Raw genomic sequence first — 57,719 nt, forward strand, 5'->3', positions numbered from 1 at the left:
TGCGTTTCTCTATTATTGAGAAGGTGAAATGGAATTGTGCGTCCCCTTCAATTTTATTCATCGCAATTTTCTCTGCCCCTTCCTCTATTGCAATAAAAAGGAACCCCACTGCGATGGGACGTCTAAATTGTCATTCAAATTAATGTGTAATGAATATATATCACAAGCCACTTATCAAATCAAAAGTAAGCAAACCGTAGCACGGTCGTGCCATTGAAGATAAGATGCCAGAAACGGACCGAATATAATTGAATAAGCTGAATACACAACGTTCTCTTGTTCGATTATAGGAAGAGCAATTTAGTATATTTTTACGTATAGTCAGAGACAGGAAATAATGCTACATAATACAAATTTTGTAACATTCCTCGTGAAAAGTTTATAAACAACATTTTAAAAAACAGACTGTATTTACAAAATACCCAACCCACCGAAGTTGTAATAACATTACGGTTAAACACGTTTGAAATGCTCTATGTTACCATCATTGTGCAGCTTCACCTAGGACTAATGTGAAATCCAGAAAAGCCTCTCAAAAGCAATGCTCAAGCATACGGATGCATCCATCAGACATACACTGGCGGTCGCTCTTTGGTCGCGGATCAACACCGAAATTCAATAAAAATCCCGTCACCAACGCAATGTTCTGTCTCATTCTTTCTTCCACTTTACAAATTAATGCATAATACATGAGAGCTACGACTTCGACAAGAATTCGTTTGCTCCCTTTCCTATCTTGTACAGGGCGCCTGATCCAGCGTTTTCTCCTTTCTCTCCTTTATTTCTGCAATCTCGAGCCTGCACATACCGCCCAACAGAGCGAATAAGGGCGTTAGATCTTTATATTCCTTCAATATCGTCGATTCTCCCCACTTCTAGTACTTTGTCCTGAAACTGAGAAGAGATTGGTTCAGCAGAAAAAAAAAGCATAAAATTGGCATAAATTATACATTTTTCAATGTTCTAGTCCCTGGGTACATTGAACGTAAGATGACTTGGATGAAGAGCGACGATTCAGCAGCATATCGTAAATGCTTTTGTTTTTCGAGGGTGAAAGGTAGCAACGATGCAAAAATCAATAATTGTCCGACAAAGAATCGCATTTTCTTGAAGTCAATTTAAGATAAAAATCAATAGAAGTAAGTTGTTGCTTTTAAAACACACACTGTACAATTGTTCTCGAAAACCCCGGATGTACGTGACGGTATGAGCTAATTTATATCATTAATCATTTCATGCAGTCATTTCTTGCTACGAGTATTATGAATTCCGCGATATTCTACATTTCATTCAGTACCAAGGATTTTAACTGCTATCAAATAATGTAACTTACTGATTGGGGTTTTGAGTTATCCGTTCAACCTGGTGTGTCGAAAGAAATGTATCACTTGTGTTGGTCAATGATAATGGTACCGAGTATTCATGCCATAAATTTTACAACAGTCTACATACCACACGCCCTTCCACTCCCATCGGCAAAGGTTGTGATTGGGACTACTTATGAACGATGTAATTTAACTTGTCATTCATTATAATCCAGCAATAAACATGACCGTCGGGTGGAATGGTCCTCAATTTTCTGATTTCCTTAAAAATGTGATAAGATTTCAAAGTCCTCTTCAGATCAATAAACCGTGTTCGTTCCATACGACACACAAAAAACAACCACAACAAAACCAAAATCTTCATGCAATAATATTGAAAATATCTGTAGATTTAAACTCAGCCTCTGCTTGGTCATCCTGCAAAGGTTGTTTTACACTGGTTTAATATCTTATCTACCAACGAAAACGTCACTACTGATATCAAATCAATATCGCAAAGTTCCCTTTCATCACGTAATACAAACACCCATTGAGTGGATGACGCACGGTACGTATATATAAGAGAAGAAACAGTAACAGAATAACTCAACTTCCTGGAGGGGTCGGTACTTATAATGAAACTGTTCATCGTCGTCGTTTTGGCGTGCTTGGCCGCGGTCCAGGTAAGACTTCCAACCCAAACGTTAAGATATGACCAACTAATTTTGCACACCTCCACTATCGTTAGGCTCGCGAGATCAGCTACCAATCGATCGTTCCATTTCGTGAAGCTACTCGTAGTTCGCGTATCGTGAACGGTTTCCCAGCGTCGCTCGGTCAGTTCCCGTACCAGTATTTCTAGTCGGCGATGGCCGTCTGGCATGCGGCGGATCCCTCATCTCGGCTGAATGGGTCCTAACAGCTGCTCATTGTCAAGTGGGAATCTCCCAGTTCACAGTCCGCGCTGGATCGATCCAAAATAACTCAGGAGGTACCGTGCGTACCTCCAATTTGATCATCATCCATCCAAACTACAACCCTAGCAATCTAAACAACGACATTGGTCTGATCCGCTTGAACGAACCCATGCCACTAGGCGGCAACATTCAGGTCGTTGCTCTTCCCGAAGCAAATCTATCAGAGACATTCCTTAACCGTGAAGCTACCGTTTCCGGATTCGGACGTACCAGTGACGCAAGTGGCGCCATCTCCCCTAACCTCAACTTTGTTCACTTGAACATTATCTCGAACATCCAGTGCATGGGAACGTATGGTTCGGCAACCATCATCGACTCCACTGTCTGTGCGGTCGGTCGCGACGCTCCAAACCAGGGCACATGTAACGGAGACTCTGGTGGCCCATTGACTGTCAATGAAAACGGCCAATCCGTCCAGATTGGTGTGGTGTCCTTCGTTGCTGCCGCTGGGTGTGAACTTGGTTTTCCTTCCGGTTATGTACGCACCACCCATTTCCGTAACTGGATTCGGGAGCAATCTGGCATCTAAGCTTAGAACGCAAGGAACTCTACCAAAAGCTCATTAGTTATGCACACTTAGTGGTTTCCGCTAAATGTGTCATATGAATACTCCCCATTCCAATTGTTTAATAAAACTGTTTTTACATCTTTAAACAAAGTTTGTTTAATTTAAAGTTAGTTGTTATTTTTCTAAGAATTACAATTTGATCGAAAGTTCTCTCACGCGTTCGAGTTGTTAGTTCAATTTTACGTAGCTCGCGATCATCCGCAGAAATTTTATCTTGTGAAATCTTGGCTGCTCTCAAGTGTACAATTTATTCACAATGACTATTAGAGAATTCTATATACAATTTAAAAATTTGCGAAAAAAAAATAAAATTACTTTTACATACATTTACAAACAAAATTTTACTGAAAAAAAACATGGGCAATGTTTGCCTTTAATGTCTATTTTTGTGAAAGCACACATCTCCTATGTCATTATTTATGGCGAGTTATAACAATTCGGTAAATAAATCATTATCCACCGAATTGACAAGAAATGTGATAGATTGGACCTTTCTTTTGTAACATGAGTATAGTACTTACTTGCAAATAGAATCATGTCGCTAATTTTAGAGCATGCAGTTTAATAATTGAAAATTTACTCATTAGCATAACTTTGAACAGCACTTTACTCTTTGCTAACTTACTTACGTAGGCCAAAAAATATATCCAGCCAATGCCGATGATGCACCAACGCACCAACCTGTTATTGCAACAAACAAAAGTGCAACAATGGACAATGAAAAGAAATTTTGTCGCTTAACTTAGTTAGGTATAGTAGATTTTGGCGCATACGCATACAGCATCCTGGCATGTAACGACCGATCGCGAAACTTGCCATGGTTTTTGAAAGAGAACACGTCGATGCAGATCCCATTGCTAGATAGTCATTTTCGGTTCGCTTTTAACAGTTTCATGAAAAGTGTTTACAAATATACGTGTAATCCTACAATTTCTTGCACTCAATCACTCATGGAGACCAAAGGACACTATAAACAAAGAACATTCATAAACGTTTTCATTGTTTGTCATTCCATAACCACTAATCACTACCGTTTGCTACAGTTCTACCAGAGAAACCAAATGCTTATTAGTCATGAAACAGCTCAGAATATGTTCCTGGATCTGAAAAGTTCTTTTTATTTTTTACTAAGCATTGTGCCGATTAGATTTTATTCTCAAAAACGTAGAATACGCATACCGTTCAATGCTTATAACCAGGGTGCGAATGATAAATGAGATCTTTGGATTGAATCCTGTCACAAAACATTCTAATTGCTCTTATTGGTAATAGAAAAGAAGTGCAAAATGCCGAGTCGGTAGTTCTCCACGGAACGTTTGTTTGATGGCGAATCGTTTCCCTTCCACTGTCAAAACAAGATTCGCGAACAGTTTTGCGTTTCCATGACACGATTATTCTTAGATGCGTTGACTTGAACGAACATATCAAACTTTTTTTTATTATTTTGTTTTGATATAAAGTATAGTAATTCTCGCGATGACGTAAATAAATAGAAAACGTACTTAAAAACTCAAAATTTGTGAGAAAAATGCACGATGAATTTCCGGATGGTTCACTCCAGTTAAAACACATCCAGTAAGCGGTCACCTACTGTGATTAGGATGATGAGCAGGGGAATACAGTGAACCCTCTCTTATTTGACACCTCTCCAATTTGAAAAACCTCTCTTATTTGAACATTTTGCACAGTCCCTTGATTTCCAGTACATTTTTGTTTCTCTAATTTGGAAAACCTCTGAAATCTGTGTCCCTCTTATTTGAGTATGGTGTTGCCATGGTTAATGAAAGATGTATGCTCAAAATAGCGATTCTGTTCGCAGTTTCCTATAGCAACAGTTAAGGCTGCATACTAAATGTTCTGTCTCTTTCTTGTTTGTATGGACCTTTCATTCACTTTAAACCTCTGTAATTTGAAAACCCCTCTTATTCGACAGTCCCATCGCCTCTCAAATAAGAGAGGGTTCACTGTAGTTTATTATGAGTTGATAGTTATTGTTTACTACTTGATATTTGATGTTTGATCTTTATTTTAAAGTTAGCAAGCCCTCTTGAAATTACAAACGGCGTTAAATTCAAGGCACATACGTACAACAATGGATTACAACTAAACCATAACAACGACTTAGCAGACCTAGGAGCGATCGCGGTGGAACGTGTGCGTTAAGACCAGAGAGTAGCACCGACGGGTCGATCTGAATGTCGAAGAGTCCCGCACTCTTACAGCCTCTTAGAATTGCAATTTCATTGCTTCAACGACTCGAGGCCTAGCAGCGCACAGCGTTTCTCATAGTCCCTCCAGTAGCGTTCGGCAAACCACGTAAGTTTGTGCAGGATGGACTGTGTGCGAATCAGGAGGCGAGCAGCTGAAAGACATAGCTCAATAGAAGCATATGGCAAAACCGACCGCACCAAAATGAAATGAAACATCGTGAAGCAAAGCCTGTTGCACGGGTAAACCAAACGCCTGGAGCTTGGAAAGCAGCAAGGAGTGAAGGACGCTTGCAAAGGCAGCCTTGATGTCATGGCATCGATGATCCTGTGGTTGAACGCTAACAAATTCGATTGGGTTTGAGGTGACTGACCAAAGAGGACTATGCAAAGAGGAGATTAAACATAGACTGCTAACAAAAAATGAATCATTTATTTATTGTTTTATTCTGATAGCGCGAGTTCATTGTCATAAATTAGTGTGTTTTTTTTTTCTATATAACTCAGAGCTTACAACAATTGTTACAGTACTTGTTGCAAATGAAGTTTTCGTCTTCACATTCACGTTTTTCCCAGGTACCCAATGGTATATTAAAGTATCAACATGATTCTTTAACTATCATTGAGACACTTTCATTCAACACAATTCTAGCCGATGCACAGAAGCTGTACAATCTCCACTATGATTGTTTGTTGAGTTTGTTGAATTTATTTTTTTGTCTCGAATTGCTGTACAATATTTCAAATTTAGTGAAAAACTCTATCCCGCTTCATAAGCTTGTAACTCACCAAATGAGCAACCGCATGCAAAAGTTATTATTTCTCCCATAACAATCATTGCTAGTACTAGTTCGCATTCCAGTCAAATTTTGCTTAGTTTCGTACACATGTACGATTCGAATAGTAGTAGTAGCTTGCATTAGAATGGCACTATATACAAATGTTTCGCATGGTCTGTTGTGTCGATGGTATGATACACATGCTCTAGTACATACATCACATTCTTGATGATGTATTTAGTCTACATGTGTGAGAGAAGGCAAATCAAATGAATCAAACGTGTTGGAACGGTGTTAACACTACGAGTTGGGAAGCATATCGTTAAGCATTTCTTTTTCCGAAGTACTGAGCTTATCAGGAAATTTAATATCGAATGCTACGAGCAGATCCCCCTTCCGCGATGGTTCCTTCGGAAATGGTAGTCCATAACCTTGTATACGCTTAACCGTGTTAGGTTTGATGATTTCTTGCTTTGTACTAATTCGTAGCTTTTCTCCTGTCATAGTGGGCACTTCAAATATTACTCCACAGAGAGCCTGAAATAAAAACAAACAAATGTCACAAAGGAAATTTTGACATATTTTCTAACAATGATTATGGCAACAGCAACTAGAACGTGTCATTTGATAAGTCTTATGTAAATAACACTTCAAGTATACATATTTTAAGCAATTCACAATTTTTTTATATTTAACGAAAACAGTTATTTGTCAGAAAAACAGAAAATTACGAGGTAGAGTTGTAATTGTAGAAAATTGCCATATACATACCTGTTTCAGTGTCAAGCGAGCGGTGTACCGCAGATCACTTCCTTCGCGCCGGAACCAGACGTGAGGTTTGTCGCGTATGATGAAAACAATGTCAGCAGGTATTTTGCCTTTCGTTTGATCGCCCTCCTTCTGAAAGGTGACCTTTGTACCTGACTTCCACCCAGGCTTAATGGATATGCTCACGCATTTGTCCTCCTTTTTCGAAGTACCGTCCGGTTGAAGGACGCGACGTGAAATTTTCATCTTCTTCACACAGCCATGATAAATCTCTTCTAACGTAACGTACAGATCGTGCTCGATTGGTGGATCCTGTACTTTCTCCTTTTTGAGAGGTGAGTGAACGTTGAAGGAGTGTGACCTGAGCGACAAATTAACATGATTAATTAGCAGTATGTTTTATATGCAATATTACTCTTGAAACAAACAAACAAAACACAATTTAATCAAACAAATCATACCTAAAAGCACCTCCTAGACCGTGCCGGTTTCCCAAACCACTGAATGGTGTGAAGAAATCGTCATCATTGAAAATACTGCTATTGAATAAGCTATCGTTGTGCATATCGAAAAATGATCCAAACGGGTTGTTCGATCCAAAAAACTGTGCAAACGTTGCTCTAGGATCTCCATGGAATTCATAAGTAAAGTTTTGTGAAGAGTTTGATGTGCCATTGGAAGCTCCTGTACAAAAACGGATAAATCAATAGTTGTTGTAATTTAAGACTTCAACATCACAAATTAAGAATAACTTACGTCCTTTTAATCCATCTTCACCAAATTTATCATACATTTCACGTTTCTTCTTATCGGACAACACTTCGTATGCTTCAGCAACTTCTTTAAACTTCTCCTCTGCCCCAGGTGATTTGTTTTTGTCTGGGTGATATTTTAGTGCTAATTTTCGGTAAGCTTTTTTGATGTCTTCATCCGTCGACCCTCTTGGAATACCGAGAGTTTTGTAATAATCTTTCCCCATGGCACCTATTTTGAACCGACGAGCCTTTACCAACAATTAGAATAACACTTCAGTTTGTTCACTACAATGTTTTACTTTCACAGAATGAAATTAACTTTTAAATGTTGTTTGAATATGTGTTAGCACGACGTTGCACAAACAAGAGTGATCCTATAAAAAAAATAAAAAAATTGTAATTACTTCAACACAACCTGCAAATGTCACATAAAGTAAAATGCTACAATTCATCAACTTCAATCAATTCATTGGAGAATGCCCAAATAAAGCAAAACAATAGAAACTATCAGAATAAATTTCAGGAATGTCTATTCCATTTAAAAATATATATGTGAAATATATACCATTTTCGGACAAATATTTAAGTATTCGTGTAAATCACAAATCCGATTGTCAAATTCCAAAAAGATTCTCTTCAAGTTTATATTGTTCTACCTCACGATGAATAACCACATTTGAGCACCCTTATTATCGAAAACAATTGTTTTAAATTTTATAAATACTATTAAACATGACGAGTCCCGTATTTACACTCTAAAATAACTTCCACTGATCACAAGAAACTGCGACAGAAAAAAAGGTACACGCTTCCACCAACAGCCAAATGCTGTTTAACGATACATTTTCAATTCAAGACAATTTAAAAACACTGCACATTGCTAGGCTTCAGGAAACAGGTCCAGTGAAATATATACTGGAAATGTAAATGTACTTGATGTATCCTTGATATGGGCAATGCCTGGTTGTATATACATACAGTACCCATCAACCTATAAACAGAATATATTTACCACTACCTTCTTCGCATTCGATTGAACTACCACAAACTAAGCTCTCAATACATTTGACGCGCGCATCCGAAATACTAAAGTACTAACACCAAAACGCTTCGAAGTCAGGTTTTCGCGCAGCGTGTACGTCTGCGCACGCCGTAAAGGTTTCGCGTTATTGCAACGTATCTCGCATTCTATCCCATGTAAAACCAATCCACCGTAAAGTGTGTGAAATAACAATATCTCAGTCGGCAGCGTCTGAAAGATGAGTTGAATTCTGAAACCATTCTCTGCCGGGCATGGTCAACGGATTGAGTGTCGCAGTCCTCGAAAGTGTTCGTCCAACTCACAGTTATTTCATTTACACCTATCGCTTGGTGATTCAGGGCTACTTGATCAGAGTCTGATCTGTCCATGACTTTGTGCCGTATTGAAGAGAAAAGCAATTTCATTCTACTTCCTTGCTAAAATGGTCACAGTCTCAGACAGTTCATCAGGTTCAAGATCAAAACAACGTGCTCATCTCTGACAATAATTGTACTTGTTTGTATTTATTTTTTTAGAACCCCTTGTTCGAAAGTCTCACCTTAACTTCAACCGCATTTGTCCATTCAATTTGAATGTTGTAAACACAATACCATTCACCGAAAAACAGAGACGAGACTTGTGATTCATGGTTTTAGCCGTATGAGTTTAGTCGCTTTCAATGTATAATTTAAGTTTGTTTGCCTTTCAGTTGCCAATATATTTTGAACTGCTCCTATTTCGGCTTTCTTACAAGCCATAAAAAAGGAATGACTGAATTAAAATATTTGCCGTACGTAGTATTGGTATTGTTAATTAGTAACAATATAATGTTAATTATATTGTTATTTATAATTATCATATCATATTTCTTAATCATACTACATTTTAACTATTCGACACTCAAAAATAGTTTTTTGTGTAAAAAGAATGTTAAATGTTCTATCTAATGAATACAGTTTACAAAAATGGCAATATATTTTCTTTTAGACGGAAGAATTCCACCTTCCACCTCAGAAGCAACGTATACAGATTCTTTATAACAATAGGGACATCTGCATGATAGATTCCATGGGTCTCCAAACTACGGCATGTAATTCGCATGCGAAAGCCAAAGGTTAAAAAGATTAGTTACTATTTTTGGGTTTGATCGCCCCTCCATGTCCAAAAAAGTAAATTAATTATATAATTAAATAAGTCAGGTTTTGGTGCAGCTTTATACCTGTACAAATTTGAATTTTTACTTCGCATTTTCTTATCAAACAAGATTTAAACATTCACACAGTATGCTCAAGGCGTCCCTCAACAACTTTATTTGCGAAACAATGTGGCCCGCGACGTGAAAAGTTTTAGACGCCTTAACACGTAGGCCGTTATGCCCAAGAACAAATAAGAAAGAATTCAACTTATGCTGTGATAAGCTGTAAAAACGTTAAACTAATATTATTTATAAATAAGTAAATACACATTCGCAACCTACAGAGTAGGGAATTGGTACATCTAATCAGTGGTTTTCAACCTTTTTGTAGTTTTCCCCCATGTAGAGTGCATGTAGGATTTAATTCCCCACTCACAAGTTCATGAGCGAGGGGAGAGCGTCGCCACACATGGTATTTAGCGAAATTTTGATAAATAAATTTACCCCTCCCCCCCCCCCCCCTACAAGTTAAAATTCTCCAACATTTCTTGGGAGAAATTCCTCACCAGTTGAAAACCGCTGATTTAAATGGATAAGATAATACTTATTACGTTGCTTTATTATTACACGATCTACGATCATGAATGTATGCCACTTCATAGATCCCATTTTCCTCTAATATCTGAATATTCCTCTGCATGCTATTATTAAGCCTTGGAAGTCTGTATGGGCCACCATGACTACATATGTCCCTATGCAAAAAAGAAGAATAATAAACTATACCTACATTTTAATATTGTAGCCTCGTATTACTGTTAAACTAAATTTCAATGAATTAGTCCACGATCATCGAAAAGTGTTGCGAAAAGTGTAAATTTGATTTTACACCATTCATGGTTCCCATCAAACCATAACAAGATGTTGTAGTTATAGCCGGGCAAAGGCATCTGTCTTACAACGCTCAATCTCCCACTGTCCTTTATTGTTTAGTTGGCAATATGTCATAAGTGATTGCCATATGGCACTGCTGCACCATTGGGTGACGAGTGGCTTTTACCATATCAGTCAATAGATATGAATGATAATCCAACACATTTTTCCATATTAGTACGGTGTCCAAAGACGGTCAGTTGAGAAGCTGGTCCGTTTTTTATTGTTTTTTTTTTTTGCCACACTCTATAACGTTCAGCGAACGTGTCAGCCATCGAGATAAATTTTGAGAAACAAGTTTCACGTCTCGACGATATCAGCATCCATGAAAGGATTCGCGAGAAAATTTTGATTACCAGTACAAGCGAGGACAATCCATAAGCAACAATATGTGGCTATACTTTGAGACTCGTTAAACCAAGGCATCCAACATGTCTTACAAGTTTACAAATGATACTATTCGTATAAAGTGGTCTTATTATATTGCTACATAACCTGAATCTCACGCTTTTTTTAAAGATTGAACTAAATCCCCAAATTTAAATCTGTTGTCTATACTATTTTGATTCGTTCTAAATTTTATAGTACTACATTGCAAACATTCAACCAAAGCAACACTTTCTTTCTTCATTTAGGTAACGACCTTCGCGATAATGCTGGCTTATTAAAGACTATCGAGACTTATTAATGTACCTCATACCCGGGTAGTCAACCCTTGCTACAGGGGACGGCCGATACAAGGCTTGAACCCACCACAGGCATGTTGTTAACAACTATACCGAGGGACTGCCTCAAACACTTTTATGGTCTACTTTTATTGATCTGATCGACTTTTATGAGTAAGCTAAGTTATTTTTTGCCCTTTTGACAGATATCTCATTTCACCAACATCTGATCAACATTTAATTCAGCATACATTCTTAAATAATATAAACACTTTATACTTAAGAAACACTTTAAAGTATAAATAACTTATAAAATAATTATCTCCTTCTCAATTGAAAGAAAACCAAAAGTTGCAAAGCAAACTGATATTCTATATTAAATCAAATATATCAGATATATTTAATATGGCTTGATCCATATAGCATTGCTTCAAACTTATATATTCTAAAAAAAACAAGTAAATCTACCGCATAAATCTTACAATTATGGAGAGCATATTATGCATATTTTTATCCTATTTTCATAAACTATACGCCTGAGCTGTTAAACAAGAACTACAACATATGAAGAACTACAAACCCTTCATTTAGTATCATTATTTCATCGTCAGGCATGATAATAACTTAAAAGTGCATATCGAATCATTGAAAAGGCAATAATTGAAGATCATCTACCTTTAAAAACGCAACATCGCCAACCTAAGGCAAACAGGCTGCCATTTCGTTGATGCTGGAATCAGAGTTAGTCATGATCGTTTCGAGCAAAGCACACAGGCCGTTCCAAAGCCGCCTGGTTGAAAAACTAAACTTCTTTCGATTCGCTTTTCCCCAAAAAGGAAACCAATCACACCTCCCCAAAAAGAAGCTTACTCCAAGTATCAAATGTTCCCCACGCTACCTTCATGATCGTCATATGCTTGCCATACAACAACTTGAACACAACGGAACGGAGCACAGCTCTGATCAGATCGGACGATCGAGGAGCATTACTTCATGTCTCACCATTTAGAAGAGACTCGTTTTTATTCCCTTTCGTCTATGACTCCCAACACGTTTGGTAAAAAAGATGATATTTCAACCACCGTCCAACCGATGGACTCGATTCGATGCTGGTTGCCGCGCATGAACTGATGGCGCACGCATAGGTATGGAACATATCTACATGCAATTATCATGTGTTTGTGCATGTCTGTATGCGAATTGTGCTGTTTGACACAAAATCGATTGTGAAGATGTTGACCATAAATGGTAACGGAATTTTTAGTATTGCATCGTGTCACCCTGGCCTCTTCTGGCTCCTACCAGTGCGGCCATGGTCGTAACGCTTGCACACACCAAAACTCGTTCACCACCCTTACTCTGCGCAGCACTTCAGTCCTGTGATACCCTTGCTAAGTGACAAGCTTCACATCGCAAATACAGCATATCACTATATCCAAACCAGATGCGAATAACCAAACGAACCATATGAACATGGTTTGATCGCTATCGCTACTCTACTACAAGTGAGAATACATATCAATTAGCAGAAGGGTTTAGGTCGCCGCATACCATCGCACCTTTTTGATTCATCGTCTAAGGACGCACATAAGGCACATGACCCGTTGCACTTTTGCTCTACTAGGTTTACAAAGCTTCCATTAACGATCAATGATATATCGCAGCAAACAAGCATATCTCTCTGCAACTCGCCACCGCCTCTTCCAATTCATCGGCTGTGCAAACAAATCTGTTCTGTGGACAATTTGTTACAAAGTCTTGTAGCCCCTAGCCTGCACCCCACCAATTTCAAATCAGTACACTTGACCGGTCTTGGCTTTCGAATAAAAAGACCGCTATTGACAGGTTACTAGTTAATTTGGAAAATCAAGTCCGAATACTTCAAGCCTTTCTCGTGAACTGGTGTATCACTAGAGCCAGTGAGAGAAATGTGATACAGTTTGATATTCATTTTCCACCTTAGGAAGTTATTATAATTCATACATTTTTTCATTACTTTATTTTATCATACATGTTATTTTGAAGAGCTAACAAGAAACATTTATGAAACAATCATAATTGGATTTGATTTGAAACACCACCACTATTATGGAGTACTTTATTATATTTTCTAGTCTTTATGATGATTGTAAACATGTACATTATCTATCAATTGCATTTCTTACAGAGTAAGAAAACTTAATTCAATTCCAATTTTATATTGGAATTCTGTACAATGTGTGGGAGGGGGGGGGGAATGTTATTGTGAAATTGATTATTATTTCTTATTTAATTCTTTCTCGTTATGTTTAGAGATTAGTTTACATATAGACATAATTTATAATCGGAAAAAAATTACTAAGTTTGACTAATCTTGGCAAATCTCGAATAGACCGTTCCTCGTTGCAGGGACTGACTATCCTGCTATGTGGAATTTTATAAATTACGAAAGCATGTATAGCACGGCATAAATTAATAACTTGTTACGCCAAAAAGAATAAGAAGCAGAAAATGTCTAATACAGGTATAAGACCCGTTTATGTAGCCCGAGAAACAATTTTCTATATAGACAGAATTATTAATTTACAGTGACATACAACTAGATGCAATGTCAAAAATAATCAATAATACGATCAATACATTTGAACACGATCAACGGCAAGCTGATGCTATTCTATTGTTTTTCGTTTCAAAGGAAACTAACCTTTTTGTTTTTTTGTGCTGAATGAAACTTATTTTCAATTTAACGGTATTTAATCTATTGCCGTTACATTATACGCGTTTTTATGTGATCAACATGTTGATTATTAGTGTTCATTTAACACTGCACTACAAGTCGCCCAGTACACTTTGTATGATTACTTTTAAGATTTTCAAACAAGTGGTATAACCATGCCTGATTTTTTTAAATGATAATAAGTGGTTGGAGAAGATGGCTGAATACAAACACGACACATACCATCTCTTCATTGACTTCAAAGCCGCATATAATAGCATAGCCAGGGTAAAACTGTATGACGCTATGAGCTATTTCGAATCCCGGCCAATCTGATAAGGCTAGTTAGAATGACTATGACCTACGTCACATGCCAGGAAAGGGTGGATGGAAAACTCCCAGGACCTTTTGCTACCACCAAAGGCCTGCGCCAAGTGGACGGGCTTGCTTGTCTCTTATTCAACCTGGCGCTAGAGAGGGCCATCCGTGACTCGAGGGTGGAGACTACGGGAACCATCTTCTATAAGTCAACCCTGATCCTGGCATACGCTGATGATATAGACATCATTGGTTTACGGCTCTCCTATGTAGCAGAAGCCTACCAAGGGATCGAGCAGGCGGCAGAGAGTCTCGGATTGCAGATAAACGAGGCAAAGACCAAACTGATGGTGGCAACATCAGCGGGCCTACCAACAAATAATCAGAATCTACGTAGGCGTGACGTGCAGATAGGTGAACGCACTTTTGAAGTCTTCCCACAATTCACCTATCTTGGGTTAAAGGTCAGCAACGACAATAGCATGGAAACTGAGTTGCGCGCAAGGATACTGGCTGCGAACCGGTCATTCTACAGCCTGAAAAATCAGTTCACCTCAAAGAACCTGTCGCGACGGACGAAGCTCGGACTATCTAGTATCTATACAGTTCCGGTACTCACATACGCCTCTGAGACATGGACACTGTCCAAATCTGACGAAACCCTCTTAGCCGCGTTCGAGAGGAAGATGCTCAGAAGGATACTTGGCCCCGTATGTGTGGAAGGACAATGGAGGAGCCACTATAATGACGAGCTATACGAGATGTACGGCGACCTCACGTCGTACAGCGTATCAAGCTCGCCAGGCTCCGGTGGCTGGCATGTTGTACGCTTGGAAACGGACGACCGAGTCCGTAAAGTGTTTTTAGGCCGTCCATAAGGACAGAGGAGCGTGGTAGGCCCAAATTGAGGTGGCAAGATGGCGTGGAGGCGTCCGCCATTAAATCCGGGATAACGGACTGGCAGACGAAGGCGCGAGACCGTGAGCGGTTTCGGACACTCCTGAGGCAGTCCAGACCGCAAAGCGGTTGTAGCGCCGGATAAGTAAGTAAGTAATAAGTGGTTTATAGTTCTCTTCCAATCCTACATTTACTTTTGTTGAAAAATGTAACAGCTTAATCAAATAAACTAAATGTAATCAACCTATACAGTGATCTGTGATAGGGTAACTGTACCAGTTTTCGGCACGCTAGTGCAGCAGTTTCACAAAAACTGCTCACAAATAAACATTTTTTATTATTTTTCATGAAAGTGATGTTATTCTGGTTGATAAACTATCATAATATGTTACACTATTTTTTATTTGCCGGTTCAAAGCCCTTTTTCATAAATATTCGTAAAAATGCAAACATTGCTTTTGCTCCTATTTTCGGCAGTTTGTTCCTATTTTCGGCAGGTTGTGTTCCTATTTTCGGCAGCGCGAATACGGGTCAGAAAATGTTTTTATCTATGTAAATATGTACAAAAAAAATTTAAAGCAATTTTACACTCTTACTTTCCTAATACTGATGTTAAAAAGCACTTTAATTAATAATTTTATGTTGCTTATTTTGGTCCGTTTTGACAGCCACTTTGATGCGACGTTTAAACAGAGCAGCCATAGACAGTTTGATGGTTATAGCGTACGGTGCGAACTGGCTTACAAATATTTATTTTTCTCTTAAGTTAGTGCATTGTTTGTCGTAAAATTGGTGATATTTGGTACAAGAAAGGTCATATTATGTGTCGACATACGCATTGTAGTGTTCTGATCAATTTTAAAAGGAATATTCAGCCAAATTCAATGTGTGTTATTGTTCCGAGTTTCGGCAGGAGCCCACAACATTGAGCTGTCAAAAATGAACATTTACTGTGTACCTATTTTCGGCAGCATTTAAAGTGAAAATTAACCTGTTTATCGTGATTTTAAAATTCCGAACAAGTTAGAATAAATTAAATAAGCATACAATCTTTAATATACACCACTTTCTCATTGTTTTACTGTTCTGATTCTCTTAATCACAAAACCTGCCGAACGATTGGCTGACAGCAAAGCTGCCGAAAAAAAGCACAATTTATTTAATATTTTGGAAAATACGTAATGAAATGGTGTGAAACTTCGTATGTGAATATCAAATAAGTACACTTTCACTACAAAATTGTATTTTGTGAAAATTTTTACCGCATTTGTGCAGAATTTCACGTTTTTAGCTACTCTGCCGAAAATAGGTACACTGCCGAAAACTGGTACAGTTACCCTACTGTGATACTGTGATGTAATCAACCCATCAATTTGACGGATTCCGTAGAGATAGGTATACCACAAGTGCATCTGAAAATCTATGGAAGTTATGAATATAATACATATGCTACAAACTCATAGTACGTTATGATAGTTTTACAAAAAGTAAAAATCAAGATTAAACAAAAGGTATTTGTTAGTACTTCACTTCAAAGTTTAAATTTCGCCAAATTTACGGGTTCCGTAAACCTAGTGTTAAATCATCAACCACTGCAAATGGAGCACATTTATAGACTCTTGTAGTTGTTCAAAAATATCTTTGTTATCCCCTTCAATCAAAAACAACGATGCATGTAGAACAATAAAAAAATACACAATTTTATTATACATTAAACACTTCAGTACCTCATTTAGTTGGATATAGGAAGTGACACCCTTAGTGATAAAGACTAGAACGCTAAATAACAGTTCGCTATTTCCTTACATTCACGAGCATTCCCATCTCAAAACGTGCATGTAAAAGTGAGATTGTTTTTTTATCACTTGTATGAAAATCTACTGCAAATAATCGTACAAAGTGTACTGGACCACTTATCCGTTCTCACTACCTAAGGTTAATCCATCCGTGACGTTACGGTACAAAAACCATGGCACGATTGCAATACTGTTCCTTTAAGCTCCACCAGATTACCAGCGGTCTGTGCATTATCCTTTTTTTATTCATGCCTTTTGTCCATTCTTGCACGCTCAAGTGTCTTCCATTACGAGGAGAATCGGTCGTACTCTCAGTAAATTTTACGGACGATATTAGCTCTGTTGCATTGCTATATCGAATGCAATGCAATTTTGTCGTCAAAACGAGCTCACAACTCAGTCATACTAAATTCCATGTTGAATGAAACTGTAGCTATTCGCTATCCATCGTCCAGTATGTATCACACAAGAGCTTAAGCATTCATAGATGGATATCCGATGGTTATTGAAAATGCAACGGGTAGCAAAATCAATAATCCGTGCTATTAGCGTTCCTGTTCACACATGACATTTTTATGAATGATTTAATTTATGAAAAACTATTATAATAAATGACTGCAAGCGATAACTAGGACTGGCTATGTAATTTGTATTCTGTAAATTTGTTATTTGTCACACCGTCGGTTTAAAAATTCAGTTTTCAAAATAAAGACTGTCAAGTCAAGCAGTTCACAATATTCAGCTGATATAATGATGTCAACTAGCAGGGTAAATAGTAAATAAGTAAATATCGAAAAAGACTCGTAAACATATCAGAACAGTTAAATAATGTTTACATAAATATGTTTAAAAGGCTACGTACAAAATGGTTCTACAAACTTCTCTTTTCAAAATATAGCAACGTAACTACTAAAGCACTCACTATACAATGCTATACATACTGCAACTCGATTTTGCCATCTTTTTTTTACATTTGAATATAAATAGCTGAGACACACACAAAAGTTTAAATTTTAAAGGACATACATTTTATAATTAAAATATGGATTCAATTGTATGAGGTTTGTTTGTAAAAAAGTATAAGATAAAAGAGATCTTATACATTCCAACCGCATATGTTGAGTTGGGCAACGCATGGATAATTGAGGCTGGGGTGACAAGAAGCAAACCACATTCGGGTCAAGGTTATCAAGAATGCATATTCTCTCACAATGTCCTACATACACAATGCCGTCCCTCCGCGCACGAGGAGCGTGTACCAATTGCAAACAGCAGACATTACTAAAGAGAATATATACAAATATCTACTTTTTTCTCAAAATTGTGCATTATCTCAAAACTCATAAAAAATACCTATACGATTACCAAATTTATTATTTTTAATGTATTTGCATGTTTATCATGAAAACTGTGTGCTATTTCCCTACATTCACGTGCATTCCCATCTCAAAACGTGTATGTAAAAGTGTATGTAAATGTTTAATTTTAAGAGTATATTCTCAAATAAGCATCTGCATTATTTTTTCTATAAGTTTTTAAAATAGTATAATTACATCCATCGTACAACCACAAATATTATAAGGGTAGATTACGTTTGATCCAACAGGCTTTTAACAAATTACATCGAAATTTGCATGCAAATAAAACTGGAATCATGCGCTAACACACACTGAGAACAACAATTTCACAGTATAGCAATCTTTGATTCTTTCCTCGGCTTACGCATATGCCGTTACTATTACTATGACCGACACAACCAACCAAGTAATATTGCTAGCGTTACAGATGCTTGTTCCACAAATACCATCACCGGCATTTGTGCCTCTTGTAGATTTGTGTGAGAGAAAATGTACGATTTCCAAAAATAAAACTCGCCCTGAATTGTAAGGTTACCTTTGGTCTGGTCATAATTTTTAAACTTTTTTTTTTGTTCATATTTTCTCCCATGTTGTTTCTTTCAATTTTCAAAATTTGCTTGGAAACAGCATTTCGCCGTATCTTTAGGAAGCTGTGTGCTTCAGTTGGGAGTGCGAGTGGGTGTATGCTCATGCCGCGCACACCCGCCAAATGACAAAGAAGGTTGAAATCACCAGCTTGTTTGGCGGTCAGTACGATGGCTAGAATGCTAAGCAGCCAATAAGCCGCAAAACACACATCCCATGCCAGCCAGCGTGCGTGGTTGGCTTTCCACACATGCTGAATCGCTTTCAAATTTGCTCCCATGGTCGCAAATCAATAACCATCATCCCAAAATTGGTAGAAAACAAGAAACGCGTGCACTACACCCAGAATCAGACCGACCATTAATCGTGAAGCGTACAGTCACGCTTTTATTACTGGATTCAAACCACCTGGCTATTTAGCTTAAAGAAATAATCTTCGTCGCGAACCTCAACACTACACACATGTTATCAAATTCAACGACTAGACTAAAGATCCATATAAACAACCACGTTCCCTAGAGTTCATGGGATAAAGATGGGAATGATTCTAAAATTAGAGTCATCTCTTCGTTTCACTATACCTAAAAATAAAACTATGCCTAACTTTAGCGTGAATCACATCGATTAGGGTCAACCCGCCGTGACCTGAGAACGCCCCTGAAAATTTCTGTCAAAATTAATAGTAACCTAACGATAACTGAGCAAAAAAACTCTCGATGTACCAGAACTGTCTAGTTTATTTGCAACATATTAGCAGTATTTTTGGTACCATTCTTATACATAAAATTGTTTTGATAACGTAAGCAATTTAGATAGGTAGTCCCGAACACAAATGCTTAATAACTACAAGTTTTCACCAACAAACAAGTTTGCACCATGACATCATCGCTTCAAATTTCACTTTGTTCTGTAAATCCTTCTATTCAAAGTGTACCTACCGACTACTGGCCTATAACAAACCGATGATTGCTGCTTCACGCCCTATTAACCAACAATATAAAGTAACCGACAAAATTGAAACTCTGGATGGTAATGTAAAACATAGCACATCCTTGGGACGAAAAAACCCTCACTGTGACAAACTTGACTATGGTGAAACGATCTGTCTGGTCGTAGTATGTTACCTTTTTTGAAGCCGAAAGTGACGTAGGCTTTTTGACTCGCGTCACGGAAGAGCGTACCGCTGCTTGCCCCTCTGCAGCAAAGTCGAAGCAGGTTTTGGCAAGGCCAAACGATCACGTCACACTGCGAACCAGCCGACCAGATCGATTGTGCCTTGGCGCGTATGCTCTTTCAGTTGTCGAGTTGTGTGGTTGAGTTAGGAGCAAACTGCTTATTCGGATGAGCTCTACAGGGAAAGAGTCCCAGTTAATTATTTTTGTTGCAATAATTTCTATTAGCGAGGCAAAACGTAAAATATCTTTGGCGCCACCGTTTAGAATCACTTAAAACTAGCGGCTAAAACTGACATACACATCGCACACCTGTCCACCGCCTCTAACTGACACTGGACTATTCCCAATAACAACACTTAAAACACCTCTACCCGGCCTCACTGTATCTCACTATCCGTTACACTGGTACAGTAGCTGATTGTTTTTGCGACCAAGGTCCCAAAACCCAGCTATATGTTTACAACAGCGCAAGAGCGAAACCCCGCGCGTTACGCACTCGCGGCCTTTTTCATATTCTCTGGAGATGCTACAATCTTCGTCGTTTCGTACGTGATCACGTTCGCCTGCGTCGCACAAAAACTGCGACGGTCACTGTGTTTGTGAGCGTACGGAGAATGCGATAACTGATTATTTTGTTACACAATTGCAAAATACTGAGTATTACTTGCGTTAGAAAATCACAACACTGTTTTGAAAAATCGTTTACATGCTAAACATAACCAAAACAAACCCACCGTCAACCGATAACTCTCTCCGTGTTGCGGTAGAAGGCACTCTTGACACTGAGGATGATGATCGCCACTGATGGACGCTGGAGGATGAAGCATTCGTAATGTCGCACACCGCACCCGCACACGAAGAGAGTGAGTGAAACACTAAACGTGAAACACGCACTTCGACTAAGCCAGTTTTTGAGCATCAGACTTCAACCTTTACTCGAACGTAGCCAATGTGGTGAACAGATGCGGGCATCGCATAAAACCGCATCGATCGTAGTCGGAATCGTTCGTTACGAATGTTGTTGGTGTGCTGTACAGTGTTCATTACCGATCCACAGCAACACACATCGTGTTTTGTATTTTGTATATAATCAGTCAGAGAAATACCTATGCAAAAACGTACATCTGTTACATTTGATTTTCATGTTAATTTTTTCATTTTGAAGAAACGAGAAGGTTTTGTGTATATATTTTTACATACTTGACTTTACAGTTTCCATACTAACTTTATTTATTCATTTTTTGTGATTGCAAAACGGGAAATGTATACGCATGTAATTGTATTGTTGAAAACATTCATTAAAATGGTTGCCAGATCCATCTCAAAAATGGCATTATTAAGCACAAACCCTGTATTCTTGAAATCGAATCAAATGAACACTCGAATGAATATTTTTAAAGCTATATCATCTCTAGTTAGCTAATCAGCGTGAATGCCGTCATTCAACAACAACTTGTGTGATGTTAATGTTCATGTTAATGTTAATGTTAATGTTAATGTGTGATGTTAATGTTCATGTTTCATGTTAATTTTTTTCATTTTGAAGAAACGAGAAGGTTTTTGTATATATTTTTTACATACTTGACTTTACAGTTTCCATACTAACTTTATTTATTCATTTTTTGTGATTGCAAAACGGGAAATGTATACGCATGTATTGTATTGTTGAAAACATTCATTAAAATGGTTGCCAGATCCATCTCAAAAAATGGCATATAAAGCACAAACCTGTATTCTTGAAATCGAATCAAATGAACACTCGAATGAATATTTTTAAAGCTATATCATCTCTAGTTAGCTAATCAGCGTGAATGCCGTCATTCAACAACAACTTGTGTGAGCGTGCATTGGGAGAGTGTTTCGAAAAAGTACCAAACCAGTCAGAAAAAGAGAGCGATTCCATTGCACAGCGTAAACATTAGTCATCCCTTGAAGTTGAGCGTATCAAGAGGTAGTAGTCGAGAATATTACAGGGTTGCTTATTTTATATAAATCCAAATCGTTCGGATTTCAATTGTAACAAAATTAAAATTTTAATTTCAGTTACAGTTTCTAGTCCCAACATTAAACATAAACATTAAACATTAAACATTAAACATTAAACATTAAACATTAAACATTAAACATTAAACATTAAACATTAAACATTAAACATTAAACATAAACATTAAACATAAACATTAAACATTAAACATTAAATTAAACATTAAACATTAAACATTAAACATAAACATTAAACATTAAACATTAAACATTAACATTAAACATTAAACATTAAACATTAAACATTAAACATTAAACATTAAACATTAAACATTAAACATTAAACATTAAACATTAAACATTAAACATTAAACATAAACATTAAACATTAAACATTAAACATTAAACTTAAACATTAAACATTAAACTTAACATTAAACATTAAACATTAAACATTAAACATTAAACATTAAACATTAAACATTAAACATTAACATTAACATTAAACATTAAACATTAAACATTAAACATTAAACATTAAACATTAAACATAACATTAAACATTAAACATTAAACATTAACATTAAACATTAAACATTAAACATTAAACATAAACATTAACATTAAACATTAAACATTAAACATTAAACATTAAACATTAAACATTAAACATTAAACATTAAACATAAACATTAAACATTAAACATTAAACATTAAACATTAAACATTAAACATTAAACATTAAACATTAACATTAAACATTAAACATTAAACATTAACATTAAACATTAAACATTAACATTAAACATTAAATTAAATATTAAACATTAAACATTAAACATTAAACATTAAACATTAAACATTAAACATTAAACATTAAACATTAAACATTAAACATTAAACTTAAACATTAAACATTAAACATAAACATTAAACATTAACATTAAACATTAAACATTAAACATTAACATTAAACATTATTTTACGAAATTAACGAATAATTATCATACAATATTGTGTTCGAGACAACTTCAAACAGCAGTCTAATATTTTTTTCGAATGTGTACATAATGTAGTAATAGCAACCATAGCTTTACACCATAGGAACCATAGGAGCCACATTATCTTTTCTTTCAATAATTTTAAAATGATACCTGGGTTTTTATTGCCAGGAAACCCACAGCAAATATTTGTGTACTCGGCGATACATGCCAGTAAATTTCAGACATAAGTACATTCAATTAATCTTAAGTCTCCTACATTCGTTAAAAAAATATTTTGATCTGCTTGCATCTAGTCAAACATAATTGCGTCATAATCTAATGTAATGTACAGGTATTTGCTGATATATGCAATACGCCAAATACGCGATATCGCTATACGCCATATTCTAAACTTGACTGTTCTTTGAGCAAAGTGTATTAATTTGACACATCGATTGTCAAATGCAAAAAAGTTTTCAGTTGGTCAAATTTTAAAACCCAATTTTATTTGATCAACATTATAATCTTCAGTTGAAATCAGATCATAACTAAGTTAGCGACTAAAACCTACCACTTCAAGCAAAATTATATGAAAATTAGCTATAATTTGGATAAAAATCTCGAAACGTGACTTACGCTAATATTCGAGATACGCTATTATCTCCGGTCGAATCAATTAAGATTCACAGTTCAATAAAACATAGTCAACATGCTAAAAACAATGCCTGATTTGAAAAACATAATTGTCCAGCACTTTATATACGTCAACCTGCATTTTGAACACTGTCCACACGATTTAAATAATTGCCAAATTTGATTGAATAGGTGTCAGATCTGGTAAGGTTTATTTTGATTCATTAAACTTTGCCAACCACAAAAGTCTATAGATTTATTCTTATTTTATGACAGCATTTTATCAACCAAACCAAACGGTGCCACAGCTGACTTCATTCATCGAAGTTGAAAATTTTTTAAATAAAGTTGTCAGTGTAAAAAATGCGCAATGACATACAGTACAGGCAGTCCCCGAGATACACGGTACCTCTTATACGCGGATTCGGAGATACGCGGTTTTCCAAATTTGACAGTTCTTTGAGCAAATTGTACTGATTTGACACATCCATTGTGAAATACCAAATAATTTCCGTATTAAATGAGTGTAAAATACTATTTAAAAAGGTTTACAATTGTTCAATTCGGTAGAAACATATCAAATAATTAATTTGGTGGCGAAAACCACCCCGTACTTGCAAAATTGCACGAAAATTAGTGATATTTTGCTGGAAATCCCGAGATTCGACTTACGCGGAAATTCGAGATACGCGGTATTTTGCGGTCGTTTTCGGTCCCCATTAACCGTGTATCTCGGGGACCGCCTGTATACGCACCGACAAACCGACGTGACACTTCGAACAAATGAGCTTCAAAAGTTGTCTTCTTATTTCAAATGAAAATACGTTAAACACTACCGCCATCTCTATAATGGCGCTCTCTAATGGCCATCTCTAATATTCGCTTACTACACTGACACAGAGAAGAAACTGCTAAACCCCCTTTTTGTTTATCTTTGCAAATTCCAATGCGTATTGTTTTATGTACTTCTCACATCTTTTGCATTGATTTAGAAACTTATAAAATGATTTTCCTGGGTGTTTTTTTTTTTTTCAATAATTCTTACAAATCTTGCCTCACACTTGCTTCGTAATTTGTATTTAGAAAAAATGTTTACATCGAAGCAGCAGTGAACAGAGCTTACTTTGACAGAAGTGTTCCCCTTACTAGTAAATGACAGTACTTTCGTGTGGGACACTTTTGTAACACCAGTGTCACGTCGGTTTGTCGGTGGTATACGCTCAGTAGTCCGCACTTGATTGAGTGCGCATTATCGAATGACGTTTTGACGTCATTAATATATTTTTTTTATCATAGTTCACTACTTTTGATCGAACACTGGTCACTTCATGAATTTGATTGTCAAAAGTGCGGACTATCGAGGTGCGGATTATCGAGCGTGTGGATTAAAAAGGTGCGGATTACCGAGCGTATACTGTATCTACATGAGGTAGACAATTAGATTTTTCAAAACAGGCATTGTTTTGGACATGTGGTAAATTGTTTTTTTGGATTCAAACCCTGTAATAGTGTATACAGTCTGTTCCTGAGTTACGCGGTTTCTGCGTTCCCGACGAAATCGCGTAACTCGAATATCCGCGTAAGTCGAATTTCACGTTTTTTTTACTAAACTACTATTTATTACTCGCAGTTTTTTATTTAATCTAGTACTTTTATACACTTTATCATTTATTTCATATGATTAGTGCAGAAAATTCAAATATTTCTGGCTTTTAAGCGGTTTCAATTTGTTAGCAAAAATGCAATTTATACCAAACTTGAAGCAATATCTCGAGATATTCTCTTTTAGCGACATCTATTGGATTAAATTAAACTCAATTTCCTCACAAACAATTTGCACAACAGAGGGCGCTATACCAATATTAATTCAGTCGACAAAATTGACGGGCTCGTCGCAACCCGTTGAACAATTACACTTGAGCAATTGCCCAGTTATTTTTCGTAATGCCACTAAGGCGGCGCTCTGGCACCAATCGAACACGACATCCGACTCGATCTAACCTATACAGTTTACACTCGGTAATCTACACTTGATTGAGTGCAGATTATCGAATGACGTTTTGATATATTATTCAAACATCTTATTTTTGTCTATTTCCATGAGTTAATCAGAATACAACATGCATTTTCATGTTTTACAAAGCAAACTTATATTAAAACAAAATAGAATTTGGTTGTCAAAAGTGCAGATTATCGAGGTGCGGATTATCGTGCATGCAGATTAAAAGGTGCAGATTACCGAGCGTATAATATATAACCATATGGATGTTTACTGTCAGACACTGTCGAACAAACAAAACAAACATCGCGTCGAACATGTCACTTTGATTCTGTCAGTGATGTTCGTTTCAAAGCTACAGTAAATAGAACTTAATACGGCAAATTTTCTAGTTTGTGTATAACAGTTCCTCAGAGATATCCAGCGTGAGCATCTCTGCGATTCTGCGGTAGCGCGTTCGAACGACATTTCATTTATATTGTTGGATTGTTATTTGGATTGACGTGTCGTGTATTTTTGGCCTAATAGGGGTTCTAATAAATAAATGGAAAACATGAGTAAAAATATTTTTTGATTTAAAAAACATGTCGCGGAATATATAAACTTCTGGTGTTTGGTTTGGGCGTGTTTGGTACAACAATCCATTGTCGGTCTTGGTCTGCCTTTAACACTAGGCCTAGGCCAGGGGTCTCTGAACTTTTAACATCGCGGGTCCCCTTGCTTAGAAAATATCGTTGTTGAGAGCCATTTTAACATTACCCTGTATTGCGAAACTCCCCAAATAGCCAACTCGTACTTTATAGCTGATTTAGGGCTGTTTAACGAAAAATCGTTCCGATGTCGTACTTTGTGGCTGATTAAGAGATAGACGGTACTTTGCGAAACTATGGAGCTTTTTGACAGGCACATGGTACTCTTTGGAACTTTGCGGCTGATTAGCACTATGTGTAGGGTTCATGATGGAACTTGAAGGCTTGTTAAGAAGGGTGCTGAACTTGGTGGAACTTTATAGCTTTTTAATGCATGACATCGGTACAAGGTGGCTCTTGTCAAAGTGTCAAAGACGGACGCCGCCAATAATCTCATTGCTGCTGCACTAGTTAGATTCGTTAATTGAAGAATGAATATTGAGTGAAGTGATTGTGAATTATCAGTAAATTGTGTAAAATGTTGTGTAATTTATCAATACAAAAGATTAAAAAATATACATATGTGTTTAAACGAAAAAAATCTTGTTGTTTATTTCATCGATGACGCTTGCTTGAAATAAAACACAAAGAAAAATAATCCCTGGCATCGTGGCATAAGTAACCTGCTTAGGCGCTGTTTGAAAGACCCACATCCCAAGCGCCACAGATTAAGCTTAAACGACTGGAAAATTGAATATCCATATAAAAAAATGAAAGCTCCACAGCTTCATTGGTTTGATCAATAGATGGCGTATTACAACTCATCATTATATTGCTATCCTGTTCTTGCAATGTGTTTCGACAAGTTTCATCTTATCATGACCTATATAGCCTTATAACTTTCTGAGCAAAAATCTATGTGAATGGTCGTGTGGTCAGATACGTGGGTATCAACACCAACGACCATAACTCAATTCTCACTTGCTTCAGTACTGGTGGTTTCCGTTGGAGTTTAGTAATTAAACAATTGTATCGCCGTTCTAGTTCTAGCGATGCATAACTTCAATGCGAAACCATACAACAGTACAGAGGAAATGAGAAAGCTCTCCTCCAAGCGATGAAGCTCAACTGGTTGGGGTATCCCACCAACAGAGAGCGCCACCAGCTTTTTTGCTATTTTTAGAATGAATGAGTCGTTTGCCGTCTGCTAAACGAAGTCTTTCTATATTCCGTTTAGGTAGAAAACTTGAGTCGTTTAGAAGCCGTTTAGTGGTCGTTTAGTGGATTTGTGGCACTTGGGTGTTTATCTACTGCAAAAGGCGAATTAGAGCAGCGATCTTTAGCGTGCCAAAATGAGCTACTTAATCAATTCTGGCTATTTGGGTCGATGGTTCCGCAAAGGTCGCCGCGAAATACTCATTTTTCATTCATAGTAACTCAATTGCCACTCAATTATAAAAAAAAGCCTCGGCCGTCCAGAATTGGAGCTAAATTGGAGTTGTAATCGGAAGCGGTTTCTTGCCATGGGTGCGATTCCAGTAACTTATATATAGGATGCTCGCTTCTGTCACCAAACATTTTGCACAGTTATACCAAATGACTATCTCACTACTTTTCTAGAATGTTTGTACCTGCAAGTTAATTACCATCATAGAACTTTACTACAATTACTAAGATTATCCGCATAATAATATCAGATATTATTGTGCAATATATTATATACTATATTACATACATAGGAGATGTTTACATACATCTTCTTCTTCTTGTTTGGCACAACAACCGCTGTCGGTCAAGGCCAGCTTGAACCCACTTGTGAAGTGAGCTTGGCTTTCAGTGACTTATTGTTACCATAGCAGGATAGTCAGTCCTACGTACGGGGGCACGGTCTACTCGGGCTTGAACCCATGACGGGCGTGTTGTTAATATACAATGTTGTTTACATACATAGAGAAGATTTAAAAAATGAAAATGAAAGAAATGAAATGAAATGAATGAAAAATGAATGCCATTTACTACAATAACATTATGACGAAATATAGCAGCGCCATCCATCGGAGTTTAGCTTGGACAATTTGTGAAAAGAAGGTTGCATACTTTTCCTCAACAACAAGCATGTTCAACACTGGCATAAAGCAGTGCTACAAATGAGTACCTTCTCTGCGGCGACCTTTGCAGAGCGATCGAGTTTGGCAATACAGACTATTACCTTTAGCTAATGAGTGAACGTTTATATCTTGTTTTAAAAGAAAATTCAAACTGAGTGTGTAAATTTTTTTACAGATATTTATTATTGAAGCATAGTTTCGTCTTTAAAAAATAAAACATGATTTAGTGAGTCAAAATAATAAAATATTTTCTTATCTTAAGTCATCGCGGGCCGTAGTTTGAAGACTACTGGGCTAGCTTAGCAGTGACTTGTTTGGTTACCCACAACAGGATAGTCAATCCAACATATGGGGGGAGGGGCGATCCAAATGGGCGATCCAATAGAAAAGTTAGATGTGGGAAAATCTTGCATGTTTTAAGAATTCAACCACCAAGTTCGTTCGTTTGAAAAAAAAAAACTGAACTGGAATAGCAGCTTTTTCGTCTATCCAACCGACATGTAAGTCGCAAAATCCTTGCGTGGTATTTCATTCATCCGTACGTTCTTACGTTCATACATTCACACGTTCATGTGGTCGTTCGTCTGTTCATTCATTCATTGAACCGACGAGTAGGTAGTAAGTAGATTGTGTATGACTTTCACTAGTTATAGTAGAACGAATGAATTGCAAAATGGTGAACGAAATTCGTACTTAAAGGAACTGATCAAACTGTGCAATTTTCATTCATACTTCCCATCTCCCATCTGCACTCCTCTGCGCATCGTGCCACACCAGTATCTGATCAAAACGGCTTCCGGATGACACAAAGGATTGCCATGTGTTTTAAAACCAGGTTTTCCATAATTGTTAGCGGCATAATAAGAAGGCGATAGTCTGGAACAGTGGTCAGCAAACTGTACAGCCAACAGTGCCAAATACTACAATAAAGATGGCAATGTTTCTCGTGAAAACTACAATGATAATTTAAATGTGAAAGTTCTTCTTCTTCTTCTATTTGGTGTAAACGTTCTACGCGGACATCCGGGCGGCCTTTATAGGCTTTCAAGAGTTTATTCAATACCGTGTAGCCGAATAGTCAGTCCTTGCTACGGAGGGCCGGTCCATTCCGGACTTGAACCCATGACGTTCATGTTATTGAGCCGTTCAAGTTGACGACTGTACCACGGGACCGCCCCTTGTAAAAGTTCTACGAAATATATAAAGGGAAAAGAGCCACCATCTACGTACCCATGCTGCATGCGGCTCACGAGACGTAGGGGAAAGCGGGGCAAAATGGGCATGTTAAGCAGTTTACTGAATATTCCTTTGAATATGCCACAAAACACAATTTTTATTTCATTATTGTATGCCTCCACCCTTTATCTATGGATTAAAATTGCCAAATAGAATGAAAACAACTTAAAAACATGAAAACAGTGTAAAATAAAAGTTGATGTTTTACGAGAAGCTATTTTGGCACGCGGGGTAAAATGGGCATAGCCCTGGGACAAAATGAGCTTATGTAAATAAACTGTTAAACTTCAAAACATTGGGGCAATATGGGCCACAACAACTGCGCTTAGGTAATGGTCTATGCTTTTGCGCACTTTTCGTGAAATGTATTTTCGTTCTATCTTTTGTTTTGCTGGTCAGGAAAGCCCTTAAAATTCTTCCAAAAATTTGTTATCAAAATTATTACAGTTTTTACACCTTTAAATCAACAAAATCGAATATTGTGAAGCTATGCTTGTCATCATTATTGAGGCGACAAATACAACACCATAGCCTCACCAACCGCCATATGTCAAAAGCATCTGCCCATTTTGCCTCACGTGAAGCATTTTTGTATTTTTGTTAATTAGTAAAAATACGCATTCAATCGCCTTGCTTTCTTAAGGCAAATTGTATAGAAATATCATATCTTTAAAAATATATTATGTAAAACTTCAACGCATCCCTGTGACACTGGTTTAAGCTTATTTTCGAAGCGGCAAAAATTACATCAATATGCTACTAAACCTAGTTTTGCATTTTTCTTGGTTATTTGTTATGTGAGGGTTATGAAACTTACATGGTGTTCATAGAACATTCTAAGGCTGGGAGCGTTTCTACATACACCGAGACTGCAGCTGAGAGATGGCTGTGAGAGAATTGACAATCGGTTTCTCACGCCGGTGTGTGTAGAAGCTCTGAAAAGCGCCGAGATGAGACTTTTTAAATGATGTTGAAAAAATCCATTTTAATCGCTAAAATGAAGTCAAAAAAGTTTCTTTTACTTTTGATAATATTTCTACGATTATTAGATGGCAAAAATGCAAACTGTAATTGATCGATCGCTATAAACTGCCAATTTAATTTTTTCTCAGCTGCATCGTTCTTTGCATGCCGAGGAGAATTCTCTCAGCGAAAATGCTGTCAGTCGCTGTCAAAGCATGCTGTCAGTTATTTTCTCACTGCATTCTCGGTGTATGTAGAAACGCTCTGGAAATAGACGAACCGAGATCGTCGCGGTACCGCGAAAATCGACTTGAGCTTGAGCTGTCAATTCTGTTATAAAATGTGACAGATAGGCGAGATAATCGCGGTTCGTGTATGGAACCATCCGAGGTCTGGTGACGATTGAATGTACCAAGAAGCGATATTATTTATCAATTTGCGAATCAAATTATTTATTTTACATAATTCATGCAAAATAAAGAACAAAATTCGTTTCTCGACACGAGTATTCACACAAATCCACCAGAAAAAGTAAAAATAATCTGTTCGCGCTACCGCGAAAATCTCAGCAATACCGAAGTTGGGTATCTCTGCGAAACAGCAGGCGTGATTGGAGGCGCGGAAGATTTGACAGCTCAACTGTTCTACAACTGTTATAAACAAGGCGCGAATTTCGCAGTACCGCGACGATCTCGGTTCGTCTATTTCCAGCCTAATGCAGCGGCGGCAAAGTGCGGGCCGTGGGCCAAATACGGTCCACCGCAACTCTCAATCTGGCCCGCGAAAGGATTTGACTTATTTTGAAAGATGGGAAGAAACGATTCTTACACAAATTACTGAAGATCTTTTAGTATACAGCAAGGTGGAATATATAATGAGGTGTAGTTATAGCCGTTTTGGCGATCCCCCTCCCCCTGGGCTCCGATTTTGACAGATGGTTTCTGCTTGCATATGTATTGATGGATTGTTTACGTTTTGCATGGTCAATATTTGGTGGAGATCAATTTGGGTGAATATTTTAGTTTATTAGAACACAGCCCGTGATTTAAAATGGAAATTTTCCTTCGAGAACAAGAAGCGCTCGCCAAACTCGGAAAACTAACTGTCAGTTTTCTTCGTCGATTCTTCTTCCACCTAGCTGTCAAAACGGGCTTATAACTTGACCTGATATCTTTACGGTCCTTGGTATACAGTCATTATCCGATATACGCTATCGTACGGGACCGAGCGCAATAGCGTAACTCGAGTTTTCGCGTATAGCGGATTCCTATGGAAAAATAGTTTACACTACCGGTTCGAGGGTTGAAATATATCGCCACAGAGATTTGCATTAAAGTTATTTGTTATAAAACAGGTATCTTTTGCACAAATTTAATGAAATTAAAATGCATTAAGAACATTAAGCAAATTCAAAAAGAGCGTCGAATTGAGAGGAATCGCATACTGCGAATTCGCGTATATCGAGTATCGCGTACTGCGGATAATTGCTGTACCATATTATACCATCGTACTTTTTGAACTTTAATTAAATTACAGGCGGTCCCCGAGATACACGGTACCTCTTATACGCGGATTCAGAGATACGCGGTTTTCCAAATTTGACAATTCTTTGAGCAAACTGTACTGATTTCACACATACATTGTGAAATACCAAATTATTTCCGTATTGATCGAATGTAAAACACCATTTCGAAAGGTTTAAAACTATTCAATTCATTAGAAACATATCAAATAATTAATTTGGTGGCTAAAACCACCCCCTGCTTGCAAAATTGCACGAAAATTAGTGATATTTTGGCTGGAAATCACAAGATTCGACTTACGCGGAAATTCGAGATACGCGGTATTTTGCGGCCGATTTCGGTCCTCATTAACCGTGTATCTCGGGGACCGCCTGTACTATGGAATAACGGACCGTTCAGTATGTTCTAACTCAAGGTCAATACACCGACAAACCGACGTGACACTGGCGTTACAAAAGTGTCCCACACGAAAGTACTGTCATTTACCAGTGAGGCGAACACTTCTGTCAAAGTAAGCTATGTTCACTGCTGCTTCGATGTATACAACTTTTCTAAATACAAATGGCGAAGGAAGTGTGAGGCAAGATTTTGTGAAAATTATTGGACAAAACACCCAGGAAAATCATTTTATAAGTTTCCAAATCAATGCAAAAGATGTGAGAAGTACAATAACAATAAAAAAATACGCATTGGAATTTGCGAAGAAAAACAAAGGTTTAGCAGTTTCTTCTCTGTGTCAGTGTAGTAAGCGAATCATTATAGAGATGGCGCTAGTGTTTAATTTATTATCATTTGAAATAAGGAGACAACTTTTGAAGCTCATTTTGTTCGAAGTGTCATGTCGGTTTGTCGGTGATAATATAACATCCTTATCAACTTGTTATTTTATTTTTGTGTTTCTTTCTCAATTTGGAATATATAATTGTTAATGTGCAAAAGCAAAAGAGTAGGCACATGTAACATTTGTTGCTGGCTAAGTGAAAAATAGTGTTACTAAAAAAATGTTTGCTCACTAGTAAGTTTGTTTTTTTTTTCTTTTTGATGTACAAAGGTCGAAAAAATGTCACATTCAAAAGTTGATTTTTCTCATGTATTTCCTCTATTTCAGCAGTCGGCAAAGTCCGGCCCGCGGGCCAAATGCGGATCTGGCCCGCAAAAGGATTTGCCTGATTTTTAAAGATTAGAAGAAACTATTCTTATAACAAGTTACTGGACAACTTTTAGCATGAAATTTTATTCCGTCGTACTTGTCCTCCCTTGATTATCGTAATATGAATTGATGTACTAAACTTTATGTATCGAGAAGTGGACTATACGGCACACTTTTTGGACAGGCTCATTCTAAATACCAAAGTGGGTTTATTATACAGGTGGGCTTATCCCGAACAATTTGACAGCCGTGCTGTAGAAAAATGAAAACGAAATGACAGGAGGGGATTCGATCATTTGTTGATGTATGCGTGTGAATTTCAATGGCTGTTTCGGTTGATGTGTCGTAGTGTGGGTGAAAAACTACGTATCACAATCGAATCCCCTTCTGTCATTCGTTCGTCCAATATGGCCTTCCCGCATAACCTATAAGCCCACCTAGTCCCTATACCCACTTTGCTAAATACAGTAAAACCTTGATTCAATGATTAAGATCATTAAGAATGCATGATTAAGAATTTATAATAACTTTACATGCGTCTTTCCTCAGCAAAATTTTGTGGGTCAATGTATACAGTGACAATGTAAAACTGATACACTCTTGTGAGTACAATTCAAACCAGATTCTTTTTATCTGCGAAATCGATGTCTGTATTATCTTTAATTACTTACTTACTTACTTATCCGGCGCTACAACCGCTTTGCGGTCTTGGCCTGTCTCAGGAGTGTCCGAAACCGCTCACGGTCTCGCGCCTTCGTCTTCCAGTCCGTTATCCCGGCCTTAATGACGGACGCCTCCACGCCATCTTGCCACCTCAATTTGGGCCTACCACGCCTCCTCTGTCCTTGTGGACGGCCTAAAAAGACTTTACGGGCTGGGTCGTCCGTTTCCATGCGTACAACATGGCCAGCCCACCGGAGCCTGGCGAGCTTGATACGCTGTACGACAGTGAGGTCGCCGTACATCTCGTATAGCTCGTCATTATAGCGGCTCCTCCATTGTCCTTCCACACATACGGGGCCAAGAATCCTTCTGAGCATCTTCCTCTCGAACGCGGCTAAGAGGGTTTCGTCAGATTTGGACAGTGTCCATGTCTCAGAGGCGTATGTGAGTACTGGTACTATATAGGTACTATATAGTCCCAGCTTCGTCCGTCGCGACAGGTTCTTTGAGGTGAACTGCTTTTTCAGGCTGTAGAATCTTGTATAGAATGTATCTTTAATTAGTAAAATTAAATGTATCCTAGTTGAGTTAAACTCTTGTTTCCTTGTATTTTATAATCACACGTAAACGCTTTTTCAAAGTCATTGCAAGCCGCACGCATAGCTTCGTTGAAGCCTTATGGGTTTGTAGCTGAGTCCTGTTGGAAGCCAAAACTGTCTTTTCCCAATAGTATTTTAGCGCAATGCTTTAAATGGCTTTTGATAATGAAAAACAATGGCAATTCCTCTTTGTTCCATATAGCTCCCCAAATCAACTCAGGTGATGAATTTTAATATCGTTTCACTGCTTGTATATCATGAAGCCGTTAAATGTTGGTATATCAAGACATGCTCCATAAATACGATCATTTTGCTTGTGCAAAACTACCACCATAGCAATCAATTTTATCCAAAAATAATTATGTTGTGACCAGCATGCGCTTTAAGCAGCAACTGAGATCTGACTACTGTTACTTTTACAATTAGTTTAAATAATAGGAGTTACCAATGTTTAATTTTGCTCTGATGACATTATTACATTCAAACGACAATATCACCAATCGTATTACTTCATATCATTATTGAATTATTTGGTTTGAAATCTTTTACAATGTAATAATTTGAATGCTAAATTAACTGCCCCGCGGCTCTTGATTATTTACACAATTTGGCCCTTTACCTCAATAGTTTGCCGACTGCTGCTCTATTTGACGATGGCTGTAAAATCGTGCAGAAAATTTTATTACTTTTTTCAATTGCCTTTCAAAAACACATGAATAAAAACAAAAGTGGAAATAGTGGGAATAGTTTTTCATTCGGTTAAAAATCCAGGTAAAATAATATTGACTACCTCTATTGTGATATCTTGTGTGCACTAAGGAGACATGCAACTAAGTAAACATGCAATAAGGTGACTCTAAACACATGAATCTATACTTATATTCTAATATAATAGTGCCCCATTCAAAAAACGGATGATAACCTTTGTTAATGGTTATTCAATTAAAATTTTGTTATTCTATTCTATTGTTGTTTGCTAACCTAAGACGGTCATGTTATGAAATTGTATGAGATGACTACTGAATCACAGGAACGATGCAGGTCGAATGATAATTAATTTAAATTAAAACAATTTAATAACAGGTATAAATAATTTAACGTGCTTGTTTTTAACTATAGATGCTTCTATAGTTATAGTATTCTGGAGCCGGTCTCATGGTACAGTCGTCAACTCGTACGACTTAATAACATGCCCGTCATGGGTTCAAGCCCCAAATAGACCGTGCCGCCATACGTAGGACTGACTATCCTGCTATGGGGGGAAATCAATAAGTCACTGAAAGCCAACCCCACAAGTGGGTTGGTAGGCCTTGACCGGCATCGGTTGTTGAGCCAAAGAAGAAGAAGAAGCTTATTAAGTCATATTGTTATACACTGCATAGTTGACATTAACACACAATTAGTAGGACTGAACTTTTCGTTGATATACTTTTATTCTTGAATGCAGGTAAAAAAGTGTGCAAACCATCCACAAAAAAACGAGTTCTCTCACAGTTTTACGCTCACCATGAAAGCTGCAAAGTTGCACACCTAAGGACTTTGTTTTCAGTTTCCATCCACTAGACAACTTTAGATCATGCGCACGTTTGACAACGCTCAGAATCTCTACCGGGTATCCGTAAAGATGATAGCTATGAGTAGTGCCTACTTGCATAGTTCCCAACGTACCTCGTGGATGGTAATTGATTGCTTAATGTTACATTGAAACATTGCTAAATCGTTGGTGATTCTAATGCATCTTACATCATTATTCTAAGTTAAAAATAGTGCCAGTGTACGGTTTTGCAGATGATTTTGTACGCATCAAAAAAGCGTGTACAGTAGCGTGTTGTGTGTTATGTGTATCATTGCATGAATGTATTGTGCTAAACTGAAAACCTATGTTCCTAGAGTTAACAGATGTTTAATAACATAATATTAGGTGACCTAGCTGTGATGTAAGCAAGTGAAACAGGAATTCGTACAAGAAAATAGGCAACTGTTCACAATATTACAAGTGAAACCATTAATGCTTAGTCTTTTTTTTATAAGTTAATCAAGACAAACAATTAATTATATGTCAAAAAATGAACCAAAAACGCTTTATTTAACGAGAAAGCTTACGGGAAAGTTATTAGCTTCAACAAATAACTTACGATATGCAGTTACGATGCTGCTATTGGCTCAATTGGGGGACTACCGCATACATTATTCGCCGGTAAGGTGCAAACAAAAGCGTTGGGTGCACAGGGGAACCGGCGGATGAGCAGATACAATGAATGAAACTTCACCCGACAGTTCACTCTGATGCAGTTAGCAGAGCGAAGGTTCTCTCTCGCTCTCTCTCTCTCTTTCTCTCTCTCTCTCTCTCTCTCTCTCTCTTCTCTCTCTCTCTCTCAACCAGCATTATATCAAAAACTGCGAAGAGAGACACTTCTCTTAACAGTCGTAAGTGTCTCCCGAGGTGCACTCTAATAGCAATCAAAACACAGCGTCTTCACAATTGCATCTAACCAATGTACCATTCAGTGTTACAAGAAAATAAGTCAAACAAATTAACAAACAATTCTCACATTTCAGATAACTTTAATAAACGTTTGATAGTTTAGTTAACAAACTCCAGTTACAAACTAGAATTGTATTCCAAACAACAAATTCGCAGCAAATAATTTCTTATTCTTTGTGCGTTTTTATTCGTGCTGTGCTAAGCTGTTTATTTTATGCAATGTTATGAGTTACTACAAAGAAAACGAAGACTTCCTCAGAAATTCTCAAATTATCAGCTAAGATCCGGTTTTGATAGATCCGGTTTGTCTCTCGAATCTGTATAGTTAGATCATCGTCACCATTCATTTCATCTACTTCAGTTTAGCAGCCCATTATGATGCTGCTGGTATGACGTTCGCGTATTGTGACTAATATGTTCGAAATGGTCGATCGTTCAGTCCGTTCCTAGTATCACTCACAATCATGTGTTGGAAATACAAGACGGATTAAATGTTGAAATTGGCAACATGTGAACGATAATCACGCACGAGAATATTACATTCACTTGCATTTTTAGTTCCTCCTGTACACACATTCAAAGCGTTTCATTTCTAATTTATAAAGAAACATTCCAAAACTTCCTATCACAACCACTTAACATTGTATGGTGTGAGCGTTTGTATGATCAATACTAATTAACAACGGGTTAGTACAACCCATAACAATGGGTATGCATGTTCAATCTCAAATTCAATTTCCAAGCTATCAATGATAAAATCAATCCAATGCAAAAGACGGTGGATTGAAATGAAATGGAAAGTGCAGATCGATTATAGCAGCATGCCTTTTGCTGTTGTAAGCCGTGTAATGCCGACAGTGAACTCTAGGAAGAACTTTTATAAACTTTCTAAGTTTGCTGTGAATGTTGGGAACCATAAACATCTCTACATTCATGCTTTAGATTGTGCAGTAATGTAGTTAACAAATAACGCCTTCGTGCAAATGTTTGTGAAAAAAAGTAAACCATTTTGACCACTACATCACATTATTTCAGCCAATGTACCACAGTCATGATGCGGTCGGTGACGACCCACATCGACACATACCACCGTGAGCTAGTCGTCCACACGAGAATCCATACAACGCGTATAAAATCAAGCGTTCACTTGTAACAACTTTTCAGTCTAATTTCCTACGTGATCGCGAGTAGACACACGTATCTTTCTTCGGAGTGTAGAGTTTAGTATAGACAGGATGGTTTGAAGTAGGAGGTACTCATAATTTCAACCCATTGCTTAAAATGTCACTGTTATTAGTGTGAAATATCAATCCCTACGATAAAAGTGGTCTTTTTTCATACCCACATTTATTACTTGTCACTACACAAGAAGGACGTGTAGCACGTGTCTGGTGTTAATTTGTATGTTTAAGTTAACTTGCATAGGTGCTGTTTCCTTGAGGTTTTATAGTGATGACTGTTCCTAACTGATCTATTTCTGTGAAAATGTACTCTGTGGACTAGTAATGAAGATAAACGAGAAACCAATGCAGTGGAATATATACTTGAAAATCTATGATCATATTTAGTTAGTGCACACTGCATAAGATCAACGGTATGGCGAACTCCTTCGTCAATTATTTTCTTTTTGCAAACAGTGTAGAGATAAAAATCCCAGACTACTTTCACAACTTCACCGGCGCTCCAGGGCATATTGGCTAGGCGACAATCATTGCGATGCAGGGACGGTAGGGATCGTACATTCTGCTTAAACCGGGCGTTCATCGTTCGCTATTATTCAATTGACGTTCATAATCAGGCCCCTGTACTGCCACCAGAGCACTGCCCATCGAGGATCGCTGATCATCGCACCAGACTCGACAGTGTCTTGTGAAGCACACCGCAATGGCTTTAACATAAGAACGTGGAATGGAATTCACACTACGCACTTCGTCGCGTCTTGAGTGGGGAGCTACAAAAAAAAAGTTGCATCACCAACATATCATGATCACCAGTAACACGGCTCGGTTATGCTAATAGTTAATGTGGTTGAGGTCGGCCTAAAAGAAAAACTCGTGGCGAAAAAGCGTAACCTGTTTGATCTGATGTTGCTTACGTTTGCCGGTTTACAGTAGTTTCTGTTCTGGCAATTTTTGGTGTCATATAGTACAGTTATACTGAAACAGTATCAACCCGATCTTAACAGCTAACTATAGCTCCTTTTCATGATACATATTGAAATAACACAGAGGTTGCTGCTGGTTACTCTTCTACCTTTACGTTTCAAACACATAAATTAGAAGTTACAAGTTTTAATTTTATTTAATAGTGCTGTTGTAGTGTGTTGATAAAATAATACCAGACGGATACGTATAAAGTGACATTTCAATACAAGTAAAACATCGACGAAGAAACTAAACAACATGGCCAGCAGTGCTAGACGGAAAGTCAAGGCTAAGTTACAGGTTAGCGTGGTTGTCATTCTTTTCCTTGGAACTTTGCTTGGAGAAAGTGTGAAAGGAAGTGAAGATGAGCAGCCGATCATCAGTTACATCAATCGTGAGGCAGCGGGAAAGAAAATTTACCTGACTTTGCATCGGTTCAACTAGGCGACAGTGTTCCCGAACAGTATCGCGCGGCGGCAAACAGATTCGCACAACTGTGGAAGGAACACGTGACCGGAATCAAAGGATACGATACGGTTAAAGGTGAGCATTTTGCGATACAATCAATGATATGCAATGAGAGTTAAATTTGTTTGATTCTTTTTACGTTAAAGCATAAACGCTCAAACTATTCATCATCATGGCTAAAAATAAATCCATATTTTTTGTTCTCTACCTTCCTGTTACGTATCGCGGCCAGCTAAACTGAAACACAACAAATTCTTTTACCACTATTCATGATTAATTATTCCCTTCACGAATTCACTCGTTATTTTTTCCATAACCCATGATACACACCCGCTTAAGGGAGGCACCATGATGTACGTGCTATGGAGCTTGGGTCACCTTTAAGACTAGATAACGTGATCGGACCGCAATGTAGGCCAGTAGTTACATTCCCTTGAATAAATAATATAGAATATTTGTTTTGTGTTTCAAATTAATAAGCAAATAATAAAGTGTGATTTGTCCCTGTTCCATATAATTATGCGAATAACATGTGTTCGCAGAAACAATGTTATTTAGTACTTCATTTATTGAAGCATGAAATCTCTTGATGTAGCTCGAATCAGCGCTACTCCATTACAATATATAGACCCTTCAAGCAATAATTCATTCATCAAGGAAAGCAAGTCTTAGAAAGGACAACGACTTTTGCATGTGTGGGTCGCACGATGCAAATACTGTTTAGAATGCATTGGATAGCAGGTGCATTTGTTCATTTATATTAGAGACAAGCCGTTTATATTAAAGAATCTTTTTTTTTTCACAGTGAAATGTAACGATTCTCTGAGTATTGCTAGCCTTTTATTGACATTGAATTAAATATCTTGTGTGTTTACACGATAAATATAACAAAATATGTTGACTTAGTTCCGATTTACTTGACGTTACTTAAATACATATTATGCAGTTCACACATTGTAATACTAATTTATTTCATTGTATTTACCTTTTCCTGCAGACATACCTTTTACGCTCATAGTACCGGACAAAATTAACGAAAGCCTATTCGACGGCAATGAACCCAAAATACGAGAATTCTTGCTCGAGCACGTAGTTCCCGGGGCGCTGGTGGAGGTGAAAGATCAAAATACTTACCTTAATTTAAACCAGCATCCTGTTCATGTGAATCTGTCCTGCTTTGACATGCTCATGGCGTACGAGATAAACCAAAGCGCTAAAGTACTCACCAAGCGCAATATTACCGAGAATCTTAGTCTGGTGTTTATTGTCGGTAATTTGACAGAGTCGGATGTTCAAAGCTCGTCCATAAATAAGTTTAATAAACGAAACATCCAGGAAACAAACCGGTAAGCTTGATGTCACCTCTAGCCTGAACATAAAACCTACCAATAACGATTTGTCCATCACATAGCTATAACGAACCGCAACGATTGGAAATGAAAAATTTTACCAAGGAGCTTGCGTCAGGCAAAGAGAATCGAATTGGACAACATTTGATGAACTTCCTAGCCGGCATGAAATCGGGAACCAAAGTCTTTCAGCACTTTCTCTCTAGCTCCAACCTTAGCCATCTTATGGACGACAGCTCCTATATGGTTTTCATCCCATCCGATACGGCCTTCCAACGATGGCACCCGATAGACTGGGGCTTTTATCCCTTCAGCGTTCAAGAGTTTACTGAAACTGTTTTGCGAAATCACTTTGTACGTACAAAACAACCCCTGCGCATGGCGGATCTACGGACAATCCAGGGAGAACAGAGGATCAAAACTCTTGGCGGAGAGTACATTGTACTTAAGAATAAACGTAAGTAGCTATAACTACACACATACATATGTAGCTTATTGTTAAAATTTTATTACACCGTCGTTTTTAGCATCACCAAATGTGAATAATGTTTCCGTAATATCGGACTACACTCTTTCGAATGGCATCGAAATTTTTGTAATATCCGAAGTTCTCTTCGTTTCGGAAGCTGTGGTATCACGATTACATCAGGTATTTACTTATATTGAAATGCGACTCAACGCATAATATTGCATGATACGTATCGTCTCTCAAGATACTATATAGATATTATATAGTTACTATGCAATATATAGATATTGCAGTGTAACATCTGATAAAAACTTCATTCTTCGCAAAAAAAATGTTCCTTTCAGATGCACAAAGACAAAGAAACACCACCACTGTTGGCTTTCCCTTGGTTTGGAGCTCAGTTTTTATCACATTCCTTCCTGGCACTGGAACGCGACACACGGTTCACTCAAATCACCCGGTTTCTCAACACTGCCGAAATTGCACAGTTCATTTCTGGCTCAAATTATACCTTCTTCGTCCCAACTGATGAAGCGTTCGAACGCTACAGCTTTGATCTACTTCCGGACAGCGTTCTAGCCTCAGAAAAGGGCATCAAGATGCTGCTGAACCATTTTATTCGCGGCCGGTTATACGATCGCGATCTAAAGGATGGAGAGGTGATTGACACAATTGGAGGAATGCCTGTCAAGATACAACGCACGTTCGAAAACACGGTGCGTGTCAATTCGGCCCGTATTGTAGAGTCAGAAGTATTTGTCTACAATCTGGGAACGATGTTTTACATCGATGATGTGCTCTATCCGGATCTTCTAAAGGATGAAGTTAAAGCGATCACAGATTTAAAAAATGTGGACCGAAATGTGCCAGATGGTATTGGTGCTAGTGATGCGTACACAACGGAACAAACCCCTCCAATGATCGATCGATCCACAACCACCACCTTCCGAACGCTCTACGGATTGCTAACGACCAATGCCGATGTGGAGTTGGTGCCATTGGAAGTTACTGAATCCAGCAAACGCAACAGTGACGAAGATAGTGCTCAGTTTCAGGACGATGAAATCATTACGCCCAAAGCGCTTCCCGTAAGATATTTTTACAACCCCAAGAAGTAACGTGCTTCGATGTGCATTACATATCAATTTGTGCACTCAGAACACGATTGTAATGAGCCTTGAGCGAAACTATATTTATCCTCACGAATTGTAGAATATGCTGTAACTGTAATACTATGTGGCATATCCACCAAGAAGGAGTCGCTGCCTCACAGCCGGACAGTTGGTATAATTCATTTTAGATTCCATTTATTTGCCATACACCAATTGAAAAGTGCATAGGAGCCTATTAGAGATGTTCATTGTAGATTTTTTTCAATAAAGCAGCATTAATTCGATTGCTGTCTATAAATGCCATTACCAATACGTTTAAAGAGCAATATAGGTTAAAAGACCAGTAAAAACTTTTTTTTTATTTAGATAGTTGTGTTAATATTCAAAGGAAAAAAATGAAAAGGCCTATCAAAAAACTCATCATAAATGAGGTACGACAATGAATATGATAATGTGAAGCAAAACACAGAACAATAATGTGCTATCTAGGCAAAATTGTGCATCAGCGGAGACAAAGTATACCACTCTCTAACAAGTATTGCTACTCTATAACTGGTTACTGCTTTCAAGATTTCTACTGGTAAACATAGAATAACCAACTGCATCATCTTGGATACGGTAGCATAGACATTCCGAGGACTTCACATTCAGGTAGGTACTAAGTACAGGCATCTCATTAAGCTAAGTGTAAAGAAGTTGTTTAATTTTGCATATGATTTGGAAGTAGCTTCGCTTACTGCTATTTCTTTATTTCTTGGTTTTCCATTTTGTCTCATTTTGTTTCGAAATTTCATAAATATATGCGAAATAGCTGTTCTGCGTTACACATTGAAAACATATCAAACTCTATGTTACGGAATATCAATTTTAATTAAGGCGTATCATGCCAATTTTATCTGTCTCAAACAACTGATTTAACTCGCTCAACAATTTTTTGTTATTTTATACGTGTATAAAACATTGAAAAAAATGTGTTAATAAACTTTTAAAACATTAATCCTATCTTTTAATCGCTCAGCACTCAGCAAAGAAACTGGAAATGTGTGTTTTATTTTTTATTTAAATCCATCAATCGGGTAACGATCGGACAATTAAGCTAACCAGAAGCATAAAGGAGGAGTATAAGAAACGGTGCTTGAATACCTTTTTTTTAAATCTGCGTAGAATAATAATAAGAATAATAATAATAATACTTATAATAATAACAACAATAATAATTCTCCCTTTTTTTCTTCTTTTTAAAAGCTTTGAACATTCAGTTAAAATTTATTTATTAGATCTTAGCGTATCTGAGTGTCGCAGCACTGCAACACTTTTTATCTGAAATATGTTAATGGTAGCAAATTCCTTCGGTTATGTAATACATGTAATACATTTTTAATTATGCGTATTATTTCCATTGTAGTTGGTTATTGTAGGAATTTAGTGTCTATGGCTGTGACATGAATAAATTGGTTAATTTTAGCTATTAGCCATATCAAATTAATTTCGTTTACAACGAAAACCATGATGAATGTAAGTCGAGTAAATTAACAGACTTTTGCTCCTCAATAATATACTCATCATGTTACATCATGTTATGGTTATAAGCAAGGAACCATCTTCTCCATGCAAATGTCAAGTGATCGCAGCTCTGGATTTGATTCGTGAATCCACCCCAACTCCGCTTTACTGAATCCGAATCCGATTTCGAAATAAATATGATTCCGGCTACTCCAATCGAATCTGGTACGATAATGTGACGCACGTATTATTTGATTTTGCCTGATAGACCTAAACGGAGCAAAGAATTTTATAGCACCAAGTACATTTGATGCATCAATATCACCACTAACCATCAAGATTGCAGGAACCGATGAACGAAATGACTTTACATTTTTCAAGCTCTAAAGCCAAGATATCACCGGAAAGAAACGAGTAGTGATTAAATTATACAAGACAAGTACGATTTTAACAAATAGAAATATCTATCCCTACCCTAAGAAAATAACGGGGCAAGAGAGGATCAGAGGACTTTCTTCTTCTTATTCTTTGTTCTTTGGCACAACAACCGCTGTCGGTCAAGGCCTGCCTGTACCCATAAGTGAAGTGAGCTTGGCTTTCAGTGACTTATTGTTGTTACCATAGCAGTCCTTTGTATGGGGGCACGGTATATACGGGGCTTGAACCCATGACGGGCATGTTGTTAAGTCGTACGAGTTGATGACTGTACCACCAGACTGGCCCTTTCCGGGCTTTCTACTTATTCTTAGTATTATTGGTGTAACTGGCAAAGCGCGGTCATGCCAGTCCATAAAAGCTTTCGAGACTTATTTAGTATCGCGCAGCCGGATAGATAGTCAGTCAAGTTCTTGCTACGGATGGGACGCTGTATTCTACACTTGAATACACCACGGACATGTTGTTAAGTCATTCGAGCTGACGACTGTACTACGGGACCGCCCGTTGGGAGGACTATTGCGGCAGAAATTATAAATTTTATGAAGTAACTGAGAATGAGGAACTACTGAAAATGAGGAATTTGGAAATATTTGTGGTTTACATTTGCTGAAAATGAGCCCTCTCTTGACAGGTGCATTGCATGTTGGCAAATAGAAGATATTATTCTTGTTTCAAAAATTCGAGCATGCTAATTTTTTCATGTTTTTGAAAAACAAACAACTTAAATTTCATTAAAAATCATAAATACTATTAAAAACCATAGATTTCTCGATCTACCAACCCCCCAAGTAGATCAAATTGTATAGATATAAAAAGTAAAATATGCTTTTTGCAAAACAAATCAATGTAAATCATAAAATGTATACATGCAATAGGATTACAAGCTATTTACATAATTTAACTGTGTTACTATTATCTTTTTTTTTTTTTTTTGTTGGCCTGATCAAAAATATACACTAGGACTAGAACTGGGAAAGTAGTCGGCATACTACGGCTCATGAACCACATACGGCACTTTACTATATATAAGATGGCCCTTTTATCGTCCTATTTTCATGGAATTTGACTCGTGGCGCGGAACTCTAACGAGATAGAAAATTCTCCTTCTTTATGTTGGTTTTCTTGGTTGGTTTTAAATATCCTTTGTTTTGCCTTGATAATTTTGAACACCTTTGAAAAAGATAGCGTCTTAATGGTTCGAATCCGAGTTTTTCTTGTTTAATTTTTTAGAACAACAATCGTGCAAGCTAAAAATAAACAGCTGAAGTCATATTGCAAATTAATATATTTCCCAATCGTGATTATCGCTTACTTTTTACATCATTGAATTTGGTGGTTCACAGAATCGAACAAATTATTTTTATGATCCGAAACGTTAGGACGTGCTTCGTACGTACAAATTGTCACGCCGTGATGGTGTGCTTCACTAAATTCTCCCTTCAGTCCAATATAATAAACGGTCGTACTTTCGCCTCCATAATTGGCAGGAATATGCAGTGAAAGATGATGCACGTTTGCAAATGTAACAACTCTAGGATGTAAAAAAAAAGATGACAATCAATATGATATATCCGACGATAGTTTAAATTTGTCGTGATTGTAAATCACCAATATGCTGTTGCTTAATATGCTGTTTTTTTTTTTGTGAATAAACTTACTTTGTAGAATATTCGAATACACCGTTTGCATCTTTCTCTAGGGAAAATTCCTGATCCGCCGATGCAGATGTATCGTCGAACGTCATTTTTGGGCGATTCTTAAACAGACGCATTTTTTTTGGGTGCGTTTCATCGTCTGCTCCGATGATGATGATACCTTTCAGCTTCACGTTTCCGGTGAAGGGTATGTTAAATAGCAGTTCCTCGTCAGCATCACTTTTCACGTACTGGAAGTATGTTTTACGACAATTAATTGAAATCTAATTATGGAAACTAATCTAAACTCGTACCGCACTTACCTTATCGTGATTTAGACGCTCATTATATGGTTTAAACACAGTTTTCCCAGATCCTTCCAGCTCTTCGTTCAGACATTCTACATTGTTCATATCAATCTTCTCATACAGACTGTAATGTATACCTATTTCCAATTCGTTTTCAATTCCCAATGCTTCATGTTCGCAGCCACCACCGTGTGAGTGTCCATGGGGCATTGTTAGATATTTCTATATTATATTTTACCACCAATATCGCAAGCACAATCCGCACCACAACGTAAACAATCGCTTGAAGAATAGAAGATGACAGTTCAACTTTCGATTTTTTTTGTGCAACTGTCACAACAGATATCTGTTTATACTTAAGGTTGAGTTCAAGTTGGAATCTTTCGTTTCTGTACGAAAGTCGGTCTGATAAAAACTAACTTTGACGACTTACAAAAATAGTATCTTTTTAAAAACATAATGGAATGCCGTTCATACCAGTACGTTTGATTTGACTTTGTCCGTACATTAGAGCCGTTGAGAAATGCTAGTGAAATACAAAAGAGGTACGAGGGACTGCTGAAAATGTTGGGAGGAGATTAGAAAAACCGGTAGTAGACCGTAATAACTCAACAAAAAACACTAAAATTCATGACAAATGTAAAATATTTTCATTGTATAAACAAAATTTAAATGCACAAAAACATTTTTGTAATATAAAAAGGCTGGAAAACCTGTTAGCAGACGATCAGACGCAATTCATATCATAATTCAAACTTTTAAAATTCACTATAAATTCCAGATATTTTCATACAGATGAGAAATTCATTAAACATAAAGGTGCATGCATTGTTCAGGGACGTTTTAAAAGTTTTTGCAGAATAAAAAAAAAAGATTTAGTATCGTTAAGTCTTCACGCAGCTCGATAGCCAATAGTACCCAAATAGCCAGCTCGTACTTTATAGCTGATTTAGGGCTGTTTAACGAAAAATCGTTCCGATGTCGTACTGTGTGGCTGATTAACAGATAGACGGTACTTTGCGGAACTATGGAGCTTTTTGACAGGCACATGGTACTTTTTGGAACTTTGCGGCTGATTATCACTATGTGTAGGGTTCATGGTGGAACTTGAAGGCTTGTTAAGAGTGTGTATCGAACTTGGTGGAACTTTATAGCTTTTTAATGCATGGCATCGGTACAAGGTGGATCTTGTCAAAGTGTCAAAGAGAGACGCCGTCAATCATCTCATTGCTGCTGTACAAGTTAGATAAGTTAATTAAAGAATGAATATTGAGTGAAGTGATTGTGAATTATCAGTAAATTGTGTAAAATTTTGTGTAATTCATCAATACAAAAGTTTAAAAAATATACATATGTGTTTAAACGAAACAAATCTTGTTGTTTATTTCATCGATGACGCTTGCTTAAAAATAAAACACACAGAAAAATAATCCCTGACATCGTGGCATAAGGAAGCTGCTTAGGCGCTGTTTGAAGGACCCACATAGAACTTTGATGCTGTTTATCTACTGCAAAAGGCGAATTAGAGCAGCGATCTTTAGCGTGCCAAAATGAGCTGCTTAAGTAATTCTGGCTATTTGGGTACTAATGTCAATTTTCCGATAGTCCCCAAATATCAATTATCAAGGTATATTTACTTCCCAATAGTATCCGGTTCCACGCAATCCCATTAGTTTAATTTGAAAGGGCGCATCATTTTACTTATTATTTCGGATATAAGATTACAGGTTGTCCCCGAGATACGCTATTAATTTACACCGAGAAGAAAATTCAGCTAAATTAGCAAGTTTTCATGTAAGTTAACATTAGTTGTTAAATATGTTATATAATTCTGAAGGAAGAATACAATTTTCAACATTTTTACTGATTTTTTTTAAATTCGATCAAAAGGAAATTTACTTTGCACTTGACAAATAATGTATCAAATCAGTAAATTAGTAGTCAAATCAATAAATTAGTAGGCAAGATTAGAATGCTGCGTATCTGCGATTCCTCCTATAAGAGGTACCACCGCGCATATTTCGGGAACTACCTGGACTTGTTATTGAAAATAAAACGCAATTATAATTATGTTTTACAGCGAACGTAAGTTGTTGTCCTAACTCATTGCTGTTTTTGCATTCGTTAAGCTAGCATTTTGATATAAATAACACCCTCCAATATGCATAACAATATACAAATTATAAAACATTTAAAATAATTACAATCTGAAAATTAGAGTCGAATACGCTTACAAAAAAAACCATAGTAGTATCATCACAATGCTTTTTTGTTTTACTACTACTGTTAGCACGTCCAAATAAGTCTTATACATTGATTGCATAGATACGATAACTGTTCTCTGAATATATATCTGAAAACAAATAAATTATGCATTCCACACATTATTATAAATCCATCCTTATCGGTATGCAATAACATGTTCATATCGTCATTTCTGGTATATATTTTTTCATTTTGCTTGCTTCATAACTTTTGCAGAGTGGATTTTTAACCAAAGTTTTAACTGAACCGATCTTTATCGTGTGAAAAAATGTTGTTGCAATCTATTGGTTGCAGTAGTTTTTTTTTTTTTTTGTAAGCGGTCATTATCAATATTCTAAGCAAGAATGAAATAATGTAACAAATAAGAGTATGCATACGCACCCATCTACTTATCTTAGTTCATCTGCTGTATCTCTGCAGACGCTAAACACACAACTATCGAAGCATGAACATTGAATAACAATACATTTTGAATCACATAAAATAGATGAGAAGTTAGGCAAAACACGCATTTATGTGTACTTATAATGCTAGACATTAAGCTTTTAGCTACGTTTGATTTCATTGATATTTCTATTCTTTTAGCGATGTTTTAGTATATGCATTTTAATGTGTATGAAATCGCAATATTCTTTCATTGAACGCACTGGTAGATGGCCCGCTATATTGATCTCTCTAACTTACAATATTTCGGTTATTTTGCAGTTTTGGCGTTTATCTGTATATCTCTAATTCATTGTTCTTTTTTCATATCTTATTTTTGTTCGTTTGTCATATATTACTTATATGCTTTCATCAGTTTTGATCACACATCTTAAATTAACGCAATATTTATACAGTATAAAGTATAATAAATTAATTCGTCCTACATTCTCTACTACTTTCCTATATTTCTTATTTTGTGAATAATATAAAAACAAGCAGATAGAAATTATGTCCAGAAGTTTTCGTTTGTGCATGGATTTTGTATCCATGTCGCTACAACAACAAAATTCATGATCATTCGATGTATCGATATTATTCCAAAACGTGCCAAAATTTATAAAAACACAATGCAAGAAAAAAAAATCAACACACAATTGATTAGCAGGACATATGAAGACATAGACCAATATTAGCCAGGCATGTTAATCCTTTCTCTTGGAATGTAATTCCTTCTTTTTACCAAGCAAAACTTTCAACTTGTTTCCATGTTCGCTTCATTGAGAGATGAGAAATTAGAGACTACTGTCAAATCAGCTCACACTATGCGACGAGAACTTAGTTTCCAACAACGAAAAAGGAATAAGCATATCTTAGTTTCACAGAGCTAAACATTACTTATGCCACGTCAATCATGTGCTTGAATCGCAACAAACACCATATAAATCGCGTAAAAACTGTAAATAGGAATTACAACTGTTATTAGTAGTTTACAAGAAGTTATAGTTCAATAGTACAATTATAACCCTTTGAAAACCATTTAACGATTGTTGTATTTTGATGACATTCCACGAGTATGCGAAACAAATCACATAGAGACACACTACAATAGAACATATACATCCTTGAACAATTTTGTGATGTTGTAATACAACGATATGTTAAAATGTTTTTTTCGTTGTATCATGAAATGCTTTGTTGGTATAACTTTGCTTGCGCTAATGTCATAAATCCAATAAAATAAACATTTTAACCACATTTGAAGAAAATAAACAACATCATCATGCCCGTAAATCATCGGAAAATAAAACAAACATGAAAAACAATCTCCGATAATCCCTGCACAATATAATTAAATCAAATATGCATAACAAATTTTGTAAACTATATCTAGTGCAATACTACCTAAAGCTTAAAACTAATTTCCTTCGTGGAATTCTTCTACAGTCCGATTAAACCACAATGACAATTTAAACAAACATTTATCATGTATAATTCATATATTTGTTCGAAATTGCTTTTGTCCAAATAAGCTTTGGGCTGAACGATTGGGCTGAAATACGTAATATGTATATAATCACTTGTAGTGATATTATGCAATCCGCACGATTTGCAAATATTCAGAGTATTTAATGAACATGGCAAAATTATACATACAACAATGCGATCTTTTCTTGAATGGCTGAGGCTTGATGAATTTGCTGAAATTTTCATTTTTGTCAAAAGTTTACTTCTATTTTTTGCTCTCATTTCATGAGAGTCAAAGAACACAATGATGAAATCAACGAGATCTACCAGCATATCGAGTTTTGTTTTGGTTTCAGCTTCAACATAGACTAAACATTAATACGGATTTCAATGTGAATTAAACGCAAGCTTTACCGATACATAATTCAGGAGGTTACTCACGCTCCAACAAAACCGTACACCTCCAATACACGTATCTCAAAATCGCCAGAAGCACAAAGCGGTGGGTTATTAAAAGTTTGGCACCTGTCGGTTTTGCCAAAACGAATATTTTCATCCATCCAGATAGCTTGCCCCTCTCTGTAAAATACATAATGTTTATGATTTATTCAATTTATTAGTCTCCTCAAAACACTTACCCGCCGCCGATAGTAATCATCTTGGAGTCAGCAGCCATAAATAGCTCAGATGCATGGCCCAAGCCTGTATCACCCTCTATTCCGACCCACGGATATTTGGCACGTTCGGGATAAAGTGAAAACAGAAACGTTTCTCCCGTGCCAAAGTAAGCTTGACGCTGTCCACGATCGTCTTTTAAATTGCGTTCAAACCATCGCGACGAACAGTAAGCACCAAACACCTGGATACGAGAGAAGTAGCAATTTGTTTAAAGTTATCAACATTCATTCGCCCTACCATTCAAACACTTACTTCGTTATTACACGTTTTAATCATTAACAGTGTTGGTTCATGTTGTTCTACTCTAACGTAAAACGTTGTCAAAGAGCATCCATGTTCTTCTGTTGTATACAGTAGAATGGGTTGATACATTGTGATTCTTACTGGTAGCCAAGACCAGAGCGTAAACAGCTGTTGAAAATATAATTCACATTAGGTTTAAATTTTGATATGTTTTCATTTAACGAATTATAAATCATTTTAATCGTTAGAGCAGTCCAACATTAATTTATACATCGAACATATCAGGTGTACAAAAATATGAGAAGAATGTAAAGACCAAACATGCAGTTCATAGTGGAACAAATTGTTTGAACCTATAACAAATATCTTAAGATGATGATTCCCTTTCTCCAATTTTTGCCGCGATTACTGTCACGCCATGACTTTTGTTCTATTACATCACACTCCATCAGAAGGATCCCAACGTCTTAAGATGATATAAAAAGTGTACAATGCTTAATTAAATTAAATAAATAAAAAAAACTAGCGTTAACAACATCTTAATGAAACAATATAACTATCAAAACGCCATTCACAAAATTATGTTTTTAAATTATATCCAAACTATTCACAGACAGTTACTAAAAAGCTAACACTCTTCGGCTCTTTCATAACATAAATTAGAGCTAAATTTTAATAAAAGCCAAATAAACTTTAAAAGCATGTAAGATGCTCAAATTATAAGAAATATGTTGCAATAATTTCCACATATCTACGATAAGTTATAAAATAAAACTACACAAACTGTATCTTATTAGGACACACTTAGACAATACGTCTGCAACTTACTGTGTCCTGATCACATATTTTACTCTTTATTGCTTGAATTGGAAAAACTCCCATGGACAAGACTCGTACGTCAGGAGAATGAGCCCCCTTTTTAAAAAATGCCCCGCATATATGTTTTTTGAATCAAATATATTTATTTTTTTGTCAATTGATGCCCGTACACGATGAATGTTATGTTGATAACATTGTGTGGGTTAGAATAAGTGTTGATGCACGTTCCCAGATTTGTAGAAATTGATGTTTCCATTGTATCCAAAATGCAGCGTGAATAAAAATAAATACACTTTGCTTCAATCATATGATGGAAAAGAGGAGTATGGAATAATGTGCTTTAGATTTTGTTTCCTAACAATGATCCTTTTATATTAATATTGTAAACATAATAAATCTGTTTGACAATCATTACCGAAACACACGACTCTAATATGTTGTTATAGGTAAAAAGATCTTTAGACAAACAATAATGCCCTGGATTTAGTAATGCAATGTTGATTAAATAAATGGAAATGATCAGTTAGAATAGATATCGATATTATGAACAATTTTGCTAGCCGCAATATGTTAAAAATGGGTATTACTTTTTAGGACGACAACGAAACAAGATGAAATATTGCATCCATCCATATATTGTACAACAGTCAGCCAGACATTAACAACAATATTTTAAAAAAATAATTTCCATACCATTGCTCGGCAGGTATCTAAACCTTCTCGATATTTCTGTGCTTTTCGATTATTGCCAAGTCAAAGTTGATACGAGACACAAACGTTTAACGCATATTGTCCCATCCCAAAAGTATATCGGCAGGTAAAAAGATTGGAAACAAAGAAAAAGGTATATTTCAATGTTTACAGTGCATAGTACACCTAAATTAGAGGAAAGTGAAATTATTCACGCCGTTACGTTTGTTAGTTAGATATAATCATTCATGGTTGATAGTTACCAAGGTATTTTTGTTAAATTTGCCAATTCATTACATTCTAATTCAACGGAATAATTCCAAATTTATGATACGTTTAAGTACTAATTGGCATCAAGGGGGTTTCTACCGTATAGTTATTTTAAAGAGAAACGCATTTTTTTTATTACTGTACTTCTTTTTTTTATGCAGCACATTACACTTACCTCCCGAATTGTTAAGGTGTGAGACATCATTTGTACGTTGATCTGGGATTGACTCGTTGGTAAATTATCGCTAGAACGTGATCTTACCATTTGCTTCGGCCCACTTAGTACTGACTTACTCTTTAGTAACATTTCAGTCTTCAAAAAAACTCTAGATATGTACGTAGAACTGAAAACAAACATTTAAACAGTTAGTTAGTGCAAACATTTCAAAACATCAAATCGATTCGTCTCACCTAAGAGCTCTAATACTAAAAGCTGTCCGGAGCAGCTTTGCTGGTGAGACTGGTATATTTTACAGAACTTTGGAAGGGCATTATCGATATCATTTTTTATCGCATCTGCGTCCCACTCGGAATTACTGCTGGTAACGTGTTTGTGAAAAAGTATCAATATAGCCAACGATACGCGATAGAAAACCTTAATTCCCTCGTGGAAAAAGCAATCCATTACTCGTACAAGATGCGGAAAAGGTAATCCACCTAATATCCACCAGCACCAATCCATGAAGATCGATTCAGGCTTTTGTCCGTTGCACATTGTCGATAGGTAATTAACAGCAGATTTCTGTATTAAAAATACATTATGATTATTTGAGAACTACTGAAACTAAAATAGTAGTGCTAACCGCATGTTTTTTGGCAATTTGCATCACAGTCTTCCACGTGACCTCATAAAGTAACTTTGTTTGAGTAATAAAAACTTTCTCCTTCGGGGCGACAAGGCTGGCCATACAGTGGTAGCATTCTTCCTCTAAAATAAACGATAATACAGAAAAAAAACACGTTATTAGGTATTGACATTTTTACGATTCCATTACATTTTATATGTTTATAGAGACTGCCTACTTTATAAAATACATGAAAGTGTATCGACTTTTGAAGCCATTCGCTATCTTCATGGTTTTGATCTTGTCTGTTCTTAGCCTAGTAATCGTTTCTGCTTTCTTCATGCTTCGAATGAATGTTAACCAATAACACTGAGACATATTAAACGAGAGTCTATGATGAAAGGTGACCCACGTTAAACTACCAACGTTGAGCAGATTCGGACTGTACTGCCCCCGGACTTAGTAACTATCAATCGTATTGTCTAGTATGAAAAAAGGGTTAATTACATTGCAAGTAAACGTTTGTATGTTTTTTAACTAGAATTGGCAACATTTGGATCAACGAAGTCAGACATAGTATTTGTCATATATAAGCTCATACCAGGAGATTGTATTCCTTTTTTATCGTTCCATATTATCATTCTTCGTAATTCCACTTGTGTTACAAAACACAACTATCGTGTGTAGAGCACACGCAGGCATTTGCTGACAGATATGTCTATATTAATAAAAATAAAACAACTAATAAGCCAAGTAATTTCGTCCCAACATTCGTTTTGAACAGAATGAACCGCTACTTGTACTTTGTAATAAAGTTTAAAAATCGATTGGTTTTATCAATTGATCGAACATTTCTAACGGTATGATAATAACTCGTGCAATATATTCCGATAGTACAATATTGTACGATTAATTGCGTCTTTATCTCAAATGGCGAGAGAGGTTAGTATGAAACACCAACATACATTTTAACATGCAATAAAATAAATCTGAGTTATCGACAATCAAGGTTTCTTATCGTCAAGGAAGCAAGAGTATCAAAGTATTCGGACAAATCTATTGCATTCAATGAAATAAACTCAACGTGCCTCAAAATATTTGATTTTTATCTCATTGATTTGCAACACCCAAGGTTAAATACATGGAGACATGCTAGTAAAACAGTAAAAATGAATCAATGACAATCCTTTGAATCATATGATATCGGTTACAGTTTCACATTTCGTGCGGAAGGGAGATGAATCTCCACAAAACCCGTTCATTCCCTTCTGAATATTCATAAGATATACACTTGTGTCAAACAAAATGATTGGTAGTTATGTACCAATCATTTTGGCATATTGTCATTCGTGCCATGAGATAATTGGATACTCACGACGGCCACATTTACATGTGCTGATCATATTTGCATGTGCTATACGTCATTGGACATCTTTTATAAGAAACTTTTTTTAAATATACCACGTGAGCTAAATAAGCCAATTTTTAAAATTTGTTTAACTTCTGCACAAAACAAGAACAGATAGTTAATTCATTTTCTAACGTTAATTATTACAAATATTTAAAACAGTATATCGGATTCATTATTATACCAGTTGGATAATAAGTTAACAAGTCAAGATACGAACAAGATAATATAACAAGTTTTGATCAGTTGGATGTAGCGGATAATTTACATTATTACATCTACTGTACAATATTCATTACAGCATAATTTCTATATTTTTTTCTTTTGACGTGTACTTACCAGACATAAAGTGTAACAAAATGGAAGTAATAGGGTAGAGCGTAGGGCTGTAAGTAATGTCTGGACATGCGTAACCGAGCACACTTACTACTCGATCAGCCACCGCTCGACCTTTCCGTGTCAAATGATAGGGCAGACAATGTGTTGAATCGACGAACGGTGGCAGCATTATAGGTTTCTCGGGCAATTCTGTCGTACCGAAAACCTGTCGAACAAAGCATTTGTTTATTAGTTTAAGATAAGGAAATGCACTTCTATTGTATTGGTTGTTGCATCCAACACATGTTTACGATGCAATGTTGTTACGTACCTGATTCACCATATCCCAATAGAATCCGTCCAGCATCGTTTTTCCAACGTGATGTTGGGCGCATAAAGCTGGCCATAGCTGTGAACGAATCGGTGAATTGGTGGGCCATGAGTTTTCTCTTAACACTATCTTTGCTTCTCGTTTTTTTCCTTGTTGAATGAGTGATTGCACGTCTTGAAACGATTTCAAGTTTGGTTTTTTTCCTACAAATGAGCAAAAGAGATAATTAGTAATGATACCTTTAAAAGTGATTTAAAATATATTTTAATTGGGAAGTATAATTTGCATGGTTGCACACTGTATCAAACATTAGCATTACACTTTCGATCATACATACAGCTTTCTGGTCAGATGTTTTGCGAAAAAAATTACTAGTGATATTTATTAACTGTATCAAACAATTCCGATTTGTAACCGTCTTGAACATTATCCTGCCATCCATGTTCGATGGAATAAAAATACAAAATGTTGTTTTGTTTGGATTTGTTATTCGTGTATTTGACTAATCTAAAAACAATTATTAGAGTCTGAATTTCACATAGCAATCCAACGAAGCTATTTCAACTAAGAGATACGTAAATAATAATACAGAACGCAAGGATTCATACTAAATATGCTCGTCTCAGTCATCTAATCTAATATGTATGCAAATACCGCGTTCAATCAACGCCATATTACATAATCACCAACGAACTTGTATCAGCTATACTGATCAATATAAAAAAAAAAACATACACACTTTATTTACTTATTCATTTGAATTTGATTCTTGAATACGCTACACATGCCTGCCTCATCACGTTCATACGAATTTAGTAATGTACACACTATTCACAGTACTATAATGGATATTACACAGTATCCTACCTTTCGATGTCAATAGGTGGATGTCGAAACAGGCACATTTTGTAAGCCTTGAAGATTGCAAATATTGCAGCTCTAGGTACAAATCACAATCAGGATCAATATAAACCGATGCTCGTTTGCTAAGATTTTCCAAAGATATGCCTTCCTGCGTTTTTGCAACCATTATGTGTCCTTTCAACTGCCTATTTTTATAGCAGATTCAGTAATAGGAAAGCCTGTGCAGTAAAATGCTACATACATATGTGCGTACTAACGAAGCACCGCATACATGATTCAATACATTATTACCATCTGATGGTCACATAACCGATAGTTGAGTAGTAACGCAATGTTACCGATGAATTTATTGCACACGGATCAGCGGTGATGTATAAGAGCAAAAGCATGACACTTCACATTGGAAAACTAACTCGCACTATTGGGGGACATACAGCATGACTTTCCCACTTCACGATGGAATTACCACTTCACTAAAAGGTTAGCGCTTCAAACTTAAATCTTTTCAATTGTATATTGTTTTTGGTTTTGGGTGGCAAATTTCAACTAATACGGATAGCCACTGTTTATTACGGTTTGTTCATTTACAAACTTAAGCTACACAATAAATATAGCACAAGCGGAATAAGTTACGCATTGATCAGTTTTGCAATAACAGCACACCACATTTATGCAATTTGCATTTTTGTTTCATTGTAACGAATCACCATATCTGTTTTAGCGTTGAAAAAACACAATTCTTCCGACGTAATAAACGATCTGTGCGTACTGCCAATCGTTTTCTCACTGTAGCAATTGGATTGCCCGGCACGAATAGACTGTTAGACCGAACCAAAGATCCCGTAT

General features: G+C 36.6%; 4 protein-coding genes, 2 long non-coding RNA genes and 1 pseudogene across 7 annotated transcripts; 3 read left to right on the forward strand and 4 right to left on the reverse strand.

Annotated features, from left to right (window-relative positions):
• Positions 1 to 1,876: 1,876 nt before the first annotated feature.
• Positions 1,877 to 2,935, forward strand: LOC121602011 (annotated as a pseudogene).
• Positions 2,936 to 5,480: 2,545 nt separating this feature from the next.
• Positions 5,481 to 20,851, reverse strand: LOC121602009 (dnaJ protein homolog 1-like). Its single transcript, XM_041930786.1, has 6 exons — positions 20,668 to 20,851; positions 19,883 to 20,106; positions 7,360 to 7,732; positions 7,065 to 7,287; positions 6,607 to 6,964; positions 5,481 to 6,372 (listed from the first exon to the last, which is right to left on the reverse strand). Exons 3-6 carry the CDS (start codon positions 7,580 to 7,582, stop codon positions 6,136 to 6,138), a joined length of 1,041 nt encoding a protein of 346 aa, XP_041786720.1. The 5' UTR covers positions 7,583 to 7,732; positions 19,883 to 20,106; positions 20,668 to 20,851; the 3' UTR covers positions 5,481 to 6,135.
• A 17,443-nt stretch (positions 20,852 to 38,294) lies between these two features.
• LOC121602010 lies at positions 38,295 to 39,210 on the forward strand. The gene is made up of 2 exons (XR_006006250.1): positions 38,295 to 38,614; positions 38,686 to 39,210. It is a non-coding gene; the product is annotated as an uncharacterized LOC121602010 (long non-coding RNA).
• Positions 39,211 to 39,289: 79 nt separating this feature from the next.
• LOC121602005 lies at positions 39,290 to 43,426 on the forward strand. Its single transcript, XM_041930784.1, has 6 exons — positions 39,290 to 39,324; positions 39,435 to 39,574; positions 40,497 to 40,845; positions 40,911 to 41,305; positions 41,376 to 41,497; positions 41,662 to 43,426. Exons 1-6 carry the CDS (start codon positions 39,290 to 39,292, stop codon positions 42,433 to 42,435), a joined length of 1,815 nt encoding a protein of 604 aa, XP_041786718.1. The 3' UTR covers positions 42,436 to 43,426.
• Positions 43,427 to 43,702: 276 nt separating this feature from the next.
• Positions 43,703 to 44,512, reverse strand: LOC121602008. Its single transcript, XR_006006249.1, has 2 exons — positions 44,407 to 44,512; positions 43,703 to 44,315 (listed from the first exon to the last, which is right to left on the reverse strand). It is a non-coding gene; the product is annotated as an uncharacterized LOC121602008 (long non-coding RNA).
• Positions 44,513 to 44,611: 99 nt separating this feature from the next.
• LOC121602012 (PITH domain-containing protein GA19395-like) lies at positions 44,612 to 46,625 on the reverse strand. Of its 2 annotated transcripts, XM_041930788.1 has the most exons (4): positions 46,328 to 46,625; positions 46,029 to 46,255; positions 45,690 to 45,901; positions 44,612 to 45,631 (listed from the first exon to the last, which is right to left on the reverse strand). In XM_041930788.1, exons 1-3 carry the CDS (start codon positions 46,520 to 46,522, stop codon positions 45,691 to 45,693), a joined length of 633 nt encoding a protein of 210 aa, XP_041786722.1. In that variant the 5' UTR covers positions 46,523 to 46,625; the 3' UTR covers positions 44,612 to 45,631; position 45,690. The 2 variants fall into 2 exon arrangements, with proteins under 2 accessions (XP_041786722.1, XP_041786721.1); XM_041930787.1 differs by lacking the exon at positions 44,612 to 45,631 and having other exon boundaries at positions 45,638 to 45,901.
• Positions 46,626 to 48,564: 1,939 nt separating this feature from the next.
• LOC121602006 (GTPase-activating protein skywalker-like) lies at positions 48,565 to 57,555 on the reverse strand. The gene is given in 11 exon segments (XM_041930785.1): positions 48,565 to 51,046; positions 51,106 to 51,326; positions 51,398 to 51,556; positions 52,901 to 52,936; positions 53,343 to 53,511; positions 53,579 to 53,636; positions 53,639 to 53,909; positions 53,971 to 54,095; positions 55,700 to 55,904; positions 56,010 to 56,212; positions 56,877 to 57,555. Coding segments are annotated over 11 exon segments (1,752 nt in total). The 5' UTR covers positions 57,040 to 57,555; the 3' UTR covers positions 48,565 to 50,904.
• Between the last annotated feature and the right edge of the window lie 164 nt (positions 57,556 to 57,719).

This window comes from Anopheles merus, unplaced genomic scaffold, assembly GCF_017562075.2.
Source record: "Anopheles merus strain MAF unplaced genomic scaffold, AmerM5.1 LNR4000266, whole genome shotgun sequence".
NCBI classification, from domain to species: Eukaryota; Metazoa; Arthropoda; class Insecta; order Diptera; family Culicidae; genus Anopheles; species Anopheles merus.

What these genes read in the sequence shown, in the direction of transcription:
- LOC121602012 (XM_041930788.1), bottom strand. Translation starts at nt 46,522, where the DNA reads ATGCCCCATGGACACTCACACGGTGGTGGCTGCGAACATGAAGCATTG. An exon ending in AGCGTCTAAATCACGATAAG is followed by an intron (nt 46,256 to 46,327) that starts GTAAGTGCGGTA and finishes ACATACTTCCAG; the next exon opens with TACGTGAAAAGTGATGCTGA. An exon ending in GTATTCGAATATTCTACAAA is followed by an intron (nt 45,902 to 46,028) that starts GTAAGTTTATTC and finishes TTTACATCCTAG; the next exon opens with AGTTGTTACATTTGCAAACG.
- LOC121602009 (XM_041930786.1), bottom strand. Translation starts at nt 7,582, where the DNA reads ATGGGGAAAGATTATTACAAAACTCTCGGTATTCCAAGAGGGTCGACG. An exon ending in GGTCTAGGAGGTGCTTTTAG is followed by an intron (nt 6,965 to 7,064) that starts GTATGATTTGTT and finishes TTTGTCGCTCAG; the next exon opens with GTCACACTCCTTCAACGTTC. An exon ending in CTCGCTTGACACTGAAACAG is followed by an intron (nt 6,373 to 6,606) that starts GTATGTATATGG and finishes TTTTTATTTCAG; the next exon opens with GCTCTCTGTGGAGTAATATT.
- LOC121602005 (XM_041930784.1), top strand. Translation starts at nt 39,290, where the DNA reads ATGGCCAGCAGTGCTAGACGGAAAGTCAAGGCTAA. An exon ending in CATTGTACTTAAGAATAAAC is followed by an intron (nt 41,306 to 41,375) that starts GTAAGTAGCTAT and finishes CGTCGTTTTTAG; the next exon opens with CATCACCAAATGTGAATAAT. An exon ending in TGGTATCACGATTACATCAG is followed by an intron (nt 41,498 to 41,661) that starts GTATTTACTTAT and finishes TGTTCCTTTCAG; the next exon opens with ATGCACAAAGACAAAGAAAC.